This window comes from Aethalodelphis obliquidens, unplaced genomic scaffold (genome assembly GCF_003676395.1).
Source record: "Aethalodelphis obliquidens isolate GAN/ISIS:26980383/991018 unplaced genomic scaffold, ASM367639v1 scaffold34, whole genome shotgun sequence".
Classification (NCBI taxonomy): domain Eukaryota; kingdom Metazoa; phylum Chordata; class Mammalia; order Artiodactyla; family Delphinidae; genus Aethalodelphis; species Aethalodelphis obliquidens.
Window position 1 is genome coordinate 2,413,951 of NW_020837978.1, and position 70,526 is coordinate 2,484,476.

At 53.5% G+C, this 70,526-nt stretch overlaps 1 protein-coding gene and 1 long non-coding RNA gene across 4 annotated transcripts; one reads left to right on the plus strand and one right to left on the minus strand.

The window, feature by feature from the left end:
- Nucleotides 1–8,144: 8,144 nt before the first annotated feature.
- On the minus strand, nucleotides 8,145–33,482 carry PXDC1 (PX domain containing 1). Of its 2 annotated transcripts, XM_027128263.1 has the most exons (5): nucleotides 32,817–33,482; nucleotides 20,337–20,428; nucleotides 19,802–19,919; nucleotides 12,655–12,766; nucleotides 8,145–9,158 (listed from the first exon to the last, which is right to left on the minus strand). In XM_027128263.1, the coding sequence occupies exons 1-5, from the start codon at nucleotides 33,070–33,072 to the stop codon at nucleotides 9,041–9,043; spliced, it is 696 nt and encodes a 231-aa protein (XP_026984064.1). In that variant the 5' UTR covers nucleotides 33,073–33,482; the 3' UTR covers nucleotides 8,145–9,040. The 2 variants fall into 2 exon arrangements, with proteins under 2 accessions (XP_026984064.1, XP_026984065.1); XM_027128264.1 differs by lacking the exon at nucleotides 12,655–12,766.
- A 147-nt stretch (nucleotides 33,483–33,629) lies between these two features.
- Nucleotides 33,630–48,185, plus strand: LOC113631688 (uncharacterized). 2 transcript variants are annotated; one of them, XR_003437501.1, is made up of 3 exons: nucleotides 33,630–34,220; nucleotides 44,659–45,459; nucleotides 46,866–48,185. It is a non-coding gene; the product is annotated as an uncharacterized LOC113631688 (long non-coding RNA). The 2 variants fall into 2 exon arrangements; XR_003437502.1 differs by having other exon boundaries at nucleotides 45,283–45,459.
- Nucleotides 48,186–70,526: the final 22,341 nt, after the last annotated feature.

A 70,526-nucleotide genomic window follows, 5' to 3' on the forward strand; every position in this document is an offset into this window, starting at 1 on the left:
ACATGAGAGAGACATCTCTTACCACCTTTTGTATTTTGGGCTCTTTTCCCCGACTTAGAGCTAAGTTACGCCCCTCACTGCAATGAAGCCTTGAGTCACCGGTTCCTCCCAGCCCTCCCCCCAACCAAGACTTCATAGGACCCTGTTGCAAAGGGGCTTCCGTGGAGCAGGACCCCTGGTGACTGTACAAACCTTCCTGGCGCTGTTTTCCCAGCAGTTACTGAAATGAAGTGTGAGAAAGGCTGGAAATATTTGGGCCACGGACCACAGGAGGCCTGCAATCTTGTCCCATAGTGTCTCATTCCCCACTGCTCACGTGCTTTGTAACCGTCTAGCGAGCAGATCTGGGGGCCAGGCATCGACCTCGGGCTAAGGTTACGGATCCGAACAGGAACAACCAGATCCCTGCCTGCACAGAGCTTACCGTCTAATGGGAGGAACAAACAGGAAACACTGAATTGCATCAATAATCAATTTCAGTCATGGAAAGCGCTACAAAAACAGTGATATAATGAAAACTATACTCAGTCTGTCCCAGGTTCCGACTGAGTTTTAAAACCCTTTCGAATTTCCTTTAGTGAGGGGAGGGGTTCTGTTATGCTAATGAGGTGGCCCTGGAGGGTCCCTAGAGAGCTTCAGGTTAGGGTCTGGCCACCAAAAAGACCAACCATGTGGTTAGGGGGCTGGAACATTCCACAGCCCAAGCTGGCTGGGATGGCCCTCGCTCCTGGGGGATGCTGTCCCCACCTGAGCACCAGGGTCTCCCGGGAAGGGACAGAGCCCAGGGCCTGCTGTCCTGTCTTCAGGGACTGTCCTGCCAGGGGTCGGGTCACAGTACGAGGGCAGTGAGGACTCCCAGGTCTGCCAGACGTAAACCCCGCGTGGAGTCAGATAAGCTCTTCCCGTCCCGGTCCTCCAGCTGCAGTGAGAGCTCCCTCCAGCGCCAGGTCATTTTTCTGAATTACAAACAACAAAACCACAACAACAAAACACACACACACAGATGTCCAGGCGCTGAGCGTCTGTGTGAGTGTCCATGTCCGTCCGTGTGTGTTGGAAGAATGAGCAGGGACAGAAATCACCTACTTGGACACACTCCCCTCCAGCTGTCCCTGAAGTCCCCATCTCTGGAGACCCCAGACACTAACACACCCGTGTTGGGGGTGACTTGACAACCGGGGCAAGCCCTGCAGCCTGGGGTTAATCCACCCTTCAGAGGGGGGGCTCTCCTTTCACCCACGTAGTTCTGGAAACTGACCCCCAAGTAACTTCCCCTTTGCTGCTCCCCTGTACCCCTGGAGGGCCAAAGCCCCAGGCAGCCAGCCGTTCAGATCAAGAGAAGTGAGTCTGGAAGCACTGGGTTAAAAACCTGATTTGATTCAGGTACAATAATCCACAGATACCCAGCAAAGAAAATTCTGCTCTACTGAGGGCTTTCAAGGCCAGAATGGACCCTGGTGCCCACTGCCACCCCCTGCCCTTGGCCTCGTGATGGACTCCTGCCGTGATTGAAGGGGGCGTCCACCCATTATGAGCCAGTTTGTGGATGCAGAGGCCTGGCTGGGGCTGAGCTCAAACCCTGACATCTGGTGGACCGGGGCTGGCAGCTGGTAGGTGGCAGTGGGGATGGAGGTGAGAGGTAATTTGGAGGTGGGATTTCACAACGGCACGAATGGGGGGGTGCAAGGGGGTCAGGGGAGTGTCAAGAACGGTTCCCGAGTTTCTGGATGGAGATCGCTGGGAAAGAGTGGGTTTGGAGAAGGAGGGAGGAGGCTGCTTTGGGCACGTGAAGCCAGAGGAGGACATGTGGGGGGCAGGGGGGCAGCCTGGACAGGCCCGGGGGCCGGGCCGGGAGGCTCCGGCCATCCCGGTGGGGTGGCTCAGAAGATCCCCGCCAGCTCGCCGGCCGAGGGGTCCACATTCATCTGGGGCCTGAGCTGTGTGGCTTTTCAGTCTCACGCCCTCCACGCTGGGACAAGGATTCGTGCCAAAGATCTGTTTCACGACTGCTCACGAAGACATTTCACAACGAACGATGGAGAACGCAGACATATAAGAAGTCTTGGCAGAGCTACGGCCAACCTGAGATCAGATACAATCCGGTGGCAGGAGCCAGGCCTAGGGACAGGGTCTAGCCACACTGCCACCCCCGGACCTGTCTGGGGAGTGCCTGTGGGGTCACTGATCTCTCCAGCAAGAGCCCTGAAGCCAGGGCAAGTCACGGATGCCGTCAGCAGGGGCCGGTGGGGCCTGTCTCTCCTGCTCGACGCTGCTCAGGCCTCTTGTTTACGAGCAAACCTGCACCGCACACGCCAATGCATCGTCCTGAATAATTGATCCAGCACGCATGAATAATTCAGGCTCAGCTGGGACCGCGGCGAAGAAATCCTATAGTCCTTCGACTTTCTCACCCTGTGTGACAAAGCAGGGACAGAGCAGGAACCACCCCCAGGGAGCCGGCCCTGCAGGGACCAGGTGAGGCTGTCCCTGCCCCTGCTGCCTGCCCCCGGCTGAAGGACAGCATTTCCCCCTTCTGTCAAAGGCCAGTCCTGCGGGGGGTGGCCTCTCCTGCTGTGCGGGGCTTCTGGCTTCCTGGATCCCTGTTGCTGCCAAACCTTCTAAGCTCCAGAACATTCCCTCTTTGTGAGGGGAGCAAGATTTTGTAGGGCTTTCATAAGATGGGCATCCTTGGCCTTGGCAAGGGGCGAACCTGCCCTGTGCCAGCATGGTGAGGTCTCACCGTCTCCTTTCCCTCATTGCTCTTGGACAATTTGGGGGAGAACCTGGTCAACCAAAGTGCCCGGTCGCTCAAGGCCAATATCCTTCTGCTCAAGGTCTTTGCACTGCTGTTCCCTCTCCTGGGCTGCTGTTCCCTGCGCCCCCCTCCCTCCAGACCCCCGGGCATGGTACTGGGTGGCTGACCCAACGCATGCAGCTCTGAGGATTTCAATCCACATCTGTCAGGCTCCAAAGCCCAAACACTTTCCTTCAAACTGCAGCAGAAGGAAAGGAGGGGAAGACGGAGGACTTTTGAGGTTGTGACCGCAGCTAATACTGATGGCTTTATATAAAACCAAATTTTAGTGTCCTAAAACTTCCCAGAGCTGTGAGCTGGGGATGAAGCAGAGTGAGGGCTCTCCTAGCCCACTTGCCCCCATCTCATGGGCCCTGAGGCAGAGCCTGGCGCCCCATCACAGCTTTGCTGAGAGCAGTCAGGGTCAGCACTCAACACTCCAATTCAGGGCAGCTTCTGGGTGTCATCCTGACACTAAGCCCCGTCCTTCTCCCGCCCACAGCTGAGCTCTGGAATTTGACCATTAGAGCCCCTTCCCTGGGGTTGAGATTTTGATCCCTGGTAACATTTCCAGTACCCAGGGAAGGGATGCCTCCTTATACTGTCATGAGGCTTCTGTACCTCGGGGTAAGGAAACCTGGTGGCAGGTTTCATGAGGCGAAGGGAAGCTGGGAAGGTTTGATGGGAGACTGACTCTGCCCGTGAGAATGTTTGGGGGGGCCTGGGTGGGGGGGTCACACAGCAGGTGCACCGCCAGATGGAGAGATGACGCAACCAACGTTTACCTGCGTGCGAATTTGCAGTTCTGCACCACCCCAAAGGCCGTGCTTCTGTGGGTCTGAATAGTGATGAACAAAGTTGATTAAATCAAGGCAAAATGCCCTTCACCCTTTTCTCACCTTATTTCTCCCTGTCCTATTCCTCGAGTGTATTCCTCACACGCGTACTGGGCACCTTCCTATGAATTATCCATGAAAACATAAGAAATGCCCACCGGTCAGGCCAGTGATCCGTCCAGCTCACAGCCACCCGCACGGAGCCCGGCGATGCCCCGCGCCTGTTGGTTAAGCTTCCCTCTGAAACCAGCCTCGGACGTGCCAACTGCAAATCGTCCCAACCCTCCTTGTCCCCTTTCAGAACAGAAACTTGTACCTGTGAATATGAACACGCGCAGCCTGCTTCGTCTTTAAGGAAACAGATCGGTTGTTCTAGATCAAATTCTACTATAACTTGGATGTCCTGTACCAGAATCTATCACCTATGGACCATATTATTTTCCAGACATTGCTAAGTGTTTCCCATCCCTTCTTTCATTTAATCCTCATAACAGACTGTGAAGGACTTATGATCTCTCCTGTTTCCCGCTGAGTAAACTGAGGGGCAGAGAGGTCATGTGACTGGCTGAGAGCTACCCATTCAGTGGTGTAGCCGAGATCTGAACCTGCGTCCATCTGGCTCCTAAGACAGCACAGCTACTACAGTCTACACTGCCTAGCGATTTACCACAGCAGCGTTGACCCTCGTCACTAACACACAACTGGAAGAGGAGAATTACCGCCTGAACCATTTCACTCCTCATGTATAATAACAATTATGAACAGTGATTAACAATAGTAATAGCACTTGAACCTACTCCAGGTGGATAATCAGGACAGAGAGTGACAGTAAGAAACCATGAGCGGGCTTGGCTACTTTGTGTATGAGAAGGAAACAGCCAGGCCCCAGAAAGGACAGGTGACCCCCCCCAGCATCAGGCCGCTTGCAGACCTCCCAAGACCAGCATAATCCTGGCCCTGGTCAGAGTCAATTTTTAAAACTGATCACCGAGAAGATACTAAACTAAATGGTGATGTCTAATCAGGCTCCTTAGATGTTTGGAAAAGATTTGTGAAAAGAGAACTTTCTGGAATGTTCTGTCCAATTCACCCCCGAACTGGTTTTTATCTCCCTGTGCAGAGCCAGCCACGCAGGATGGATTATGTGGGCTCTGAGCCGAGTGTTTGGGGGCTGGGGAGACGCAGGTCTGTAAACAGAACCCAGAGGTAATGAGTCCGCTGGTAACCGGAAGCCCTTCACGGTGATGGTGGAGGACGGGCCGTGTGCCTGGGGCCGGGAGCGGCTGGGGCTCCAGCTGTAGGTGGACGACGGGAGCAGGGCCCTGCCAGAGGAAGGCTCCACACAGAAAGGGCGGGATGGGGAAAGGCCTGCCTGCCAGGAGCCTGGGAGCTGCAGCAAGCCCGGACTCAACCCAGGCTCCCCTGTGAGCAAACGTGGCAGGGGCAAAGCCAGAAGCAACGTGGGCACCCCGACGGCAACCCACCTGCCGTGGGGAGGACTCCCCAAAACCCGGCTGCCCCCCACTGAAGAACTGGGATCTTCCGAATCCAAACGTCCCCCTTGCTGCTGGTGACCCAGGAAGCCGAAAGACCCATCCCCAGGGACCCCGACTGTCTTCCTTCGTGCCAAACACAAACCGTCAATTACACTTCCTCATTTTTTTCTTATTTTCTTTCCGGGGAGGGACTGGTTCAAGCGTCCCCCGTGACCACGCTGCACCTGACCATCCAGTGGAGCCAGGTTCCCGGAGAGAGTGAATACTGCCCAGCCTGGGGGTGCTGGGGGGACGGTACTGACCCGTCCAGCCACTGGGGAGACAGAGGCCCTGTGCGGCGTCTTTGTGGGGCTGGGATGATGGGGGTGACCGTGCCATGCCAGGTCTCTGAGCTCATCCGACCAGATCCCAGGGGCCCTGGAGGAACTCCTGGTCCCCACACACTGCTCAGCTCGTGTCTGGAGGCTGAGCCCAGGCCCGGGGAGTCCAACTCTGAAGAAAGCAGCTCTAACTCAAGTCCGAGCTGGGACCAGACTGGATGGCAACCTGCCCTCAGCACAGGAGTGGACTTTGTCCTGTGAGCTGACTGCCGTGTGAAGCCCCCCAGAGACTGAAGCAGTCAAGCCTCCCGTCCAAGAGTCCAAGAGGACCTTCACACTCGTTTGTTTTGTGTGTTTCCACCTGCTGGCTGACGTCTGCTCAGAACCGAGACCGCCCCGCACACACGCCTGTACACGCATCGCCCCTCGTGGTACCTGGGGCGTCGGGGATGCTCGGCGAGTGTCACTTCTCTTCCTTCTCCCCCTCCTTCTTCCCATGCCTGGTCTCTAGGCTTGGGCACTGGTGACACCAGTCCCATTCCAGCAACACTCCTGCCTCAGGGCTGGGAGGTCACGGCAGCTCTGCCTAAACGCTCAGAAGACTAAGGTCGTGGATCTTACTGCAGGCTCCTCTCCCCAAACAGCAGGCTCCCGGGCTGACTCGGTCAAGCCAACTCCACTCATGAAATGAAAGAAAAGAAATACAGTGGGTGGCTGATGTGTCGATCAGACCGTTGTCAATGAGTCAACATTTCAAGTCACTGGAGGAATTTCTAGCCCGTCATCCAGCTGTTACAGTTTCTCAAAGCCCAGTTTTGATGTCGTCTGTTTCCATTAAACACATTTGCAGCTGAAATAGGCAACAATCAAACCCTTTCTGCTGGGTGGGGTGGAACACCAGAGGGATAGCTGGTCATTAAGCTCCCTTAAAGAGAAGGAAAGCAGACTGTTCAGAAAATAAAAATATATTTTCAAAACCACCAAAAGGAGGTGTGTCCTGCGTTCAGCAGCAGCCCTGTCCCTGGGTCTCAAGGGCCCCATCGCTCTAGCCAGACCTACTTCTCTTCAGAAAAAAATGAACTTTAGTGGAAAGAAGCTTGTATTCTAGACCTGAAACTGTGTGACCAGCTGCTCCAAACCCAACCAGGGGCCTGGAGACCATAACTCACCTACCCCCAACCTACACTGCACCTGGCTTTACCACCAAGAGGGACTAGAGTGATCAGCCCAGATTCTTAAAGCAGAGACTCAAGATCAGGCCTTTATGGGATGAAGTGAATTGACTGCAACATGGCCCCAACTTGTCGATACCTCCCTGTGCCCACTGACTTCCCACACTGACTCCGGGCTTAAGCCTCTGGGAAGGAAACAAATGGGACGGAAACAGACTTGAAAAGCACCTGCACTTTGGGGCGTGGCCTCTGTCTGCCCTGGAATGGTGAGTCGCAGTGTGAAAAACCCGAGCTAGCCAACTGGAGGATAGAGGGCAGGGGATGCAGAGATGACGGTCCAGCCCGCCAGGCCCTCCTACACCAGCTCTCCCTCAGTGAGCCCGGCCAGCATCACCAAGCCTGAGCCCCAGTAGCAGAACCACCTGGTTAAGCCCGATGCACACAGCCGACCCTAGAACTGTTCAGTCACTACGTTTGGAGCTTGTGTTAGGCTGCAGAAGCTAAGTGACATAAAGGCCAATTTCCTTCGTGAGAAGAACTACGTACCTTTCACATCTAAAAAAACTCCCACAAATCAACACTCACCTTATTCTACAAATTCATTCTCATTCATGAGGAGTTTTGTGTGTGTTCAGACACATCCTTTGCTTCTTGTTTTCTGAAATAGTTGAAACGACCTCAATTTCTATCAATAGAAGCCACAGCACAGGCACTGGTGGTGGGTATGACTTCTCTGGAAGACAACTTGGCAACATCTTTCAAATGCGGGGACATAACAAATGGGTCTAGAAGATCATGTTTTTCCAGAAAAAAACATTAAAAAAAAAAAAGAAGCCAGAGAACATTCTGATGTGTTTTATAGGAAAACTTCCAAACATCTGAGATCTCGTGGTGCATTGACTGGAAACAGCGAAGCTTCTTGCATGAAAGCTGGGGGGCGGGTCTTGGGGAGCCAAGCTGGGCCGTGAGGGGGTAACACAGCCACCGTGAGCAGATGAGCTCAGGGGGCTGCCATCACTGTGGCCCCAGAGCTGGGGAGAAGTCCCCTGCAGAATGTGGGTAACGAGGAAAACCCAGGAACCAATGACTGGAACTCGGAAGGCGGTTATAGCTGTGATTGATTCTAACCCCGCCAGGCAAGAGGCCCCACCCTGCACAGGCCTGAACTTTACCCCCAAGAGAAGAAGGCAACTGGTCGACCCCATTGGCCGCCTGACAGCCTGTTTGGAAGCAGGCTGAACCCAACTGAGCACAGCTGGAAGCAGAGGGAGACGCAAAAGCCACGGGGAGCCCATCTGCTGCGCAGCTGGGTTCCAGGAGGCTTCCCGGGGCTGCCAGCGAGGAGCATGGAGAAAGGGGAAACCCTAACTCAAAAGAACACTTTGCTTACTTTGCAGTTTGGATAGATCATTCCCCAGGGTGAGAACAGCACATTTCCTAAAGGACAATGAGACGGGAGTGCCGGGGGCAGCCCGGAGGCGCAGCGTGTGGGGCAGGGGTAACAAGAGCCACATCTTAAACCAATAAAAGTAGAGTAACGTGTTTTATTTCATTAAAATAGATTAAAAAACAGACTGTGTAAAAGAATTAGGCTTCTCAATAATTTACTATTATTTACACGAGAAATTCTGGTCGTTAGTTTTCTCTGTGAGGAGATGAACACGCAGAGCCCAGACCCTCCCCGAAGGCAGAGGGAGACTCGTTGGGGGCACTCGGTGACCCCCTGATTCCCGTCCACTCAGGTTGATACGGCAAATATATCACTGAGATCCTGGTGACCGGCAGGAAGGTGACGTCAGCCGCCCAGGGGTCACTGCGCTGTCAGCCCTCGTAGGAGCCCAGGTGGGGACTCCTTCCTCTCGCGAGAATTGTCACCGCTCAGAGTTCATCACACGGGCACCAGTCAGTGGTTCCCCTATGCCCGCGGCCGAAACTCCATTCACAACCAACCTTCCGCAAACACTCCCTTGGCTGCCGTGAAGCCCACAGTTTCCGGATAGAAGATAAAAAGCAGGAATGGAAGCTGCACGTCCTGGTTTCCAGGGAAATCCTGGATGACAGAACACACCTGCCTGTGTTGTCCAGAACTTGGTGACTCGCCAAGATGCCACGCAAAATGTTCTGTGCGCTTGTGGAGGGAGGAGACGTGGGGGGAGGAGCCGGTGTCCAGACCCGGCCCGGGACGTCCTGCAGGCACTTGTGGCCCCTCCAGGCGTGGAGGGGGTGTGTCCCGGGGATGCATACACAAGCCAGGAAGACCCCTAGAAGCAGAAGGGGTGCCGGACCCCCGTGACCCGACTCCTGGTTGTCGGAGACTTACAGTCTCTGTAGGCGCGGGCGGCTGGGTAGGACCGGTCCCTGGCATCATGGACTTCAGCGGAGCCACGGTCACCAGCTGGGGGAGGAGGGGCCCCATGGAGACTCAGTCCAGAATGTCCGTCTCGAAAGGCACCAGGTGGTAATAGGACAGGTTGGTGACATAAGCTGCTGGGTCATCTCCATCCTCCAGCTCGGAGGCAAACTCACCGCCGTTCTCAAACCTGAAACGGGAAAGCAGAGGTGAGGCCAGGGCTGGCTCACTGGCCCCCGGCCCCGCTGCACTGGACAAAGGGCAGACGGTCACTGGCAGGAGGGTCTTTGGATCGAACAGCACGGAAGGGCTCTCCACGACACCGGCCCATCCACCACCAGGCTGTGTGTGGAGCGAGTGTGGAAGGAACCGTGACTGCAAATTGATCAGTCACATGGGCCCGACTCCAAAGCCATCACGGCTTTGGTTTTCACGGCCTTAGAGACTGTGATTTACTCTCACTGATCGATATTGAGGCATCCATCCATCCATTTATCCATCCATCCATTTATCTATCCATCCGTCCATCCATCCATCCGTCCATCTGTCCATCCGTCCATCCGTCCATCCATTTATCCATCCATCCGTCCATCCATCCATCCGTCCATCCGTCCATCCATCCATCTACCCATCCATCCATCCATCCATCTACCCATCCATCCATCCACCTATCCATTCACCCATCCATCCATCCACTCACACAGTGAGTATTTCTCTCTCCATCTGGGGATTATTCTGGGCCAGGCGCTGGGGACACAGAGTGGACCAGGCACAAGGACCTGCCACGTGCTGGGCCTGTGGACCATGGCAAAGACGGGTGAAGAAGGCCGTGTGGTCCCAGCTCCCAGCCTGACTGCTTCCTGGGCCACGTGCACACACGACCAAGGAGGCAGGAGTCAGGGAGGAGCTGGGTGAGGGCAGAGGTTAGCAGAGGGCGGGGTCCTGCATTTGGGTCCTGTATTCAATGTGGGGCATTACGTGGCGGGCACGGGAAGAGCTCAAGGAAGGATTTGTGCCCCAAATGTGAGGTGACCTAAATACCTGCTCAACATGGATTCCCCAGGAATGGAAACCATTTCTGCGCCCTGCCTGACCCAGCCTCGGCGTAAGCACACTTGCTTAAGCTGGACAAAAAGGACGACAAATGTTAAAAGACGCTTCACAGAGAAAACAGTGCACGGAGGACCTTCTCCCCAGGAGGGAAACAGATGCTGCCTGTACCTTTTCCGTTGTTCCCCAGCTAAGAACCAGTCCAAACAAAGGGGAGTGGCAGAGGGGGGCGGATGCAGGCCCTGCTCAGGGCAGCGGAGAGGGCCTGGGGCCACCGAGCACACTGTCCACACTGTCCCTGCTCTGACTCCCGCTGACCAAGACCTCACAGGAGTTCAACCACAGCGGAAAGCCGGGCAGCGACGGGCAGGGCACGAGGCGTCCAAACCACATAGCCGCCAGCCTGGCTACACTGGCTGGGGAGCCAGCCGGGATGGGGGAGGGGGAGGGCGGAGAGGTGCCCCCCCGCCCCGCCAGCATCCAGGGCACGTGGGGTGGACGGGGTCCCAGGGAGGCCTGCTGCCTCTAAGTTGCAAGGGAGAAGCGGAGGAGGCGGCGATGGCAGCTTCGAAATCAGACAGGAAAGGCATGGAGGTGGGTTTTCCTCTAAGTCCATGCTGACGGGCGTGTGTGGAGATGCGTGGAGCCCTGCGTCCGTGCAGGCAGTGAGGCCGAGAGGGGGCCCTTAGGTGCAGGGAAAGGCTCCGGGCAGGTGAAGGACGGGCCTGGTGGCGGCCACGACACAGCCCCGCCCAGCAGCTTCCTGCCCCTGCTAACCCTCCTGCCCTCAGATCCCCTGAGAACCGGGGAAGGAAGGGGACCTGGGATGCTCAGCGGAGTCCGGGGTCCCCATCAGCCCCCGGGCTCCTCGGCAGGCCTGGCGAATCCCCCTGCTTCTAACCAGTGAGGACAGGGTCAGGGCTCGCCCCAGGCCTGGGCAGAATCTCCCGGAGCCTGGCAACCCCTGCAGCCAACCAGGGCGGTCACAAGGCAGAGGCCAGCCGTCCCGCTCTCACGCACGTCCCCACTAGGCACACACACTTGGTCCCTGAGTGCAGGGGGGTCTCCGGTCCGAGTACTGTAGCTGCTCTCCCCCAGGGACAGCGTGGGGACTGACAGGTCCTAACAGCAGGCCCGGCAGCGTGGATCCACAGCCTTGGGGCCACACAGCTGCTGTCGAGGACTGCTGAGGACAGCTGTGGCCAGGAGAGTGGACAGGAGTCCCCTGGAGTGTCAGACAGACCCTCCCGAGAGACAGATGGCAGCAGACCATCGCTGCGGGGCTGCCCGAGGTCAGGCACCTGGAGAAATGCCCGGCAAGCCCAAGTTCCCTGGAGATGCTCCGGGGCCGCTCAGAGGCCGACATCTCCTCGTTAAGCTATCGTGGGATCGCAGAGGTTTCCCCGCGATCTTTCTCTCCCACCAACCCGGCGCTGCAGATTGAGGATGGGTCGCCCTGTCCACGCAGAGCCCCGGGCTGGCTGGAAAAGTTACATTACAGCCCTTGCTTTCTCTCCATGCTTCTCCTCCAAAACGATTCATGGTTGAACTTCCTTTTCAGAGCTGGCCTCATGCCAGGGGCAGAGGGCCTCTCGGGGCCTCTCAGAGACAGAAAGGGTCCCTGGGATGCAGAGCCAGAGCCAGGACCCTGCAGCCCCTGGTGGTCCACCAACCACTCCACCAGGACAAGCCCGGCCAGAAGCTCCTCCCATGAAGCAGGACCTCCTTCCGTCGCCGTGTAATCCACGTCAGCCTCGGACCCATGACGCCAGCTCCAAGTTGGCTCGGGGGACCCTCCGGCTGGGAGCTGTCTGCGCACACACGGTGTGTACGATGTGCGTGGTCCGGGCCGAGCGCGAGGCATGGCAGCAGTTGGGTCGGTCCTGGTCCACTTTCACGTGGGGCTGACGGGGTGCGGAGGGACCCCCGGACTCTGAGAGGCCCCCTGGTTCCGGGCTTGTGCCGGTCAAGTGCCCGCGGGAGACCCTGAGCTTCCAGAGCTGCCCGGGGGTCCCAGTGTCAGGCATCCACGCTCGTCACCTGAGCCTTCAGGAGACCCTGCGAGAGCACAGCGGTCCCACCCGGAGAGAACAGGAGCCAGGAGACGGGAACGAACTCCCTGAGCTCACACCGCAGGGAGAGCCCCGGGCACGGCCTTGACAGTCACCAGAGCCAGGTCCTGCCCGATAACCCCGAGACGGCTGGCAGCACCCGGGGTGGCCTTCCTAGAGCCCCCACCGTGGTCCCTGTTCTGTCACCGAGGAAGGAAGCACGGAGGGCAGGGGCCTTTAGCTGCCTGCCTTCTCTAAGCCGACGCATCCGCCATCGCAGGGCAGGCCCGTGAGCCACAGAGAAGCCCCTGGGAGGCGACGAGAGGTCAACACGCAGCTGACGCCCCCCCCGCAGGAGACCAGGCCCCCACGAGGAGGCTTGTGGCCCCGGACCCTCCAGGGCCCAGCACAGCCCAGACGTGAAGCCAGGCAACTCCTCCTGAATGTCCCCCCTCCCCACTGCCAGCCGCATGGTCACACTCTGTCCCCTTCCTAGAGCCCCGAGTGGGCAGGGAACCTGGCCCGGGCACCAGCTGACGGCTCGGGACCTCGTGTGTAAAATGACACTCGAATCAGTGCACTTACAGGTGCTCCGAGGGGTCCACAGCTGCGTGCTGGTCTTTTCCGTTTGGTATGCTGTGGTCAATAACGATTGTTTCGGTATTTGCTAAGCAAAATCCATTGGACCTCATGATTTCTGAAAGCGAAAGCAGTAAGGGAAATATTCAGAAGGGGATCCGATTTTGAAGTTTTGCAGTCTGGGCTCACACTGATCTCCCCACATCCCCCTTCTCCTACTGTGCTCCCTCCTTCCCCACAGTTTAGAGAGTGCTCCACCGCGCAGACTTAGGGGCCACACCTGCCGACTCTACACCAGTCAACAGGGGCATCTCTCCCCCGCAGAAAGGCGCTCTGGCAGTCCGAGCGCTCTCGCCATACGCCCGCCCTGTGGGTTTGAAGCTGGAGCAGAACGAGGCTGGGTTTCAGGCTAAGACGACCGCACACGACGTGGGCTCTGCCCAGGTTGCCTGACCTCTCTAAGCTCTCACCTGTCTTAGGTGAGGATAACACGGCCCAGGGTCGCCGTGAGGATCCAGCGCAATCCGTGTGCGTTTTCAACCAAACGGGTGACTCCACCTTCTGCTTTATATGATCCTATATACAAACTGACTTCTCACCAACAAGCACAATTTGGGGTAATTTTAAAAGGGCAACAAAGAGATCGTCTTTGTGTATCTACATTGGCTGTGCGGTTAGATTCCAAGTGCAAAGTCTGGTGCTCACTCAGCTCTAGAAGGGGAGCGGGGGACGGGGAAGCCCGAGCATCGGTGGTGGCGGGGTGTGTGTGTGCGTGTGTGTGTGTGTGTGTACGCGGAGGCGTGGGCAGCTGAAACAGCACCGGCCTGGGACCTGGGACTCCACGGCGCAGCCCAGCAGGGAACCCCGAGATACCGGGCGCAATGTCCTAACTGGAAATTTCAAAACTGTCCTGGATGCTCTCCGAGGACCCTTCCAACTCTAAGAGCCTATTAGCTCCCAGGCTCCATCACGTCATCTGGTCCATTGAAACATAAGTGCACTTGACTCCCTTCTCCGACCTGGGGAAGCTCTTACTGACATTTCCCGGGGACTGTGTGTCCTTCCCTTCCCTCAGCGGATCACAGACTCTCCAAGGATAGACCTGGAGGGTCACCAGGGCTCCAGCTCCTTATGTGCATCTCCAACCAACCTCAGCCCCTGGTCATCGAGCTCCACGCTCAGGGCCTCGTTTGTCCCATCAAATCAGGGCCTTCACTAACCTCACCTTAAAAACGTGCTTCAAACAGACTCTAAACTCCTGCCGGGTCCTCAAATCCAATGATCATCATCTTCCCACTCAGGGCCTGATGCACGGAAACAGCTCAAGATAGCCCTTCCTCTGGCCCTGGCACAGGCCGCAAGGATGTCCAGCGTTACCCCATCTCGTCGGGCATCTGATGCTATTGTTGTTTGCAGGATTGTTTTATTTCTTACATCTCACCATAATTAAGATTATTTTATCCCCATGTACAGATTTGCTTTTTTTTAATAAGTGAAATTGTAACTTCCTATTTACTTTTAATCTTTCTGGGTATTTGATTCTCAGTTCTATGAATTTCTCTCCACATGAAGACACTTAGGGAAACTACACAAAAAAGAAGAAAAAAAAAAGTCGATTTTCTCCTTACCTCTGCCCCCCAGGATAAAATGACTATCCATCAATCGGATTTGCCAAGTAACTGCTAAAATTTCCAACTGACTTTCTGGAGAAGTGACAGCGCTCGTTTCACTGGCCTTTCGAGGGCGGTCGCACTCCACGTGGCATCAGCACGTGGCTCTTTCCCGACCTCCTCTCCCAGGCTGAGCCCACCCAGAGCCCACCCGCCTCGGACAGCCTGTAAGTCATAAGAAGGAGCTGAAAACCAGCGAAAAGTCAGTGCTTGGAACCTCTGGGGTCAACTACACCACCAGGTGCAAAAAGGGCATGAAGACGTTGACCAAAGCCTGAGTGGACAGACACTGCAGGGGACGACACCCCGACAGGAGAGATTAAGATCCCCCCGCTTCACAATTTAAAATGCACAACAGCACAGAACCCCTTGCTTTACTGCTTTTATTAACTGACTCAAACCTGTCCCAGGAAGCACGTAAAACCTCAGGGACCTCAGGACAGCCAGCTGACAGCCCCCAGATCCTCTCTCCCACCACCTCCCAAGGGAATTTGGAGGGGAGGATGCTACAAGTGAAAACAAACGTCAGTGCTGCAAAACATTTGTGAATGTCGCCAGGAGTCACCTTGTATAGGAACTTCCTCATCTATCTTAAATGTGAGATTTGGAGCTCTAGAAAGTGGAATCTAGAAAATGGAACCAGCCCCCAAAACAAACTTGTTACAAATCATTCCTTAATTGTCTGTGCAGAAAAGCCAATTGTCTGCAGGGCCAGCTGGGCTCTCCAGGAAACTCCACTTCCGCCACTTAAGCGTGGGAAGCAGCTTACTCCTTGCTTAGCTTTTTCATCTGTAAAAGGGGAATAACCGTATCCAGCTATCCTAAGGGGCACAGGTGTGGACTAAATGAGATGGTTTTCATAAAGAATCTAACAAATGCTGGGGCTCATGAGTGGTAGTTATTGCTATCGTTGTTCCAAGCGTCCTCACGTCTGTTGCGTCACCCAAATAAAAAGAACCAAAGGAAATGCTACGCTTACTGAAAAGCTCCAGCATCTGAAGCCTACCTTCAAATATACTGAAAATGGGAATTTCTTAGAAGTCAGCTTAGTACCTTTCATCACATACACGGCCAGTTCCATGAAATAGTTCATTTTCAAGCCAGTTTTTTGCATACAGAATTTTCTTCACATGAAGAAGAGTCCTGCTTTGCCACTTCTTAAAACTTTTCTGGAGCTCATTTTAGAATTATGGGAAAGTTGCAAAAACAGTACAGAGCTTTCACAGGTTGCTCGACAGCTCGTCCTTTGGTTAACATCTTACATAACCACGGTGTGACGAGCAAATGCAGGAAACGAACATCGGCGCGACACTCTAAACGAAGACCTCCTGCACCTGAGTTTCACCCACATCCCTCCGTCTGTTCTGGGCCCGGCCCGGATCCCTCGGGGCAGGAAGATGTGGTGGTTCAGCCTCCTGTGACCCCTGACAGCCTCGAGGGCCTGGGTCTTGCCTCATCTCTCCTGTGGCTGCAACACTTGGGGCGCGGACTGGTGAGTCTTTCACTGACTGTGCCTCAACTTGCCTGGTGTTTCCGTGCTTGGACAGAGGTGGACGGTCCGGCAGGAACCTGCAGGGACGCTGCCTTCCCTTGGGCATCAGATCAGGCGTGTGATGCCCACAGGCCTCACTTATTCCTGGGATGTCGTCTGGATCTCTCGGGTCAGGAGGTTTTCTCCAAAATGAGGATACTCCCTCTCTCTTTGTAGTTGAGAACGATCCTGGTGGAGATGCAAGTGCAAATTCTGCTTCTCCTTCAACTTTCACCCACTAATCTCAGCATCTTCCAGGGATCATTCCTGCAACAATGGCTAGTGTCTGGCTGGTGGTGATTTGCTTTTCTTACTCGCAGCCCTGTTTTCACATGCCCCATATGCCACCATAACTCACTTCATTAATTCATCTATTCTTTTTTTCCTGCGGACAGTCTCAGCCCTGAAAGCATTCACATGCTCTCCGATCCCCTTTCCTATTCTACTGTCAACGTCTCTAGCAACGGAACAAAACCCAAAGCCGTGTCGTTTCATTAGCTGGAGACCAGGACTCTCCCCGTGTGGTGAAAATTAAGTTGAGCCTGTACAGACGCCTGGTTACTCAAAAATGAAATTGTATTCCCAGCCTTCCCAAACCTGAGTACTGTGATTTTTGAGGCCAATATCAGTTAATCCAAGCAGCCAGAGCGAGGCTGGGGTCCATGCTTTCTTTTAAGCTGCACCAACACAGCCACGGTGCAGAAAACTACATCTAAGTTTTCCTAGACTCGGTAATAAACTTTTAGATTAACACGGGATGAAGAGTGTTTAAGGCTGCACTGGTCCAAAGCATCACCTAAGAGGCCAGACCACTCGCCAGAATCGTGGCCCCGGTGGGGGGTGGGGGGGTGCTGGTTCTCACACCATGGGCGCCTGGCGCCACCTAGTGGAGCCTCTGATCCCTAGCCGGTCAACCTAGAGGTCACTGCAGGAGGCCTGAGAGTGGGCCAACGTCAGGGCTGTCCGCCAGGGCACCACCTCCCAGGATGCCACATCAGAGGCTTGAGAAGGTGCTGAGAAGTCTGGGGGAGGGGGTGACAGCAGGCACGGCCGTTTCCATGCACGAGTGGAATTTAGCTGGACAGGAGTGGACGTGGACGGGCAGGGCTTGTGGGGAGGGAGGAGACAGGGCCCAGCCAGCAGGAGGCCCAGGGCCTGGAGCAGAGGGGTCGACGGTGACGTGGAAAGCCAGAGTGACCACTGCCTGACATGCCCAGGATGACAGGAAATCCATAAATGAACGAGCCAGGAAGTCAGGTCCGGGTGGCCGATGTCGGTACTGAGGACACACCCCGGGGAGATGCTGGGCTGCTGGAGACTCAGCCCTCAGGGCGCCTGGCTCTCCGGGTCCTGAGGCCCAGCGCCCGGGGACTCCCGAGTCCACGCGCAGTGCAAATACGGGCCCAGACTGAGGAGCAGAGCTTGCCCACGCGGCTCCAGGCCCTCTGCGGCTGGCAGCGCTACTGTACCAAACAGTTTTCATTAGAAGTTTTTCTGAATTTGCCACATCCTCGTCTCAGTGGACAACGAAAGCACGTCTCACGTGCCATGGGAACTGCCCCACCCAGCCACGCGCTCAGGCAGAGGGAGGGCCAGCGAGGTTGGGGGCGAAGATCCCAGGGAGAACCCCTTTGACTGATGAGAGCGGATGAGGAGGACGGACCCCCAGGCATGGGAGACCCTCAGCTCTGGAAGGGGCGACCCCGCCAGCTTCGCGTGCAGGGCGGCCTTCAGGCCGTGGTCTTGGCACTAGGCTTCCGGCTCTCTGCAGCTGCCTCGCAATAGCTGTTTACCAAGCCCACCGTCAGGCAGCCCTGTGTCACAAAGTGTTCTGCGCTGCACCGCGGTGGCTACAGCGACTCCCCCCTGAGATGCCCCAGCAGGGAGCACGATGTCCCCAGGACCCGGGCTCCCAGCCTGCACGGGGAGGCCAAGGCCCTGCCTTCCCAGACCTGCGTGCCAGGCCTCCTGAGCTCGTGGGCAGGAGGAACCCCAAACCTCTGTCCTCAGTTCTCGAAACAACACAAGAACGTAGCTAAAACCTCGACGTGGGACCCCAGCGCTGCCCCGTTCAATCCTGTTTCCTTCCTTTCAGCGCTCTGGGGTAAACTTGGGTCGTGCGTTTATCTGAATCGGCAGTAAAGACAAGGCCCTGAGACGGGGGCTGGGGACGCCAGGTTGTCGCCATCAGAGGCACCTGCATGCAGCGCCGATCCGTCCCTCTTACGCCCTGGGGCCTTTGGGTCAACCTGCGCCTGCCACCAACCCCAGGCCCTGAAAGGATCCTGCGGCTCTCGGTTCTCCTGTTTGCTCAAAACAGAAAGAAATCAAGCAAAATGGAGATGCCAGGGCCGGGGCTCTTCCGTGCAAGACTGAAGGACAGAGATGCCCACGCTCCAGGTGACAGCACACAGAGCCCGACACACTCTGAAGCCTCTCTGAGCCTTGGACACTGGGGTCCCCGGACATCCGGTCAGGAGGGCTGACCGCCATTTTCACTCTCCTGTAGAGAAGGTTCTGGACGCTAGGTGTTAGCTAAGAAGAGGGCCCCAGCCCCCTGCTCATCTTCCTAAGGACACACACGAAGCTCTCCTGGGAAGACGACAAAAGTGGCAGACACGCAAACCCAGGCTGAACCCTGTCCTGCGCACACACGGTCAGAGCAAAAAGTAACTTTTCCATCCCGGGTTCCCAGAACCTGCCAGCCCTGCCCGCCGCGCCCCAGCACGCAATTAAGGACTCTCATCCTTGCCCTGGTACATCACTCAGTAAGGACACTTTTATAACAGTGACGTCAGCCGTCACCCCAATGTGCCCCCTCCATCTTCCCATCACTGGGACCCAGTTCCTTTTCAGGTGATGGCTCTGGGCTCAGGTCCCCTCACCTGCTGATTCTTCCCCACACCTCCCTCTGAGCCCCTCTCCTCCGCTCCCTCCTCTTTCCTTCCTTCCACTCAGAACTCAAGTGCTGGACACAGGGACCCCGCCCCGCCCCCCGCCTCCCCTCACGTCAAGGTGACCTGTGGGATGTCACTGCTGGCCGAGCTGTATCCCCTCTGCGCCCGGCAAACGCCCACACAACCTCACTCAGGCCAGACAAGTTGCCTGGGGAAGCCTGGTACCTGAGACTTCCAGGACAGACCTCTTTTCCTACAAAACGCCCCTCACAGGCTTTGCCGACAGTACTGCAAAAACAGAGTCTACTGTTGTAGCAACACGTGCGGCCCAGATCTGAGGAAGCTGCCACCGGGCTGAACCCAGGCTTCCCTCGCTCCCCTCTGACCCGCAGGACGGCTGACCATCCCCTCTTAGCGCTGCTGACATTTGTCAGAGGCTCAACCCAGTGTCCACGCTAAGGAGACCTACACCATGTGTCCCTTTCTGTCCCCCCGCCCTAAAGCCAAGAACCAAGTCAGTGTTGCGCTAGGCGAACTCTTATTTTTGCAGGCTGGACGACGCATTCCAGTAATTCACTTCAAAATGCCTCACTGAGGGCTTCCCTGGTGGCGCAGTGGTTGAGAGTCCGCCTGCCGATGCAGGGGAAACGGGTTCCTGCCCCGGTCCGGGAAGATCCCACATGCCTCAGAGCGGCTGGGCCCGTGAGCCATGGCCACTGAGCCTGCGCATCCGGAGTCTGTGCTCCACGATGGGAGAGGCCCCAGCAGTGAGAGGCCCGCGTACCACAAAAAAAAAGCCTCACTGATGCTTTCATCATAGACTATTTAAGTACGTTCCAATTTATACTTCAGATAACTCGCTTTGGAAGTAGGAAGAGTGTAAACTGCAGGTCAGTAGGTAGAAACACACTGTTTCATAAAAATCGGGAAACGGTCCCTCCCCTGCTGCTTCCACCCTTCTGTTGGGCTGTCTTTCTGGATCCCAAGGTGGGGGAGGTGTGTCCAGCACGTGGACAGTGGGCTGGGAAGGTTTCTGGTGGCCCTGTGGCTCTCACCTGATATTTTCACCGGACTTTGAAAGCTGGGTTGAATTTTATGGACGTTGTCATTTTTTAACACCTGATCCAGGGGAGATCTTTCAAAGAAGGTGAGCACGACTTCTGACCTGGAATACTGGGAAGAAACACATTCATTCCTATACAGTTTCCTCCCGCGAGGCAGCCCGTCTGACGCTGGTGGCCCCGCACTGCTCAGACTGCGGGACTGAGCGCGGACGGGGCCGCTTCCCCACTCACCTGTCAGGTGCTCAGGTAGCTCGAGGCTCAGGGACAGACAGGATGGGGACAGTGGGAACAGTTCGTGCCTGGTCTGCGCCAGCGTTCACGCACGTCCATCTCCCCTCACTTTCCAGTAAACCGCGAGCCCGTCACTTCCGCTGCCTCCCCAGGGAGAAAGCACCGGAGCCCCCAGAGCCCAAGGAGCCTTCCTTCCCTGGGCTTACACCTAACCCCACCTGACACTTCCAGGAAGCGCGCCCCGGCCCCGCCCGTCCGCCTGCACCCACCTTGCGCGCCCACCTTGCGCACCCACCTTGCGCGGCATGCTGATGACGGCCTTGAGCAGCTTCTCTACTTCGTTAAGCCTGGTCTCGATGTCGTGGGCATCCTTTATGGCGACCAGCCCTGGGATTGAGACAGAAATGCCTCCATCAGAAAAACACACCAAGAAGTGAGCTCTCGAATTAACTACAGAACAACATGACGGCTCCCTGGCGTCACCTTCCACGCAAGACATCTGGGAAGTTTACTCGGCCTCACGTGGGTGCAGCCCTGCCCTGAAAGCCTGGCTCTCAACCTCGTTTGAAGTTTCAACGACCCAACAAGTGATTAACGTGTGTGCTGCAGTGGACGCTGTCCGTCTGAAAGCCACAGAGACGCCAACAGAGGCCTCTCCGAGCGGGACTCTCCAGCCGCACCCTGGACAAGGCCAGAGCTCAGCCCCCGCCAGCGTGGTGGCTGTAGCTGGCGGAGGCTGGACCCACCAGCCCCCAATGACACAGCTGAGATGACCACAGGTCCTGTGGAAACGGAGCCTGTGTTTAGACAAGTCATTTAGATACCGGCTTTGGAAGGGAAAAAATCACATCTCTACCCAGAGAAAACCAGCGCGGGCGTGACTCACAGCACTTTCCAGGAATCGGCTCCTACCCTCGTTCTGGTCACCGGAAGTCTCGACTGACTACTAAAAAGCGCAGTATTCTGTCTCTAAAACACGAGAGCTAGTGGCACGGAGACTCGGGGTGCGTTTCTATCTTCCTTTGAGCAGTGCAGAGCACAGACCTTCCCAGCACAGCTCCTACACATCAGCTTCCCAGGGATGGAGCAGGTCAGATTCCCAAGGACATTTCACGTGACCCAGGATGTTGGTCCCGGTGAGCTGCGACCAAACCACAGAGGCTGAAATCCCAGAACTACGTTCAGCCACTGAATCCCAGCTTTCAGAAGTTCTGGTTCCGTTTTACAGGTGAGGAAGGGTTGTTCCTTTTGCAGGCAGCTCACCAAGTCCATGTAGTGTTAACTTAACCTCCTGAACTACGCGATTGAAATTACGAGGCCCCAGGACGTGTGGTCCATGGAAACCAGGGGCGCCCCAAACACAGGGCAAGGCACTTCTGAAGGCCTGGGCTGAGCAGGGGGTCCCTCGCATTAGCTGAGGTCAGGAATGTCCAGTCAAGGCCAGGAATCGGTCCCTGGACCTCCTGGAGCACAGGCCGGGTGCACCTTCACCTGGCCACCCGGGGGCCTGCTTCTCAGTGGGCTATCTGGTCCTGCCCACCCCACCTCAAGCCACACGGACCCAGGCAGCCAGCCAAAGACCCCAAGCCTCGGTCCACACAGCCCGCGCTGGCAACCTCAGCACGACTCCCCAGCCATCGCCGCAGAGAGGGGCGCGGGCCACCTCCTCCCCTCTCCCCTAGGCTGCCTGGCCTACCCACCACCCTGCAGGCTGGCGGCAGCGAGAAGGGAGAAAGAAAACACCAGGGTGCCAGGGTCTCAGCCCTGAGCTTCTTGTTTAGAACTACACACACGCACAAGCACACACGCAGACACGCACACACACCCCTCTGTGACCTCTTGCTTGCTACGGACAAGTCTACAGAGGAAAAGAGGGACGCTGAAAAGTCCTCTGCAAAGTTGTTTTCAGAGACAGGACAATTCTGTGAATCGTCCCCAGAAAGAGCTTCTTTATTCTAAGACAAGCAAAACGACTGTCACGTTTCAACTTCTGTTACATCTAACACACTGGTGTTAAATCACTCGAGTTCATGGCACAGCAGTTGTGTTCTGTAAGGACAGTTTATAGGATCAGCCTCTCGTCCGGTCAATGCATACGGCGTATTTACACCCACCTCCTAGGACGTAAAGCACGTGTAGCCCATGGTTGGGTTCACAACCACCCAGGGTACCATTCAGTCAAATAAACACACTCTGCTCTATGCTGATCTTCTTTTAGGGCTGCCAGAATTAGCAAGCAAAAAGCAGGACACCTAGTTCAAGGTGCGTTTCAGATAAACAATGAATAATGCAACAGTATGGATAAACACACTAAAAAATTATTCAGTGTTTATCTGAAACTCAAACTTACTTGGTGTCCTGTACTTTACCTGGCAACACTATCTTCTTGGCGACCTGCTTTCCAGACGAAGCAGAGAAAGGCAAGAAGTACGTGGTCAGGCCTCTGGGAACACGTAAGGGTTTAGGCTCAGCGCACACACCCTGGGGGTCCAAGCCTCGCCAACCTCACCAGCTCCGCTGCTCTGTGACTACCACATCCTCATCCCAACCCCGAGGAACGGGTCCAAGGCACCAGAACACGGCCCCCATGCCCACACAGCACTGCCTCTGGGGGACCTATGCCCACTGGCCTTCCCCCACCTCCAGGCTCGAGTGGGAAAATCCCACCATCCCTTAAAGGCCACGTGGGTTGGAACACGCCTTCTGCTCTGTGAAGCCCCCAACCCGCCAGGCGGGACTCGGTCTGCTCTGAGCTCTGGGAGAGCTCCATCCACCCCACCTCTGCAGCACTCACCGCTCTGCAGAAGACCTGCTCCCTCCCCTGTGGCCTCCCCAAGCCCACCTGTGAAGCTGAGTGTAGGAGGTGCCCAGGGTCCCCTCCTGTCGTCAGCCGTCAGCACAGGGCCTGACACTGACACTGACACCCGCCGGGGATTCACTGGTCGTTGGCCGTTTGTTGATGGAATAAAGTTGCACAAGAGAACAGAGTCAAGGACGAGTTATCGTCTGTGTGTGTCCAGCAGCCTACGGGTGCCAACCGCGTCTCTTGCTTCTCGGCGTCACTGACCCCAGCCGATCCCGGCCAGCAGGCTCAGGGTCACAGGCCTCGGAGGACAGCTGCCCAAGACCGAGGTGGCAACACACCCACTGAGCTGTCGGCCACTCTGGTTTGGTTCTATCTGTGGAAGCTGCGACCTTATCACTGCCTTTCACCTGCCTTTAGGCTTCTGAGGAGAAGCCGAACAGTGCTCTCTGGAAATGAAAACATGCTTCAGGACAAGAGGGGCTGAAAACATCTCAATGGCGAAAGAACACGCTGGACTCCCTCCTGCAGGAACAGTGACAGGGGGTAGTTTATTAAGCTCTGGCTTTTGGTTGGGGGCCCCTCGTCATAATTTATCTCCCCGTGGCATAGTGGCTTCTGGGTGACAACCAAGGTGACCGGGCTCAGCGTTCCCACGGTACGTCCTCCTTTCCCCAAGGAAAGCCGTCCACGTGAATGACAAGGACGCTCACCTCTTCCCTGGGCAGGGAATCAAGGGTGGAGATTCATGAAGCTATGGATTCGGCTGGGCTGACTGGCATCCATCTAGGGGCGGCCCCCAAGGCTACCTGGCCCCCACAGAGCCCCTCCCTCACCCCACATCAGGGCAGGAAGGGGTCACCACTGGCTACGGGGCTTCCAATGGCCTGGCCCCTCTTCCAACGCCAGCACCCACGTTTCCCTCCTCTCCTGGGCCTGGAACTCTCCCTCCTTCAGTTGTTTTAAAGGTGTTTCCCATTAAACAGGGAGGTGTACTAAATGCGGAAGGAAAACCTTCAAACAAACAAACAAACCCAAAACTGTGCTTTGGGGCCACAGTGCAGAAATGAAATAAAGCTTCCTTTAAAATTTCATGTCTCAAACCCACTGAGGTCCGCCCCCATCAGCTTTCTCAAGTTCTCAACTGTTGGAAACCGAAACACCAGCTGGAAACACCCAAGATCAGCATCAATTCCCAAAATGACACAGCACCCGGCACAGGGTGTGAGCAGAGCCCACATCTGGGGCCTGTGTCATTGCCCAGGACAGACGGCGTACGGAGACGCTCAACTACGTACAGGCAGTCGGGGGGCTTCCTGTCCTACCTGCTGTATTCTTCCTTTGTGACCCAAGAGCTTTGGCTTTTGATGACCGGCAGAGCTTTTCCAAATGTCACTTGTTTACAGTAACTATTTTAAACTTCATTTTCAAAAATGTGCTTACGTCCAATAATTAAGGACTATCTAGAACTTTTAGCTTTTGTATTCCAAATATGGTTGATCGAACGAAAACTGTGGGGATCTTGTTTGACTCAGTTTTACTATCTGAGATCGTGATTCTAAAGAATGCAAGCGGATAAAATGGTTGTAAATTTGCAGTTGGACAGAAAAACTCAGACCCCCCCCTTGGTTATGAGGCTGCCGTTCCAGGGCCGGCCAGCAGGAGACGCCATCAGTCCATGGAAGGCGCGGGACGCAGTCCAGCGAGGACAGCGGGAAGGGATGCGGTCCACCCGCCACACCCAAGTTCTAAGGAAACTGACTCAGAAGACTTCACAGCCCCAGGAAATTTTCTAATTTCTGATAAAGCATCATCACTAATATAATCTCAATTTTTAAAAATTTCACTCTACACAATTTGTGATGTGAGAAATTTATCCAGATATAGCCCAAAACTTTGAAACTGTAAGATTGATAACACGACTATGTACATTTCGGTATGTCAATTTCACATCCCTTTGGGGGTTGAAATTCAGCCTTGAGCAGCCAGGGTACCTCTTCTGTCTAAACTAGTTTACCCTTGAAAATCGAGAACTCCAAACGAGCTTCTGTCAGTTCCTGGGTTAGGTCTTTATACAAACACAAACACCTGACGCATTCTCGGAACCCAAACTGAACCCAAACTGTATCAGCACAAAGATCAGGCTGAGGGAGCAGACACGGACCAGTGTCCTAACCTCAGGCACCTGGTTCCACGTCCTACTTCCATGGGTGGAGGCCTCGGACTGAACATCTCTGGTGACTGTCCCAGCCTCCAGGGACAGACTCAGGGCTGAATCTGCCTGAGCACCTTCTGCCGCTGTAATTCTGGGAGTGAAGACACATGCTTCTCGGGTCAATTGGGAAGGAGTGTCCGTTACCCAGAGGATGCCAGTCCCTTAAGAGGAGACTCCCATGGCAGACCCCGGGGAAATCTTCTGTGATGTGGACTTTCCAACTGAGTCAAAGAAGGCATAGTTCAAAAGTCCATCCTCGCAGAGCCCAGAGAAGCAGGCGGCTCGGGCGAGGTGCGGAGGGCACTGTCACGAGATATATATTCTTTAAAAGCTGAGGATCGTACAAATTTTGGAAATAAAATATTTTAAAATTTCCAGGAAAATTGTCAATGATTACTTCGTAAATACTTGTCCTCTAAATAGGTAGTCAACATAAAACCAGCAGGGACTCACTCAGCGATGAGCTTGAGCTCAACCAAAGTGGTTATTCTCTGCTAAACTCAAGCATCCCCACGCAGCCCTCGCTCCCTGGGAACCCGTGGCGACTCTGACCTCACAGGCTCCATCCATGGGGTCCCACCCTTTGCCCCCATGCCCACCCTGCTGCACACAAGGCTCGGTCCCCCTCCCCCATCACCCTCCCCTGGCCCAGAGATGCCCAAGGCAACACTGATGGACAGAAACATCTCCTCCCCGTCTTTGCAAGGACGAGAAGCAGGGCAGGGAAAGGAGGCGGAGGAGAGAGACGAGCAGAGACAAGACAAGAGGTCCGGAAGCCCCGGGAAGGGGCTGCGGGAAGACTTCTGTCCTCCGCTTCTTCCCAGGCCTGTGAGATGCCCGCCTCTCACCACATCCCTCCGCCAGCCCCTCCTTCTCCGGCCGCCTCGCTCTTCTCCCACCACAGGCAGAATTCCTTACTAAGCTTCAGACTCAACACGGCTAAGGAGTCACTCACTCCGCCTTAGTCCGTCTTAAAACTTGGAAGGAATTTAGGGAATCAACGCCAGCTGTCCCAGGCTCTCAAAACAGGAAGCACTTGATCCCGAAGCGGGCACCAGGCGACAAGACCTGCCCCTACATGCTGGCCAGGATGACGGACACGAGGCCAAGACTGACCGCAGGGAGGTGTCACCAGGAAAACCCAGCAGGGAACCTGCAGCGCAGGGGTGAGGGCGAGAGCGGGCCGGAAGGGCTGAGACAAGCCTTACACACCTCTGGGGGCCAAGGGGGGCCCGGCTCTCCACCCAGGCTCTGCCCCCGTGGCAGCTCTATTTCTCATAGAAAATACACACTGAGAGCATCTGCCTCGGAAAACTGCCCCCGAGCCTGACCCACGCCAAGCACCAAATCCCAATTTCTGGACCAGCAAAGCCCCAGGCCTGGTCGGTAGGGGTCCCACTGAGGTATCGGGTGCCCCACTCCCCGGGCTCTCAGGCGCCATCGCCGTCCCCACCTCCCTAGGACAGGAGGCTGGAGGCCACACCCCCGCCGGGAGGGCTCTGGGTGAGGGACGCTGCCTACCCAGAGCAAAGGGCAGAAGCTCCGCCTCACACGGTGCCTTCCGTCCAGCATGGCTCTGTCGTGGCTTCAGCGCTCACAGCGGCGGCCATGCAGATGCCACCCTTGCCAGCTTATCAACCCTGCAGCGGTGGCTTGAGCTGAACCACCTGCCTCAAGTCACGTGGGGGGGGAGCCGGAAACAGCCCGACACCGCATCCTCACCCGCCTCGAGTCACGTGGGAGGGAACCGGAAACAGCCCGACACCGCATCCTCACCTGCCTGGTCCCAAAGCTGCTGCTTGGTGCTTTCGGCCGCTCAGCCCAACCTCCTCCCGCCGTGACCTCGTGTCCCCAGGCGGGTCCACCAGTCTCGCAGGGCCTGGATTTTCCCCTGCGGGAAGCAGGGGGTTCTGGTGGTGAGCAGGCACCGTGGTAACAGCCTTAATCCCACGTCCGCTCCTTCCCTGCCCCCACCTTCGGTCCAAATGCCGCTCGTCGTGTTTCCTACTGACTGTAAGTCACACACCAGCACAGGACGACGGAGGTGCCTGTTCTTAAACGTGCGGCACGACCTGCAGTGTAAGTCGGCAGCGGAGCAGGACCCACGTCGGGGCGGGGGGAGCGGGGCCCTGCGGGGCCTGCCTGGAGGACAACGTCGCGGCACGTGGTCTGTGCTTCTATGTGACACAGGACACGTCTTGTCTGTGCTGCCACGGTTCAAGGGAGCCCAGGCCCGACCAGAAAAGAAAGGCGTCCAGCCCTTCGTCTCAGCCCCCTCCCTGCCCCCGTCACGGGGAGGATTTGGATCCAGGGCCTGGCGAGGGCGGGGTGGGGGGGAAGCTTCTCAGGCCCGTTCAGGGACATGGGGACCATCTTTTCAGTGGTGATGTCACCCGAGGAAGTGAAAGTGAACAAAAACACCAATAAAAACGATTTCAGTGGGACAGCGTCAACCCCTGGTAGCGCCGCGCCCTCACTCACTGTCCCCTATGTACTCTGCTGACGACCGCTGCCCCTGCAGGATGCCCCGCACCAAGGGGCCGGGGCCTGGGGCGCCCGTGCTCGCCCGTGGGGCTCGTCGCTCCTGGCCAGCCTCTCCGCGGCCCCGCCCTGCAGCTCCGCACCGAGCCTCACGGAGCGGCCACACCGCCCCGACCCTGCTTCGTACCGCAGAGGCTTTGCTGCCGCCTTCCGCTGCACGCCCATCTTCCCTAGTTCTGACTGCTCCCAACCAGAAACACCTCCTGCCGTTTGGAAGAGTGTTTATAAAAACGCACAGTGGAGGCCACCAGGCCCAGACTTGTTAAAAAAGGGAAAAGGACGGCGGCGTCCCTGGGGGCCAGCCTGAGGGCACCCAGATGCTACCAGCCGGTCCCGGTGCCGAGATGCAGAGCCAAGTTTCCCCTTGGAAATCTGGTGGGAAGTAAGCGAGGCCTAGAAGCTCCAGAACCAACAAGCTCTGTGAGTTTCTGGCCGCTCCTTCTCTGACTGGGAGTTAGCCCGAGTCACCTGGGCCCACGGCACGGCCGGAGCTCTGACGGATGAGACCATGGGACCGCAGAGCACACCGTCACTCACGGAGGAAGGAGAGTCCGGACAGGGAACTCGGAACAAAGCCTGAGCGACAGCAGGGTGTGGGTCTGGGAAAGAAACATAAAACCTTAGGAAAAGAGGAGACAGCCGGCTCCCGGGAGGGATGCCGGCACCGGCCCCGGGGGGACGGCAGAGCCCGGCAGCCCTATATATGGAAGAGATTCGAAATAGGTCTGTGAATCAGAAAGATCACCCAAAATGCCCCAGAGAAGTGAAAACTGCCCCTCTCCCCATTAGAAGCGGCAGGACCCCCTCCAGGGAAGCCATGCATGGGGGCGGGGCGGGGCTGTGAGGGGGGAGGACAGAACCCCAGCCCACTGAAGGGCCCGTCAGGCCGGACAGAGGTGGCCTCTGTCCCCCCGATCTGCTGCCCCGACCTGTGGGCGGCCTCTGCTCTTTTTTAGCCACTTTCACTAAGAAAGGAAACTCGGGGCTCTGCAGTTCACCCCCAGACCAGACGGCGATCTACCCCTGCTTGTTTCGGGAAAGCACAGAGCTTCTCTCCATCCACGTGAGAGCAGAGCCTGGGAGCAGAGCGCTGTCCCCTAGAGCCGTGGGGAGGCGGGGTGTCCTGGCTGGCGGACCTGCGCCCAGGCCTCTCTGGTCGGTGCCGGACGCCTTCGCTTCTGCCCCTCCATCTCACATCTAACAGAAGGCCTATGAAGACGCAGGCAGATCCGTGTCCCCGGTGACAGGGGTGAACAGACGTTACCCCAGCACCACGCACAGGATCTCAAGGAGGGGCCTTATTTGGAGAAAACACTAAATACCGTGTTCAAAGCTGGGCCCTCCGTCAGCTCCCCCTACGGGCTTCCTGCATCGCCCAAGGCTCCCCACACCCACATCTGGTCTCTCCATAGACCCTGCACTCCCTCCCAGACACGTCCGTGTTTGACCACTTCTCACACCTTCCCTGTCTCCCCGGCTCGCCCTGGTCCTTCTCCAGCCATGCTCAGCACAGCAGCCAGCATGCCCGTCATATCAGGTCGCTCCCGTTCGAGCTCTGCATCTCCGACAAGAGCCCCACGCTGAGCGTGATCTGCCCACTCCCTACCTCGATCTCCCATTGCTTCCACCCCCTTCTCTCCCCTCCAACCACAGCGGCCCCCTCAGGACACAGGGCCGCCGGGCACATGCCGGCCTCAAGGCCTTTGCACTTGCTCTGGCCACTGGCTGGAAGCTCTTCCCCAGGCACCCACATCGCTTTCTCCCCACTTCCTCCTGGTCTCTCCTCACAGGTCACTTCCTCTGAGCCCTTCCGGACCAGCCATCTGAAAGTGAACCCCTCCCTGCCCCTGCAAGTCATAGCTCCTCTCCTTCCTCCCTTTTCTTTTCTTCTGAAGGTGCAGAACCATCTAACATTTTTTTTAACTTATCTTCTTTATTATTGGATTTCCCCCACCCTGAATATAGAGTCATGAGGGCAGGGTTTGTCTGTTTTGGTCACTGCTGCATCCCCAGCGCCTAGAAGATGATGGTGCAGGGGAGGCATCTGGTAGATACTTGCTGAGTGAATATAAAACCAAAGTGTTGATTTGACAGTAATCAGGAATCAAAGGTCACCTGACTACTTTGGAAATAGAATCTGTTTCTACAGTGATGACTTCATAAGGCCTGAAACAGGTGTTATTTTTTAAAAAGGATCAAAATAATCCAAGAGCCCCAAACAGTCATTGGGGAAGTTCTGCATCCTTGTCTTTCAAAGTGTGAACCTTCCCAGACGAGAGATGGAACAGGCAAGAGACCTTGCCACATCTGGTCAGGAGCCCTGAACCGTGTTAAGTATTACGTAAAGGGGATTTAAGTCAAAGACTCGGCCCTACCTGTGTCAGAGTGTGGAAAGAGCAGAAGGGGACACCTTGGTCGCCCAGAGGTGATATGCACAGAGAGCAGCTACCTCCCTCCCCCAGGCAGGGGCACAAGAAAGGAAGGACGGGTATATCAGATCCAGACGCAGAAGAGCACAAGGTGAGAGGCCAAGAGGCCAAGGAAGAGGACAGAAGAAGCAAGACTAGTCCTGAGGGCAGCCTCGCCCAAACAGAAGACCAGAGAGGCGGGCGAGTGAACCCCGTGCCGCCACTCCACGCAGGGGTTTAAACATCTCTGCGCACGTGTCACCAGGAAACATACACGTTCCACAGACAGACAGCCAAGGCTAGCACCAGTGTGTGTGCAGAATCAAGGAAAAGTACTCTCTGCACAGAAGCACTCTCCCACTGCAGTACTCCAGGGACCAAGACACAGGGCTCAGCATCCCCTTCACTGCACGCAGAATCAAAGATGCAAGTCGGACCCAAGGCGCTCCCACCCTCTGGAGGTGTTCAGTCCTGCATTTACAAGAGCTACCAGCCTGCTGCCAGCACGAGTTCTCAAACCTACGCTTGCAAAGCTTTTTAAAAAGATGAGCGGGCCAATGTAACCCAGCCCAGAAACATGCAATAAATTTCAACTGAGGGAATCTGATGGGGAATTGCACTGAGAAAACCTGGCATCTCTAAAACAGCACACACATCTGGATGCCTTTTGTGTGTACGGTTTGTATGTCCAGACGATTTGTTTATGCAAATAGTAAATCCACCTGGAAATAAGGTGAACGCTTCTTTTGCATTATGGCGATGTATTTTACTTAGCAAACAACTTCCCTGGACTTTCCTTCCTTCTAAGGAAGGAAAAGGCCTTCCCTTGGGTGTACAACAAACTCAGGTAGTGCTGGGGGAGGGGCCAGCTTGCCTCCAGGCAGAGAACCTGGAACCAGACAGAGGGTTCAGGTCGCCTGTCCTGCGGCCCCAGGCCTCCACCTCCTCTCCTCCAGGGGTGCTGAGCTGGCCTTGCAGGAGGCCCTCTGGTCAGGACTCCAGCCGAGAAGACATTCCCACAGTCCACCGTGGGCTGTTCGAAAGGCCTTCACACACAACTGGCCCTCACCTGGCCGCCGGCCGCCTGTCCCCCACTAACCCTAATACCCACTTCTTGCTGATTTTTCCCCCTTTAGACACTTGAAAGCAGCCATCATACCCCTTCTGCGCCTTGTTTTCTCCCTGGTGGCCACCCTCTTCCTGTCTCCTTGCGGATGGTGCGCTGACACCTCGCAAACCCAGAACCAACCAGGCACAACCTGTGCGGAGGGACAGAGCCCAGGGCGTGCGAGTGCACAGCACACCCTAACCCTGTGCTCCGGGTAAGGTGGTTTCCTCACCAGATCCCAAGGCGACTGAAGCTCCGCCCTCCTCCCCACCTTCTATGACCCTCACCAGAAGCCGCTGGGGGTGACAACAAAAGCCACCTTTGTGGAGGGCTTACTACTGCTGGACACTGAGGGTGCACTCCAGTCCGCACAAGAAAAGTGAGTGTCAGGTCCTATGTTACAGGGGCGGAGCCAAGTGGGGAGCCTGGAGTCACAGCTGACCGGGGTCCTCTGACAGAGTGAGACCTGGAGGGCAGGCAGAGGGCAGGGGGAGGGTATGGGGGAGGGTATGGGGGGAAGGCAGGGGAGGAGGGAGGGTATGGGGAAGGGCGGGGGGAGGGTTGGGGGAGGGTATGGGGAGGGCGGGGGGAGGGCAGGCCCTCCACCAGCTCTCGGGGACTCCTGTTTGTTTATGGCCTGCCTTGTTCCAGCATCCATTTGATAAACAACAACACACACACACACACACATACAGTAGATCAAGGTAAACTGCTGCCATGCTTGAAATACCACTAAACTCCCTCCGAAGCAGCACGAAAGCCAGACTCAGGGGAGCAGGGCCTGCACACGTGCTGGCTTTGGGAGCCTTTCCAAGTGACGCGTCTGCCCGAGAATGTGTCATGAGAATGAGCTAATTACCCATATAATTCACACACTGGGGTGGGAGCTGTCCCGGGGAGGGGGGCGTGGGGCGGAGTGGAGATTATCCCAAGACCTCAGGCAGATGGGCAGCTTCAGTAAATGCCCCCTAAAGTGCCCCAGGGATCTGCTTAGAGGAAGGCGCTGGGAAGTGTCACCAGATTCTCAGCGCTGCAGGTGGTCACGCGTGTGTGTGGGAGGGGGCAGGGGGGACCCCAGTCCTCCTGCCTCGGCTTCAGCCTCTCGCTTCCTCTCCGCAGCCTCCAAAGGCCAACCCGTGGGCCGAGGAGAGGAAACGGGAAGCCACCCAGTCCCTGCGAGCCAGGAAAGTCACAAGGCGCGGGAGGAGGCCTCTGGGCTCATCAAACTCGAATGCGGACCCACCCTGGTGGCGACGGAGGCCGCGTGGCACCGCGCACTCGGGCTGTCGGTCACCGGGGACAAGAGGCGCGGCCCTGCCGGGGGAGGCCTCGGAGGGGGCTGCCAGACACTACGCGACCCCAGCTGGATGCTGTCCTTAACTCCTCCCAAACGTCCCCCCCGCCTCTCCGGCCGCGGCCGCGGCGGGAGTCGCAGGGGCCGCCCGACACTGGCGCGGGCCGGTGGCTCGCCTTGGGGACGGTCAGGACGCCCGTCTGGCCGGCCTCGGGCCCCGTGCGCCGACTCCTGCGCACCAGCCACTGCACTTCACCGCCCGGGGGCGGGCGGAGGTCTGAGGGTCCCTGTCCCGTGCCGGGGGCCGGGATGTCGCGATCCCCGCTTAATAACCGCCCCTGCGCCCCCTCCCTGCACTTCAAAGAAGCCCCCCCGACCCCCTGCCCCAGGCCGGGCCCGCGCCCACCTTCGCGCAGCGGCGCGAGCGCCAGCTCGGGCCGGTCCTCGGGGAAGGCGTCGCGGAGGCGCTGCCACAGGCGGCCCAGGTCGGCCAGGCTGCGGTGCAGGTAGAGCACGCTGCGGTCCGACCACTCGGTGCGGATCTCGAAGAACTCCTCCTCGTCGCCGCGCCGGCTGACGATGAGCCGGCGGATGCCGTTCACCCAGCAGCCGCGCACGAACATGTTCACGAGCGACGTGCCCTCAAACACCGCCGAGGCCATGCCGCGGGCCGAGCATGCCCCGGCCGGCAGGGGGCGCGCCCGCCCGGGCCTGGGTCCGCGGGGAGTCCGTCCGGAGCCGGGATCGGTCTGGAGCCGGGGTGTCTGTCCGCGGCCGGGGTCCGTCCGAGGTCTGTCCAGAGTCGGACAGATCCAGGATCTGTCCGGAGCCGGCGCTGGTCGGGAGTCTGTCCGGAGTCGGGGTCTGTCTGGGGTCGGCCCGGCCTCCGGGAGCTCTCCGGGATGGCGCGGCGACGAGCCGCGGGTCCGGCCGAGCGGCGGCTTATAAGGCGCTTCCCTTCGCGGGCGGCGCGGCCGCCGACGTCGAGGCCGCGGTCGCGTCCGCCTTCCCCGCCTCCGGGTGACAGGACGCGCCAAGCGGAGGAGGGGGGGCCTGGCCTCAGCGCCCCGCGCCGCCTCCCGAGCCCGCGCTGCTGGGGCCGCGGGGACCCCCGGCTGCCTGGAGGGGCGGAAACCCGGGCGCCGGCCCCGCCTCTGTGCCCCCGCCCCGCCCCCTCCCTCCCCTCCGGGCCCCGAGCCGCCGGCCGGGATCGGACGAGACTGGGCAGGGAGGGCGGGCTGGCCTGCGCTCGGCGGGCTCCCGGGGAGACTTCTCTCTTTCCGTTTCTCGATCCTCGGAGACTGTCGGGTCGGGGGGCTGCGCGCCCCACCCGACCCGCGGGGGTGGAAGCTGCACGTGTGCCGGGAGGGGGGCGAGGGCGGGGCGCACCCGCTCCGGGGACCCGGCGCCGGTGCTGTCGGCCAGGTTCTCGTCCGCGCGCCGCCCGCCCATCTACCCTGGGCCGGGCCGGAGGCCGAAGCCGCCCGCCCCGCGTCCCCCGCGCATTCCAGTCGCGCCACCGCCCGGCCACGGCGCGGACGCGGCTGGGGACAGATGGGGACACGGTGGGACAGACGACGCGGCAGGCCCGGGCCAGCCAGCCACAGGGTCCCCCCAAAAGGAGAGTGGACCCCCTGCTAAGAAGTGGGACGGGCCGACGGTAGGAAAGGGTCTCCTCGGAAAGAGCGTCCCCGCGTGAGCTGGGGCCCTTGGTGAGCCGGAGAGATTTCGAAGTGGACCCGGGGAAGCTGCCCCCGTGGAGAACCGGGATTCACGGCCGCCTGCTCCTCAGGCTGCTCCTAATTGGGAGGTAATTTCGAGCGATAGTTAAAGGAATCCGGTTAGTTCAAGTATTGGAAGTTGGTTCTAGAGGGTCTCGGGTGACCTCACATCGCCCCAGGCTGGGGAGGCAGAGCCAGGGCGAGGCCCGTAAGCGCTCTGCGCTCCTGGAAAGTATCGAAAGCCCAGCTAGGGCGCAGAAACGATGGGGACCGAGGGCAGGTTGTCGGTCACGTGACTCGATCCAGACCCGGGGTCGTCGGTCACGTGACTCGGTCCAGCCTGCGGGCAGGTTGTCGGTCACGTGACTCGATCCAGACCGAGAGGTGTGTCTCACTGCTACACACACGCGCACACGCACACGCACATACATCACCGCCTCCAGGTTTTATTCAGACTGCTCCAGTGACTTGCCCATATCAGACCTTCAAAGTTCATCCAAGTTTATCTTTACCTCCCGTTTGCCTTGTGAACTGGGAAGAGAAGGTGTTTTCCACAACCTGGAGACTCCCCAACCTGGCGACAGTCAGTAAATGCTGGTAACTGATGGACTCACCACCTAGTCCGCAGGAGGAACCTGAGGGTAGAGGCTGAGGAAGCGGGCAGAGCTGAGTTCTGCCGTCCCCCACAAAGCCCCACTGAGGTCTCCCCCCATCGTATCCTCCCTGGGTACACACCCCCTCTCCCACTGCCGCTGGGCTGAGCAGAACCTCTCCGACCACAGTGAAGGTGTTTTTATGCATCCAATAAATCTATCCTAGGAGCAATCAGGTCTCCTTTTCCCTGTTGCCTAGGAGACCTAACTTCGTGAGGCTGCTCTTCAGTTGTGCCAGGCACTCTGGTCACTAAAGAGAAGGAAGCTATTTCCTGTCCGCAATATTTGTTTGTTAAAGAGACCTGGAACTAGAGAGTAAAAATAACAACGGCCCAAAATCACTAATCATTACAGAAATTCCGAGTAAAACACAATGAACTGCCACTTTTTAATCCATTGCATTGATACAGATTTTTAAAAATCTATTAAGAGAAATTATCCAAAATCTGAAAATAAGACCAAAAGGATGGCGCTCCTTTCAACCTCGTATTGAAGCGTTGTTTAAAAGCTCAAGGATTACTTACTTTTCTAGGAGAAGTTTCTGTTGTTTGATGTTGCTGTTTACTATTAATGAAAAGCTGAGTCTCTATAAGGTCATGTACCAACTTGTAGATTTGTGCCTGGTAGAGATGCAAATAATCTTTGCCCCAAAGAAAAGGTAACTTCAAAGGTTATAATTATTTCCCTGTAGGACATTAACCATGTTTATATCTAGCCTAGCAATCTTATTTTAATATAGGTTAAGGACTCTGTAAACCCATTTCCCCAAATGGTCTTTGAATCAGCTTTTTCATCTTACAAATGTCCTCATTAGTTAACGAGGTGAGTAAACTTTTGGCCCATGTGCATGCCATATTTGTAGAAAGATTTGAGAGTCGTATTTAACTTTGGAAAATTATACTCGGGGAAGTCTGACAAGAACAGGAATTTGTGCCGGCTTATGGAGAGAGACGTACCCTCGCGTGCTGATTCGGGGCGTCCGGGTTGGAAAAAGCTCTTTGGAAGGCAATTTGGCCGTTGTTGTTGAAACTGAAAGTGCACAGCAATTCCTCTTGTGACCCAACAATTCCTCTTCTAGGAGTAAGTCCCGAGAAACATTTCCACACAGGCACTTAGAGAAATGCGCAGTGTTTGCCACGGTGAGAAAGTGGAAAGGACTTCAGTGGTCATCAAAAGTGGAATGGAATATAGACTGGATGAACAACAAGGTCCTAGTGTGTAGCACGGGGAACTATATTCAATATCCTGGGATAAACCATAATGGAAAAGAATAGAAAAAAGAATGTATATGTGTATGTATAACTGAGTCACTTTGCTGTACTGCAGAAATTAACATTGTAAATCAACTATACTTCAATTAAAAAAATACTTTTAAAAAGTGGAATGAATAAATTAGTGGCACATACATGTGATAGAATACTATACAGCCACAGAAGATGAATCAGTCCTAAAAGTGTGAGAAACAAAATGTCAGTGGAAAAAAACTGTCAATGAAAATGACTATGGGTACAGCACAGTTATATGGACGTATATGACAAAACAATACTAAATGGAAAGATACCTGCCAAATCCTTCAAGGTGCCTATGGGGTAGTGAACAAAGTCAAGATGGGAAGGTGTCAGCAGGGACTTCTGCTGTATCTGTAGTGTCCTTGTGTACATTTCTGAATCAAGTGGATGCACATATTACTTGTGTAACGTTTTAAAGGGGTATCTCGGCACTGTGGGAGTTTGGAAGTAAAGAGCCAGCGTGTGCCCAGTGCTTGACTCTGGGAAGTGGGATTAGGTCCTAGTGAGCTTTTCTTCTCAGGCTTTTTCTGTTACTTAAATATTAGATGATGACGGTGATGAGAGAATCTCTGACGTAAGTACTAGAACTTCTAGTCCAGCCCAGCCACCAAGTCCAGTGTATCATCTCACACGGCGCACCTGAACTCTCTTTGCCTGGATTTGCCTCTCCATGTATCAGGAATTGAACACAAAAAATATAAGAAGTCCATGTCTGCTGTGAGGACAAATAAGATGATAGAGGGCAGGCAGGGTGCTGGTACACCTCTGAGAACCTGTGTTGCGTAAACGTCAGGAACAGACACAGAAAAGAGGAGTGGTTTCAGGTTGTAAATCGGGCTGACTGGGTAGCCTGGTGCCTGAGGCTACATAATACAATGTGAAACCGGGGAACAAAGCTCTCTGGGTCACCTGCCTGTCTGCCAAGGTGGGTAGAATTACAAAGGTGTGTCCGAGGAGGAGCCCTGGTTGTAGGCAAGCGCTTGGGAAACCAGATACTTTAATCTGATTCTTAAGAGTAACAAATGGGAATAAAAGAAAGACTTCATGAAATTCAAGGCCTTTACTTGGAAGGGATGATCGTTTTTCTGTTTACTTTTCTCCTGTGGCTGTTTTGTTTGGGCTTAGGTTGTTTTGTAAGTTCTGTCCTTGCTCCCTAACACTCACAGTTAAGAAAAGAAAGAGCAAAGGTTGGTGGTCACTCCAGGTCACCCTCCGTGTCCCCCTCGTTCTGCATCAGAAAACATGGTAGGGAGCTGGGGGCTCAAGCCAGGAGGTTAGACGGGGCTGGGGAGGCGTTCCTGGCCGCAGCAGGGCCCTAACCACACCCGTTCCACAATTCGTAACCACCCCACCCCCATGCTACCGCCGCCATATGCAAAGTTGGAGCTAGAGTGTCTTTTGCATCACTGCCTGTGCTTGTGATGAGTTGGGTAAACTAGTAACAGGGGCACCGTGATTTTTAAAAAATTTTTATTGGAATATAGTTGATTTACAATGTTGTGTTAGTTTCTGCCGTGCAGCAAAGTCACTCAGTTATACATATAAACACATCCACTCTTGTTTAGATTCTTTTCCCATATAGGTCATTACACAGTGTTGGGTAGAGTTTCCTGTGCTCTTCAATAGGTCCTTATTAGTTATCTGTTTCATATATAGCAGTGTGTATATGTCAATCCCAGTCTCCCAGTTTATCTCCCCCGGCACCGTAACCATGAGTTTGTCTTCTACATCTGTGACTCTGTTTCTCTTTTGCAAATGAGTTCATTTGTACCATTTTTTAAGATTCCACAGGTAAGCAATATCATACATTTGTCTTTCTCTGTCTGACTTACACCACTCAGTAGGACAATCTCTAGGTCTATCCATGTCGCTACAAAAGGCATTAATTAGTTCGTTCCTTTTAATGCCTGAGGAATAATTCACTTTGAGTTCCGCCCACGGGAGGCGGGGCAGTGAAGGCCCTGCAAACATAGCTCTCCTTCCTCCCTCATCAAATGAAAAGCAGTGGTGAGGCCTCAGCGCTGTGAATGCTTTCGGCACAGTGGCTGGTCTGACGCTCATGTCAGCCCTCAGGGGTAGGGAGGAGAGCTGCCCCTGCAGGTGAGGAAACTGGGGCTCCAAAAGGGGCTGAAGTGCTCCTGGACCCACGGCTGGCCGTGACCGAGGCCTCCCGGCTGACCCCACAGCCTCCTCCAGCTGTGGTCCAGCCGCACTGGCTTCCTCTGCTGGCTCCAGAGAATCTCCTATGCGGACGGTGGGTGTCAGGCTCGCGGGCCTGGTGGGCCTTACCTGCCCCCATGCCCCCCTGGACTGAGGAGTCCCACATCCTTTAGAACAGTGATTCTCAAGCCCTAATAGGCCTGCGAATCCCCTGGGAGCTTGTGAAAAAGCAGATCCTGATTCAGTGGGTGGGGCCTGAGAGTCTGCATTTCTGACAAGTTCCCAGGAGGCCCCGGAGCTCATTTTCTGCAGAGGCCGCTCTGAGTAGCAAGGTTGATTCTAGCTTCAACCAGACAAAGCAAGTCTGGTGTCGGGCAACCCGCTGTACCATCTCACGGTGTCCTCACCGTTCATGATCGTAACTAAGCGTTAATTATGTTTTCCTGGCTGGAATGTCATCCCCACGAGGACACGGACAATGACCGTCTCCTTCATACTGGTACATACTGGTACATACTGGTACACCCAGTGCCTAACACAGTGCCTGGCACGTGATAGATGCTCACTAAATATCTGCTGAATGAATAAGGTGAGTGAGGGACACGAATGACTGAGCCACCAAAACGCCGCCGTCCCCCGATTCCCAGCAATGAGACGTTTGGGAGGGTTTCATAGTCTTATCATCAAATCCGTATTTTCCTGGAGACCCAAATTCCATGCATCAAGCCATCTAAAAGGGGTTCATGGTGATCATCTCTTCGGAATGGGATCACAGACTTTTTATTTTCCTTCGTGCACTTTCCATGTTTTCCAAATTTAATGCAATAGGCGAGCATTACTGCAGTAACTCAAAGGAAATTGAAAAGTTCATCTAAGCAGATTCTCTCTTGGTCTCTTCTGCTTATCACCACAGACGCTGAGCTGGCTGCACTGTAATCAGTCGCTGTGTTCAGTGTCTCCGTTTCCAGACTATAAAGTAAGGTTGGGCTGGAGATGACCACTGCGCCTCACTGGGAGGTGAATTCTCTCTGAATTTGTCTTTTCGTCCATGTATTCCTTCTCATCCCTGTTACTTGCAAGGAATCCTAATCTCATATCCACTGACCTCACCTCTGTGGGTTCTTGCCACCCGGAATACCGTTCCACGATACCCCTTTTCTGAGGACGGAATTTGTTGCTTAAGTCCTGAGTAACAGACTTCCCCGCTGCCGCTGAGGTGTTTACATAAACTTAAGTCACCATTTTTTAACGTGATGCTGAGAAAACTCAATGAAAACCCAAGACTGTTTAAGACTATCTGTCTTAGTCACAGCATGAAATAATCCTGTTGGGAAGGGCTGCTGGAGTTTTACACTTCTCAGTGTAAAATTTTTTTTACATGTACATACTGTAAAACATTACGTTACAGTAAATAATGATCAATTAACTGCAGCGAATGTTGGTTGTAAAGTTATTCGTGCTCCTGGGGGTGGAGGTGTCGTCCTGGATATATCTGCACTGGTTGCATCACACAACCCAGAGTCTAGACTGGTACCCTGGGCACATTTCATTCTATGAGTGAATGAAAAGGAGACGGACCAGCTTGTTCAAGAAATCAAGGGGGCGAGGTTTGGGTCGCTGTTCACATCCTTTGACATCCGATCATATCTATATGCCCCAGCCTCCCGTCAGTTTTGTGCAGCTTCCGTATCCACTCACACCATCGGCCACTTAGCACGAGGTGAGAGAGAATCCCTAGGTAAGAAGACCAGGGCTGAATCCCACTGCCCCTCACTTTATGCAGATGTTTCTGAAAAGATGTGGACTAAGTGCGTGTCTATAAATTTGATTGAAAGGAGCAGAAATTTGTAAAGGGAGGATGTATGTGGCCACTCAGTCTCACCCACATCGAGGGGCTTGATTTGTCCCCGACGGCATTACTGAGTAGCAAGGACCTACTTTGGGGGGAAATTATATGATTTGGGCCATTTAAGAAAGGAAATATGGGGCAGTTCTGGGGCTCAGCAGGTGTTTGGAGAGGCGGGCATCCTGTCCACAGCAGGGGGCAGGCAGGGGTCCATGAGGCTCCTGAGCCGGTGAGGACAGAACGAGCAGCTCCTGACCACCGGCAATCGCATGGGCGCGGCTTCCACGGGGCGGGGTGTGCCGGCAGCCATTTGTCCTCCGGATTCCGGATTCCCACTTCACTTCGCACCCACCTTCCAGAGCATCCCTGCTGCCGCGCTCCCGGCCACACCCCCAGGTGACAGCCTCTTCCTTTCCCCTCTTTCCAAGGCATAAACTCTTTCTCCTGCCCCACTGTGTCCTTCCTTTTGGAATCTCAAGAGCATCCTTCTGGGGCGGGAGACCCTTGTTTCTCTTCGCCTTTTTGACACGACAATTCGAGTTCTTCCTCAGTGTGAGTCTAAGGAAATGAGAGGAGATGTCCATCAAGATCATGTTTGAAGTTATCATACACAGGAGTCACAGGTGACCCTCCTTTATTTTTCTTTTTTTCTTCCTTTGCGGTACGCGGGCCTCTCACTGCTGTGGCCTCTCCCGTTGCGGAGCACAGGCTCCGGACGCACAGGCTCAGCGGCCATGGCTCACGGGCCCATCCACTCCGCGGCATGTGGGATCCTCCCGGACCGGGGCACGAACCCGTGTCCCCTGCATCGGCAGGCGGACTCTCAACCACTGCGCCACCAGGGAAGCCCAACCCTCCTTTCTAAGGCTGATACCCACATCCTGATTTCCTCTTTGGCTTTTGTGGACATTTGTATTTTCATTCCCAGATGGGCGCAGTGCAGGCAAGGCCATGTTCATAGAGCCTCTGAGTTTAGTCTCTTCTCTCTGACTCTCTGATCCGCCTGGATGTTGACTTCCACGTGGCAGCCCGAGTGACTTCACTCGGTTGTCTGCACATCCCAAGTATTTCAGCTAATTGTCAACTTTCTGCTATCCGTTATCTCGGGACTGTGAGTACCTCACTGATGGGGCTTAAACAGGCACAAAGCATTCAGTGAACTGAAACCAGAATAAAGGCTCAGGGCAACGGCACAGATGCCCATGCCGTGGTTCAAGGAGTTGACTTTTACAGAAGTAAGTACATTTGTATTCGTTGTTATGGTGAATTGTTCTGACCCTCACCCAGACAGGAAAATAATGGAAGTTTCTTTTCCCAAGTGCTCCTGAACGCAAACATTCCAGATGACCTGGCCTCAGCTGGCCCAGAGCAGAAGTCGTAAGATTGAAGAAATAAGTAAATAATTTTTTAAAGAGATGGAGGGACCACGGCTTTCCGAAAACATCCGATTCGGGCCAGTGATTGAAGATGAGCTCAGGACGTGTGGAACGTTTGCTTCCTCCTTACTTAAAATTGTTTAAGTTGCTCCTATTGACCCTCTAAGCGAGAAGAGAGTGTGTGTGTGGAACGTTCATGCTTGAGGGACTTTCTCTCCTCCATCGTCTCCCCAGATATATATATATATATATATATATACACACATATATTCTAGAAAACCAGTGCTAGTCTGATGTCCAGCTCTGGGCAGAGCGCAGTTTAGAAGGTGAGCAGTTGCAGACGCTCTGTCAAGCTTTGCTCTTTGTTAATGATCTATTTCCAGGGCAGCACACCGGCACCTCCTTTGAGTCTGATTATACTCCTAACCCTCCAAGTTCAATGTCAGCAGATCCCGGTCTGACAGTAAGTGAGATTGCTTTCTGGGTTTGCTAGTGTACCGCATTTGAAAGACAGACTCCGCCCATAGCAGCTGCTATGGTGGAGCCCGCACTGTCCCTTGCAGGATGGTTTTATTAAAGGCCATCTCCCTGGGAGAACCGGTCTACCTGGTGGCAGTGTGGCCCTGTTCCAGGCAAATGGCCAAGGTCTGCATGATCTCCACGTACTTCACCCCTGTAACCGTGACCTCCTGGATGTTAGGCACTGTCTAGTCTTCAATGATAGTAGCTCTTGGTGATTAATTTTGCTGCTTTTGATCGCTTCCGGGGAAACGGGTTTTGACATGTAGTCAGTATCTTTCAAACTGAGAGCAAATGGAATTGAGGAGACTGTTTTCCAATTTATCCCAACAATTTAAAGTCCCATGTTAGAAAAATGCAATTCTTCCTGGAATACAAACACATACCAAGGGTTCAATTACTTATTATAACAACTTCCTTCCAAAAAGTGTTTGAAGTGGCTTCCAAAACAACGAATAAAAGAATGAAATTGACAGCTAAGGATTTGGGGCAGAAACCGAGCATTACCTAAATCACCTCATTTTCCCATTTCTCTGGCTGCTCATTTCACCCCAAGAGGCATAAGAAATGAGGAAGGATGACCATCGGGGAAAATGACATGGAATCTGGGAATACCCTGTTTAAGTCATAGGCTCACAGGAAAACATTATTTAGACCATTTTTTACACCATTTAACTGTTATATACAAATGTAGAATTAAAAGCATTTTAATAAGGTGGGTAAAAATATTTACACATATTCCAAATGATCACGCGTTAGATGCTGCATCGTACAGGAGGCTTGCACCGTCCACCTCCTTCTGCCTGCAAGGTTTCTTCCTTAATAGCTGAACTTTTCCTCTGAATTGGCTCCCAGCTGGGAGAACAGTCAGTGTTTTCAAACAAAAGGCACTTCCAGGAACTCCTAAGTCAAAGAACTGGTCCAGAATTCTTTCAGTTGTGGGGAGTGGGCAGGAGGGAACTTTTCTGTCTCCTCTGAATCCAGTACTTGGTGGTCCCCTGCTTCTTTAGTGAAACAACAAAATGGCCGGAAAACACTTAAAAAAATGTTTCTATGACAACGTGGTATGAATGAGCACACTTCCTAAGGAAATGAAACTCCTAAAAGCTTCTGTGACTTTACTGGTGATCTCAAGAGAAGGCTTTTTCTGTTTGGTTGGTTTTTTGTTTTTTTCTTTTCAGTTCACTGATTATAAATCCAGGTTCAAAACTTAGGACTCTTTACCCAAATAAGCAGTTATTTTTTTTACGTGTCATTTTTTTCACCCCTCCAATTTAATTTTTTTAAATATTCATCAACACAATCTCCCTTTCCTTGTAAAAATCCCTCCTTGTCACCTGTCCATCTCTTTTCACCACTCACTCCTTCACTGATTCAACAGATTTTTTATTGTCGGGTCATAAATCTAGTGAGAACAGCACCAAAATGAGCAGGAATTTGTCTGAACTTTTGGTGCTTCTTCAGAAAAGATAAACAATCCCTCTGGATCTTGAGAAGTAACCAGGTGGTCTGGGTTTTCCTTTATGTTTTTTATTTTTATTTATTTAAAAATTTTCTTGAACTGTAGTTGATTTACAATGTTGTGTTAATTTCTGCTGTACAGCAAAGTGACTCAGTTATACATATATATGTATATTCTTTTTCCTATTCTTTTCCATTATGGTTTATCACAGGATATTGAATATAGTTCCCTGTGCTCTACAGTAGGACCTTGTTGTTTATCCATCTTACATATACTAGTTTGCATCTGCTAATCACAAACTCCCAGTCCAGCCCTCCCCCAGCCCCACCCCCTTGGCAACCACAAGTCTGTTCTCTATGTCTGTGAGTCTTCCTTTATGTTTTTTTAAATTTAGATTTGTTAGCCCGAGAGATCAGGAATTCCTGGCTCTTGAGGACTGGGAGAGAGGGAAGATGATATTCTAGAAGCTGGTCAGGTACCTCTGATGAGTGCATCTATCAATTTTTAATGCCACCAGGGTTTAATTTCAAAGTGGAAGAAATTTGTGGCAGACTGGAAGCAGTAGCTGCCGCATCCCTGACTGTAATCGGTGTGAGCTCTTTAGAGCCCTGTTTCATTTTTAGGAGATGGCCATGCTGTCCATTCCTTTTCTAGAATGCACCCTGGAGATAAGGCTCGGGGTATTTGCTGCACAGCCAGACGTCAGACCGTTCATTTCTGCACCAATTTTTCTCCCCCATTTTAAGGGACCTTTCTCTGTGGTAATGAGCTCACTTACAGATCGATATCTCTAGGGGCCCCCGTGTGGGACCTGTGTAGTAAATTTAGAGCAGCACATTCAATTTGTCATAGCAAATACCTCCTGTTCTCTTTATAAAATTCACATACACATGTCTTGTCCTGGATTTAGTTAGCTTGTTGACTAGTGGAAACACTCATCAAGGAGAGAAGCTATGGGTATGTTACTTTATGAACAGGAATTTCCCAAACTTCCAATTTCATTCTTCAGATGAAAAGAATGAACACCACATGGTAAACTTTTGCCGTAAGAGTTTTGCTGAAATGCACTACTAATTTTCAGCAGTCAAGAGCATTGTGTCTGAAAGAAAGGAAGAGATAGGGAAACACAGTCAGCTCTCACAATAGATTGAGAGTGACTGTGTGAACGACGAGGATAAAGATGAAAATAACCGTGTCCTTCTTTCCCCCCTTTTCACCCTAGTGTGCCGTTTGTTTGCATCTTCAGTGCCAGGCGGGGGTCTTTCCCAGGTGCCTCCCCAGAGCCAGCCGTCCATGTTCTGCACAGCCAGGCATCCTCTCAGGGGGACAGCTCTGGCAGCCGCATCTTTTCTTTAAGGAGCACAAAGACCTCGAGATTGCTTTCTTTCTGTTTTGCATCACTTCCCTGACTAATACAGACACACTGTATTTGCATAACATAGTTTTGGTCCGCATGGGACCCCACCTCCAGCTTCCTGAATACGCATTTTATTCTGTGCGATGTCTGAACGTTGCAGCTCTAATCTCATCACCAGCCTGTGTACTTCCACTGAGTTATTCTCCAGGCTTTAGAACCGCACCTCCAATTTGTAAGCTGAGCTAACGATTACATTTTCATCTCTGAAAGATGTTCAATGAAAGCATGCTTTGTGGGGAGAATGATCAAAGATCTCAGCATGAGTGGCCCCCGACCCCCAGCCCAACTTCTCTGCTTGCTCAGCGGAGGCTGGAGAATAAACTCCCCTTTCTCTCGAACATTCTTCTTCACCCGGAGAACCTTGCAGGAACTACGCTCTTAATACAGCACTGTTTAGCCCCCTTCACTGAGACGCTTTCATTTGATCAGCCCAGAGAATAACCATTTCGCAGCCTTGGAGACAGAGTTCAGTGATTGAAGCGTCAGCCGACGGAAACGGCGTGGGACCCCAGATAGCTGGGATCGATGAAGAAACTATCCATCCCTAAAAGAATAGGACAACAGACAGGCTGCAGTTGCAAAAACTACAATCAGAATTTCGCTGAGGTAGGTCAAAGGCAGAGTCAGGATCACTCTTCCAAGTCATTTCCATTTCTTTGCGTTCTCACCTAGGGTTAGCTGCTTCGGGGCCAAATGCTTTGCCCGAATGATTTCATTTAACCCTTAGCACAATCCTTGGAGGTTGATTTTTTTTTTTTTTAATCCTCATTATACAGTTGAGGAGCCGGAGGCAAGTGACTTTCTCTAGGTTCCACGGTAAGGGATGGATCAGAGCCGAGTCACTGGGTCTGTGGGTTTGCAGTAATGTGCAGGTTCAACTGTCACCCAATCCTGGGTCTATCCCTTCAGTGTCTTCAGGCCGGTTTTCTAAGACCTTCCAGGGCAAGACCACACTCACACCAAACCTCCTTCTGCCAACTCTGTGCTTTGCCAGCTGACACTTCCTCTTATGCCTTTTTTTTTTTTACCTCGGGACCTGCTTTCTGACAAGATGGGCGTTTTCTACACCAGGCTCATTACCAGAATCATCTGGGGTGCTTATTAAAAATAGAAGGGCCCCCACAAAAAATAGAGGTGCCCCAGCATCTCTTGGAGACTCCGATTCATGGAGCAGGGGGTGGGCAGGGGCCCACAAGTTTCTTTGTGTAATTCTCATAAATAATCAAGCTGGGGAAGAGATGTCATTTCCCCAAAGTTTTTGACCCATGCACCCCTTTCATGTAATATATAATCTGAAAACTCCTTCAAAAGTAAAAAAACTCCTTCAATATTAAAAAAAAATGTATATGATGTTCGCCAAAAGTCATTTTAATTTTAGTATCTTATTTCAGATCAATATGATATCAAAGGATGTCAGAAAGTATTTCTAATGTAATATTAATGATGATCATAATTTGTAAGATGCATTTTTACTTTTTCTCCCTTCACGAGTGACTTGTAATATGTAACATACTTTAATTTTATACAAAAACAAACACACAGTTTTTTGGCAAACCAATTTTTAAATGATTTTTATATTGTGTTTGGTTTGGGCAAACAACAAATATTACAATGCAGCTTGAAATTTAACCATGTTAAGGGCATCAAAAGTGGACCATGGGGCTTCCCTGGTGGTGCAGTGGTGGAGAGTCCGCCAGCCGATGCAGGGGACGCGGGCTCGTGCCCCGGGCCGGGAAGATCCCACATGCGGTGGAGCGGCTGGGCCCGTGAGCCATGGCCGCCGAGCCTGCGCGTCCGGAGCCTGTGCTCCGCAACGGGAGAGGCCATGACAGTGAGAAGCCCGCGTACCGCAAAAAAAAAAAAAAAAGTGGACCGTGGACTTAATTTTTAAAGAATTTTCATATTTTGTTTCAACATGATAAGATAAGGGAGAGGGTGTTTCTTTTGTTAGATTTTAATTTCAATAAATGGAAAAGCAATTGGATACAATGATTAGTTTTTTTCTCTTTTAGACAATGGTCTGGATATCCTGAACTGACATCCTGTAAGAATTTCAATGTATTGAACGTAACTGGTAAAATTTCGGAAGCTTATGTGAGGAATGATTGTTATTTTCTTCATAAACTTGGATTTAAACGTCTGTATTCTAAAGCTTTGTTGATTTAACCAATGGCCCATTGCGGGCATGAACTACACAGTGTAAAACTAAGATGAAAAATCACGTAAATGCTGTCAGGAGAGGCAGCGCGGCCTGCTGTTCTCAGCGAACCGGGTGACAAAGTCCCCTCCCTCCTCCACGGCCGCCACGGGGCCTCCCTCCTGAGTTCTCAGAGCTGCAAGCTGTCCAGTAGTAAAGGGGAAATCTCTGAATAGCTATTTTGTTCATTTATGATTTTAAAACGAAAGTAGCAGCAGGTGCTATCAGCACCTTCATGACTTGACCCTCTGGAACAGGTTCAGAGACGCTCCTGGGGACCCGGGAAGGGGTCGGGAGGCTCTGCGGCTCCTGGTACCTCAGCGAGGTTCTCAGTCCCAACCGCCCATCAGAATCATCGGGGCAACTTTTAAAAGATGGGTGCCCAGGCCCAGCGCAGCCCATTAACCAGGCTCTTTGATGGAAGCTTCCAGTGTCAGGACCAATCTCCGCAGGTGATTCCAACGTGTGGCTGTGAGCCAGCAGCCCAAGGGGATGAATCGGACACTGTGACAGGCTTAGCGGTGGAAGGAGTTTGGGGGCAATTAGGCCTAAGGCCTGAAACCCCATCAGGATCCTGGCCTTCTCGCGATGCTCCGTGTCTTCAAGGAGTCCACAGCGGCTTGAGGAAAGCACACACACCCAAAAAAGCATTCTGCCTGAAGGATTTTGAAACGTGCCTGCAAGTCACTGTTAAAGATGACACCTTTGCACACGCAGGTTTTGGAGGCCACGCCCACATCACTGAGCACGCTGTCACCACCACCCCCGCCAGGACAGGGTGCTCCCCAGGTCCCGCTTGAGGACAGTGTCTTGTAGGAGATGCCAGCTCCACCCACACACGTTCCTGAGCGCTGGCTCTGTGCCCAGCCTCACACTGACCCCTGACAACATGCAGATGAAGCTGTGGCCCTGCCCCAAGAACCTCCATCCAGTCGGGGACAGATGAGCAGATCAAGGGTTACAGCCACTGTGCTGAGAGCCGAGACGGGGGTGCCGACAGCATCCTCACCCCTGCCACCGTCCCAAAGGTGCCATGGGTGGGGAGCCAGCATTTGAGCAATTTCACCTTCTTTGCACATTCAGATATATTATATAGAAACCTATAGAATGCATTAAAATATCTAGTTCGCACGTGTCTGTGTATATGTACCTGTGTGGGTGTGTATATATACAGCTTTTGTTGTTGTTTACAGAACAGACGAGCAACCGCGAAGTATTCCATGGGAAACTTCCTTCCACTGCAAGTAATGGGCTCATTTCAAATAGTGCCTAAACGTGTCATCTTTGGATCGGGGGCTTGTGGGAGAGGCTGGGTAAGTGGGTTGGAGCTGACGTGGGAGCTCTGCATGCCAGGCTGGGCATTGTCTAGAGGTGTTATTCTGAACGTTATGAAGAGCTGTGTGTGCGCGCATGTGTGTACAGGTGTGTTGGGGGAGGGTGGTTGTGTATGTGTGTGTTGGGTGTATGTCGTGTGGGTGAGTGGCGTGTGGTGTGTGTGTGTGCGTGCCCAGGCACGTGTGTTGGAGAGCATGTGTGACATGAGCAGACCTATCCTGGGGGACCCCTGGTAGCAGCTGTGCTCTACACTATTGGGGGACAGTCTTTGGTGGGGCAGGGTGGGCAGGTAGGAGTCTGTTGAGTCAGAAAGTTCCCTTGGAAACAGAAGGAAAGGGGCAGGAGAGGAACCGTGGAAAAGGGACTGATGTCAGATTTGGTACCAACCAGATGCGGGGCCTGGGGGAGGGTAGCAGGGCTGTGAGCTGTGCTCCTGCCTGATGGTACCTCTGATGGGGGAGGGGCACCCGAGGGGATGGGAGAGCCCCTGAGCTCAGCTGGGGCTTGGTTGAGTCTGAGATGCCGAACTCAAGGGAAATTGGAGCTCCAGACACTAGTTAAGACATCGTCTAAGAGAGAGGACAGGACGGGGAGGAAAATGCGAGGGACAGGAGGGGCCTGAGGGGTGGCTGCCCAGGGCAATGGGCCCGGCTCTGGGGCCCCGTCGGGCCAGCTCACTGTCCTTTGGATGTGATGGAGGGAGCGGTCAGGACCCTGAACTGGTGGAGAAAGTCAGGGAAGATGCAGAGCTGCCGAGCTGCCCTGAAGACCCCCAGCACAGCAGGGGCTGCGGGTCAGCGCCTGCGGGGCCTGCTGGGGTTTCTCCGGCTCTGTGCCTCCGGGGGACCCGCATCCGGGCCCTCGAGGTGCGCCCAGCACCCCAGCAGCAGCTTCCCTCAAGGGCCTGGGGGTGATGGTCCTGACGCCCTGAGGGCCGCCCCTCTTCTCCAGAGGGGTGCGCTCTGCTGATTTATTCAACACGGAATTCGGGAGACAGTCTCTTTTGTCAGCTCTTTTCTCCTCCAAGTAAACAGATCAGTAAGTGGCGATAGCCAGCAGGGCAGGAAGAAGGCTTCCCCAGCCTCCCAGCCTCCCGTAGGACCCCCGGCCCCCACCACGGAAAGCCGGTCGGGAAAGCGGCTTTGGGGGTTTGCTTCGCTTTCCCGTCATCAACATGGAATTTTCATGCAGCAGCTTGAAGTTCCTTCTAAGAGAACAGAACGAGGTGGAGTCAGCAAGACGTGTGAGTACACGCAGCTCGACGCTGCCAGACGTGGGGGCGGGAGCGGTAGGGGGAGCCGCCAAAGCCTCAGGAAGCTCGTCCTGCCCAGGCCGCCCGCTTGGCATGAAAATAGAGCCTTTCTTTACCAGAAAGGCTGTCTGAGTCGGAGTTAACCCCGTTCAGCGACGTTCATCCCTTACTCAGAACTGAAATCGGTGTCTATGCTCAAAACCACACGCACGTTAACTCATCATTTCTATACGCCATCCAGGCATGAGCCTCGCGTGGCCTCACAGTGAGTGTGTGTATGTGAGTGTGTATGTGAGTGTGTGTGTGTGTCTAGGTGTGTGTGTGAGTGTGTGTGAGACACTTTATCTCTCACACTGCCCACACCTCTGGACGCCAGCAGCCCCGTCCTGCTGGACGAACTGAGCTTTGGGTACCAGTACGAGGCCCAGGACTGCGTCCCCCGGTGGGTGTGGAGTGGATCCTCGGTACAACGTTCCCCTCACCCCAATAGCCATGGTTTCCAGCCCCTAATGGCCTCTGACCTGGAAAACGTGCTGTGCGAGGCAGGATTGCTGTATCTGACAGACTGCACTAATTTGTGTCTGAATTAATCCTGTAAACCACCTTTACGGTTCTTGCCTCCCATCCTGCATGTCCAGACCAGCCTGAGGTTACCCCGGGAGTCTGCATTTGACGGTAAACAGCGACGGCTCTCCTCCTTCAAATGCAAAGTACGCATCATTCTGTGCTCACCGCTCTGGTATGACCTGAAGTGCACTGCGGCGACGGAGCTGCCGCTCTGCAGGCTCCGCTCAGGTGGGACAAGCCTGCCCTTGGCCGAGCGGTGAGCTCCCTCCAACGCTTGGCTGTTCCGGTTCCAGCCGGCACTTGTCACGAACCGTCCGTCCCAGGTGCGTGTTCGCCAGGAAGCTTTCCAAAGTCCTGTGTGATTCACCCCACTGGCACAGAGCCAAGAGCACTTTCGTGCCAGGAGGCTGCCGCCCCCTGTTTGCTTATTGCCAGAGTGGGCTCACCTCTGCACGGCGCGTGAGCATCTGAAACTCGTCTGCCGGGGCCCAGGGCTCCACGGGGTCATGGTGGAAGGGCCCTGAGAGGCTCAGGCCAGCATACTCCGCACCTGTGGATCTCCTAGCTGTCATTATTTTCTCTGCTGTCTGTTCTTACCTGAAACCATCAACACAAACGGAACTTTTACTGCAAAATACACCACAACATGCAAGGCAGGGGCACCCAAGAGTCAGCTTGGGTGTTAGCTGAGGGGTTCCGGAGGCTCTCAGCTGTGCCGGGTGACCCTTTAGATGCAGCTCATGGAGAGATCTGGGGGTGCTAGGGGAGGGACCAGGGAGGCCAGGGCACCAAGGGGGCCCACGGCTAATTACCCGCCAGTCTGGAAGCTTTGCAATGCATAACCGTCTCTGTGGCCTTCCTGGAACGCGGTGGGGAACTTCAGCACGGATGTTAACCGAGCTTCTGTCCCCTTCGCTCCCTGACCCCTTCCCGTCTAAGATGTCTTCCAAGCAACTGAATTGATCCAGGAGCTCTGCACAGACATAGAAGGTGCAAATATGAATGAACACGCCCTCACCTGCATGCACAGGTAAGTGGAGGGGCAGCCCTCACTCACACAGCACGACCTGACGGGGGGCCAAGGTCGTTGGGTCGTGTTTTATAGCTGTTGAGAATGACGCTGCTGTGAACACTGGTGCACAAATACCTACTCAAGACCCTGCTTCCACTTCTTTGGGACATATGCCTGGAAGTGGAATTGCTGGATCATACGGGAATTCTTTGCTTGTTTTTTAAGGAACCTCCATATACCATTATCCTCCATATAACCTCCATATACCATTATCCCAAGTGGCTGCACCCTTTTGTGTCCCAGCCAGCAGTGCACAAGGGTCACGATTTCTCCAAATCCTCACCAACACAAGCTATTTTCTGGTTTGTGATTGTGGACATCCCAACAGGTATGAGGTGGTATCTCGTTGCGGCTTTGATTTGCATTTTCCTGATAACTAGTACGGAGACTTTGAAACTCCGCCCATTTTCTTTACTAATTTACTAGCACACAGAAGAAAGAGTAGCTGCAGCGCCCAGACTCAATTATTGAGCACAGGTCGCAGCCCCTGGGACACCTGGCCCCTGAACACCTCAGCAGGCGTCGTTCTGAGACTTTGAACCTTGGCCTGTGGGTTCGTTCCAAACAGGGATGCGTCTCAGGTCCCGTGGACCAGGCTGGAGCATCACTGCTGGGTAGCACTGCTGTTCTTGACCCGGTTGGAGTTTCTGCACAAGCAGCTTCCAATTTTCTAATAAACTGTAAACTCTCACTGGTACCTTGCCTTGGGTGGCCCCCAACAGATCGGAGCGGTGCAACTCACGCTATCACGTCCCCCCTCCCCGCCCCCCAAGAAATTCCGAAGGACTCCATCTGCCGTTCAGCATCTTTACTACGTTTGTTCTTCTTGTAAATATGTTCTGCAGTGAAATGAAGGTTAGGCTTTCTGATCACGTGATCCTTCCCGACTCCCGCGGGCATCCGTCCTTTCTGGATTAGTGACATGTAGGCATTTCCATGTTCTCCTGGAGCTGAATCATGGCGGCTGGATTCTTGCTGTGTGTGGCTGGCCCAGCTCCCAGGGCCCGGCATACTCCGTGGCCAAGTCTGTGAAAGCCACGCAGGAACCTGCTAAAGATAACGAAAACCAGCAGTGGCAGTTCCGCCTTTCGGTGGAAGGGTCCTCACAGGGCTCATCCTCGGGGTTAGGGGCAAACAAGGCGCATTTCGTTCTCAGTAGCTGAGCCAGGGCTGCTGAATGTTCTGTCTTTCTCATGCGCGGTGTCCTCTGGGTTTGAGTCACGATTAGGGATCTGCTCAGATGACCAGGTCTATAGGTCTGCAGTGGTGGCTGCACATTAGAGTCACCTGGGAGCCTCTAACGATTTCCCCATGCCTGGGCTCTAGCCCCCACCAAGGAAATCCGAATCTCTGGGCATCGGTGCTTTTTACAGAAACTCCCCAGGTGACACCAGCAAGCAGACACGCTTGAGAATCAGCTTCTAAACTTGAATGAACATGCAAATCACCAGGGCATCCTACTAAAGATGCAAATTCTGAAGAGCAGGTCTGTGAGGGGCCTGAGATCCTGCATTTCTGACCAGCTCTCCAGTGACGCAATTCTGCTGGTCCACACTTTGAATAGCGAATCTGAAACAGGGCTTGGCAAAGCGTGGCTCAGAGGCCAGATGCTTTATTATTATTATTATTTTTTTGGCGGTACGCAGGCCTCTCACTGCTGTGGCCTCTCCCGTCGCAGAGCACAGGCTCCGGACGCGCAGGCTCAGCGGCCATGGCTCACGGGCCCAGCCGCTCCGCGGCATGTGGGATCTTCCCGGACCGGGGCACGAACTCGTGTCCCCTGCATCGGCAGGCGGACTCTCAACCACTGCGCCACCAGGGAAGCCCCAGATGCTTTTTAAAAAAAAATTTTTTGGCTGCATCAGGTCTTTGTTGTGGCACGTGGGATCTTCCTTGCGGTCCACGGGATTTTTTGTAATGGCGTGTGGGCTTCTCTCTAGCTGTGGCGTGCAGGTTTTTTCTCTCTAGTTGTGGCGCGCAGGCTCCAGGGCACGTGGGCTCTGTGATTTGCAGCACCCGGGCTCTCTCATTGAGGCTCACGGGCTTAGTTGCCCCACCGCATGTGGGATCTTAGTTCCCTGACGAGGGATCGAACCCACACGTCCCCTGCATTGTGAGGCAGGTTCTTTACCACTTTACCATCTGAGGGACCACCAGGGAAGTCCCTCAGATGCCTAATTTTGTAATTAGTTTTACTGGGGCACAGCCATGCCCGGCTGGGTAGTTATAACAGACCGTATTACCTGAAAGCCTAAAATATTTACTGTCTGGCTCTGTACAGAAAAAACATGCCAACCCCTTGTTTAAAGCATGCTAATTAATGCTGGTATATCTGTTATGAACTCAATGACCCAGGCTGTAGGTCATGATCGTTATAAGATGATGGTGACTCAGAGGGTCTCCCTCCCTCAGAGGGGCAAGGTACATTTTTAAGTCGCAGTAATTATTAGATCATCTGACCTCCTTTTGAACCTTTCAGATTTGGTTTACAATTGTGGAAGTGAAAATTGTTTTTTGTGCAGAGAATGTACTAAAAAAAAAATAAAGAGCGAGAGGAAGGATAATTTATACTCCTCTGAAAGTTCTTTGGCTAATGTCTTAGCTGTGCAGTCTATCGTCCATAAAATTCTAATGAATTATTGTCACTTAAAAGTTTTCTACCATTTAAAAATTATACAAGTAATATATGTTTGTTGAGAAAATATGAACATATGGTACTTACAATCTGAACATCCAGAAATAACCACTAAAATGTTTGAATATACTCTTCAGGCCATTTCTGTACATACATATATCACATGCCACAGTGTAAACAGTCTCTGGTGTCAGTTTTCTCATCTCTAAAGTGTGGAGAATAATAATACTTCTCCAGGGGGTTGTTGATAGGATTAAATGAGATCATGTGTGTGAAGTGCTGAGCTCTCATTAATAGCTCAGTAAACGTTAAGTTTAGAAATGGGGTTCTATTGTTTCATAAACTACCCCCAGGGTTTGGGGGCCAGTCATAAAATTGGTACATGCCACTTTCATCATTCTCTTCTGGAGAGAACCTGGTCTCAAGACCACACACCTTCCTCCAAGGGATGCCGGGACATGCAGTGCAGCTGGGCAGGCACCCAGACTGAAACCAGGACCTCGGGGTGTGGGTGAGGGATTTAGCTGGAAAGCTAATCTCTGCCACAATAGACTTCACCCCATTTTTCTATGAGAGTGTTCATCTTTTGCTGTTCGATGCATGTGAGTTCTTTATAAATTAATGATAGGAATTTTTGACACATATATTGCAAAATTTTTCTTTGGTGCCCTTTTTCACTTTTAATTGTGTTTATGGGGTTTCTATTTTAAAACTTAATTTAGTAATATATGCACATTGTAGAAAATTTTGAAAGTAACCAAAGGAATGAATTAAAAATTGCTCAGAATTCCACAACGATAGATAACAACTCTGTTAACACCTTGATTTAGTTGATGTGTGTGTGTATTTGTTTGTGTACATGTGTATGTGTGTTTCTTCACACACAATTAGATTTATGCTTTATATTCTATATATAGTTTTAAATCCTGCTTTTTTGCTTAAAATTCTACTGTGAGAATTCTCCCATCCCACTGGAATTTAAGAGATAACTTTTTTTTTTATCATCTTTATTGGAGTATAATTGCTTTACAATGGTGTGTTAGTTTCTGCTTTATAACAAAGTGAATCAGTTATACATATACATATGTTCCCATATCGCTTCCCTCTTGCGTCTATCTCTCTCCCACCCTCCCTATCCCACCCCTCTAGGTGGTCACAAACCACCGAGCTGATCTCCCTGTGCTATGCAGCTGCTTCCCACTAGCTAGCTATTTTACGTTTGGTAGTGTATATATGTCCGTGCCACTCTCGCTTTGTCACAGCTTACCCTTCCCCCTCCCCGTGTCCTCAAGTCCATTCTCTAGTAGGTCTGTGTCTTTATTCCCGTCTTACCCCTAGGTTCTTCATGACCTTTTTTTTTCCTTAGATTCCATATATATGTGTTAGCATATGGTATTTGTTTTTTCTCTTTCTGACTTACTTCACTCTGTATGACAGACTCTAGGTCCATCCACCTCACTGTAAATAACTCAATTTCATCCTTTTTATGGCTGAGTAATATTCCATTGTATATATGTGCTACATCTTCTTTATCCATTCATCTGTCGATGGACACTTAGGTTGCTTCCATGTCCTGGCTATTGTAAATAGAGCTGCAATGAACATATTGGTACATGACTAAGAGATAACTTTTAATGACTGCTCAACAATCCATCATTTAGATGTTCAATATTTCATTTCCTCATATTTCTAATTTTGGGTATTAGATTGTTTCTGTATTTTCACTGTTACAAATAATGTCTCAGTAAGTGTCGTTCTTCCCAGACCCTTGGCCACCCCTTCACACATTCGGTAACCGTGCACTGTGCGCCCATGACGCACCAGGCACCCTCCTGGGCTTAGGAAGACATCACTGCCCTGGGCTTGGGGCTCACAGTCTCATCCTGCTTGTTTCCGTAGCATACGTTTCTAGAAGGGGAATGACTGTGTCAGAGACACAGAGAGAGAAGCTGGGGCGGGAGGAGCTGAGCCTCGCTAAGGGAGTAGCTCTGGAGCCGGGGCCCCCGACTCCCCTTCTGGGGGCAGAGATGGCCATTCCCCGAGGACTGTGGCCTGTTCGTGCTGTTGTTTCTTCAGCGTTTGGTTCAAGCTTCCCTTAAAGCGTACATGTAATAATGAAGCCCTACACGTGTGCTTCCAGGACAGAGTGGACTCTTCCGTGTGCGGCAGGGGAGCATCAGGGCCCTTTGGTACAGTGGCTGGTCTTCCCTTAAAGCGTACATGTAATAATGAAGCCCTAAACGTGGCTTCCAGGACATAGTGGACTCTTCCTTGTGCAGCAGGGGAGCATCAGGGCCCTTTGGTACAGTGGCTGGTGATGGAAACGCAACGGATTGTGGGAGTCATTCTGCCCTGACACTCGTGGGTGCCAAGGCCCAGCACGAGCGGAGGTCCTCACCCTGTCGGCCTAAATATTTAAAAAGTTACTCATCAGATGGTCGAACAGAATAAGCTCTTGTCCTCCTGCCTTTGCAAGTATACCTTCATCATGACCTGAGGAGCAGGTTCAGATTTAGGACTTCTGGCACTTTGAGGTTAATAACACGCAGGGATGCAGGACCAGCCTGCCGTCAGCCTGCGACCTGCCTCGTCTCCTCCCCAACGCCCGAGAGGCCTCCCAGCCCCATCCACAGCCCGCCAGCAGCTGCCCTGCTTCACCCCGAGGGCCTGGGGTGTGGTACCCCGGGAGGAGAGACCCGGGGAACGGGTCCATGTCGGCCCTGAAGGGGGGAACAGGCAGTTTGGGTAGGAAATTCGGGCTCGCAAGGACCTGGAACGTAGTCCAGAGAGAGTCATGGGCTCCAGGTGGACACATCCTCACCCCAACGGGCGTGGGGCTAGATCGGGGACCCGTGAAGCCTGGGGCCAAGGCAGGGCCCCTCTTGCTTGGGTCTAAGCCGTGCTGTGAACAGCTGCTATTGCATTGTTGCTTCCAAATCACATGGCTCAAGGTTCTCGGTCGACTCCGGGGTGGTGACGGCCCAGCCAAGATGTGACCCCGGCAGCCTGAGTCCAGAGTCCACCCTCTTCACCGCGGTGCTTTGCTGCTCCTCATAGAAGGATGGGAAGCCCTGGACTGGATTATCTCGAGACCCACTTCCTCCCAGGGATGGGGGTCAGCTGTGTGGGCAGGGCTGCTCCGGTCTGGCCAGCTCTGCAGTGAGGAGAGGTCCAGAGACCTCCACGGCACTGGGTCTGTCCCCTGACCATGACCTCACATCCGTTCGCTCTCAGACGTAGGTTCTATTACTAAATACTCCAAATCGGGATGTTGCTGAGCATTTAGGAACAGAGGTTCTTGTTTCTTCGTCTGAGTTTTCTCCCTAAGTAGGATTGATCAAATGGCCCCTCCCGGCAGGACCCTTCTCTTGTCACTGTGGAAATTATGCGGTTCTCTACTGTCCTGGCAAATCAGTGTGAAGTGAACGCTTTCCCTTGGAAATGCTCCTAAGTCTCGGCTTTTCCAAAATAAAAGTATTTTATCAAAACAATACTTCGATTATGGGAGCTTTTTTCTGCACTGCCCCTTCTTAGCTCCACAGATGGAGTTTGGGGTGGGACCAGGGCCGGCAGTGTGGCTCCGTTCCTGTGTCACCAGGTGCAGAAGCAGGACTTTGGGGACCGCTGGGGTCTTACCCTCCCCTCTGCGCAGGCCAGCCTGGGGGCTTTGATAAAGAACCTTGGGAAGAGGCAGCCCGCATGCCCCGTGGTCCCCCCACAGTGGCGGCAGTGGTCCCCTGACAGTGCCTTCCTCTGCAAAGGCGTGTGGAATGAACAGTCTCCCTAAATTAAGTCTATAAAACGTTTCCTATCTCCCCTATTACCCACGCCTCAGACTGAGTTCATGGGCAAAGGAGAGAGAGTAATCCATGTAGAATTTTGGTCAGTTGGGTAACCCCCCGGCACAGTTCTGGAAAATGTGATGTGAGAGGGAAGTTCTGTATAATTGCCCAAGTGGGAGTGATTTCAATGTGCCTGTTGCTTCCCCTGGGCAGTGGCAGGATGGTTCTGTGTCTTTTTGTTCTCACTTACCCAGGGGTGAGTTTGTTTCCCCCTTTTTGCTTGTTAACACCCTTGTTAACATTCACCCAGAGTGGCCATGATGGGCGAAATAAACATTTGAAGAACTAGCCCTGGCTCCCGGGCCTAACACAGTCGATCTCCCCCAGCCAGCACTGGTGGCTGCCAGCCTTTAGGATTCGTCCGAGTCATTTCATCCGGAAAGGCATGACAAGCAAAGGAATAGCCTGGCTCTCAGGAGGGCAGCGATGCCATTGGATGGCTGAGATGGCATAGGAGCGCCGGGCCCACGGCCGCCCCGCTGGAACTAACCGCGGTACGCCGAGCTCTCCAAAAGCAGGATGAGAAGCGTTGCAAGGACGTGAAGGGAGTCCCCAGGACAGGCGGCCTCTCTCCAGATCGGATGTGGCACATGGTGGCTTGTGTACCCACGCTTCCTCGGTTCTCCCGACAGCAGGCAGGCGGCCCTGAGATGACATCACTCCTTCCCGCTGAGCCCGGGCAGAGCTTCACCGCCCTTCCCAGCAAAGCCCATCAGGCATGTGTTGCTGAAAGATGGAGTTTTCATGCAGGGTGAAGCCCAGTGGAAATCCCGCTCTAACATCAGCCCGGGAGCCACCCAGCATCTCTCAGGAGGGTGGCGATGGCAGAGCCCGTCGGTGGCCTAGCTGCTCTTCCGGCTTTCTCTTTCTCGTCAGGATCCACAGCCCATTTCGGAGGCTGAAGGTATCAGGTACTTGGTTTCGCAGGCTTCTCTGCAGCAAGGACATAGGTATGTGTCCTAACCCTGGCCAAGGGTTTGTATTCTGCCTGTAAAAGCTCTGGTGGAAGTTTTCCTTCCTGGTAAGAAGAGATCTGCAGAGAGAAACCCCACTCCTTGTGCTTGGAACTTGCTTACCTGAAGATGTAACTTCCAGAGCCGTGACCATCGTCTTGTAACCACGAGGCGCCAAGCCCGGAAGTGAAGACCACTGCTCTGTGGACGGTGGGACAGAGAGACGGACACACCCGGGTCTGTAATAACCTGCTTGGTGGCTGAATTTAACATATTTGGAACCACTCACTTCTGGACTCCTCCTTACGAGACAGTAAGTCCTTGTGTAAGCCGCTTACAGTTGGATAAGCTAGTGCTATAGCCAAAAGCGTTCTTCCCGATCTGAACCCTTCCCCTGGGTTTGCGGCATCTCCTGCCTTAAATGGCAGAGCACAACCCCCGGTACAGAAGCTGACTGTGCTGACTGGTCACTTTCCCAGCTTCCTGTGCAGTTCAGAACGGACACACTGCCTGGGCCCCACCGACCATGCGCCCAGGCCAGACCTTGTGTCAGAATCCAGTGTGTGAAGGAACAGGGGTGGTGCAGAGTTCATGCAGTGGAGGGGACAAGAGGCTGCGTCCAGTGTCCCCGGTGGCCAGGGCCGTGGCTCTGGCCGCAGCAGGAACTAGGCCCGTGACAAGAGTACTTCTGATGCAGCAGTGGCCTTTATTTTCTGTCCTGTACGTGGCTCTCTCACTGCTGTGGCCTCTCCCGTTGCGGAGCGCAGGCTCCGGACGCACAGGCTCAGCGGCCATGGCTCACGGGCCCAGCTGCTCCGCGGCATACGGGATCCTCCCGGACCGGGGCACGAACCCGTGTCCCCTGCATCGGCAGGCGGACTCTCAACCACTGTGCCACCAGGGAAGCCCGCAGTGGCCTTTTTTGATTGGAGTGTAGTTAATTTACAATGCTGTGTTAGTTTCAAGTGTACAGCAAAGTGATTCAGTTATGTGTGTGTATATATATATATATATATATATATATATATATATATATGTAAATTCTTTTCAGATTCTTTTCCATTATAGGTTATTACAAGACATTGAGTAGAGTTCCCTGTGCTCTACAGTAGGTCCTTTTTGTTTGCTTACTTTATATATAGTTGTGTGTATATCCCAACCCCAAACTCCTAATTTACCCTCCCCACCCTATCCCAGCGGTGGCCTTTTTTGTTGTGGGTGGAGAAGGCCATTCCTGTCTGCATAGCGTCCGAGCTGCCTCTCCATCCTTCCCAGAGAGTTCTGAGCTTCTCAATACCTTTTTAATCAATTCCCATTTTGCTTAAAATAGCAAAATCGGCTTCTGTCGCTTACATCTAAGGACACTGACCGACACAATAACCCACAGGCAGTGGTAGCCATGGACGATACTACCCGCGAGAAGCCCTCTGTTAGCAAATTGCCCACGTGCCACCTCTCTTGAGCATATAAAGTAGACGCATCTCTGAGTCCTAGTGCATACAAAATCAAAACATTTTCCGTTTATATGTTCGGATTTCCAAGGTGAGGGAGGTGTAAAACTCAAGTAAATCGTTAAGAGAATCCTCCTAAAAAACACATGAAATATTATTTTCTACTTCCTGGAAGGAAACACAAGATCGGTTCTTCTTGCCTTTGTGGTTGCTCAGAGGGTCCAGGGTGACCCAGTTACCATGGCAAGAGCTTCCTTTTCAAAGCACAGCAGAGACGCAGCCATTCAGAACGTGTCCCGATGGGCATGTGATTCCTTCTGCTCCCGTGGACATCAGCTTCGCTGTGAGCTCTGTGTGTCGTTGCCGAGGTTCCTGAGACCTTGGTGTAGGGCCAGCTGAGTAGGTTTGGGTAACAGCTGTTTCTCTCTTGGTCCTGTTTTGAGTTCTGTGATCGATGAGGCTCTGAGAGAAGCCTGAAGCCACCAGCAGAATCGGTGTGAGAGCCAAGAGCTTCTCCCTTTTCAGGTTCTAACGCTACGTGGGCCTCGACGGTAGACCAGATACCTGACACGGACCTTTTAACTGTTGAGTGGTCTGTAGATGGAAACTACCACCACCAGCTCACTTGTTTCAAATCTTAATTTTTTGCCACCTCCTCATTTCCAACTTCTTTCTTCCTTAATTAATAATAATAATGATAATAATAATAATGGCCACTTTTTGTTTGTTGTTTTTTGTGGTACGCGGGCCTCCTACTGTTGTGGCCTCTCCCGTTGCGGAGCACAGGCTCTGGACGCGCAGGCTCAGCGGCCATGGCTCACGGGCCCAGCCGCTCCGCGGCATGTGGGATCTTCCCGGACCGGGGCACGAACCCGCGTCCCCTGCATAGGCAGGTGGACTCCCAACCACTGCGCCACCAGGGAAGCCCGGCCACTTTTAATTAAGCACACACTATCAGCCATGCTACATGCTAGATGCTTTATATATATTATCTAATCTAACCTCCTATGTTTCCTGCGAGATATTTTACAAATATTTCACAGATGGGAAAACAGAGATGCAGGGTGGTTAAGAAACTTACAGAGGTCGTTTTGAGAGGTTGACATTATTAGTCATCTTTTCATACGTCCATGTTTTATCTCCCAGACAGACCTCTTGAAGGCAGGAACCAAATAATATCAATCTTCCTAAAACTCATGGTTTTAGAAATAACGCGTTGGGCTGGTCAGTTGCTCTGTCTTTAAATACATCCCAGTGTGGGAGGATGAGAAGGCTTGACTTGACACGGGATCGAGTGGTGCACTGGACCTGATTCGTCGTGTTTGCCTATTTCCATCATATGGGTGCTTCCCGCCACCACCCCCCCCCCCCCGCCCCCCCGGCTGCTTTCAAGTGGCCAGTGTGAAGGCATAGTGGGGAGATGGGTGCCGTTGGCTCTCCAGGGCTGTGGAAGGGACTGCAGCACCTCCCTGGTGCCTGGGCAGATCACAGGGTGTCTATAGCCCCAAAGCTGCTTTGTTTGGGAGGTATTTTGGCTGCTCTGTGATCCTCTGATAGTTTCTCAAAAGCACAATGCCTTGGAGGAGATTGGTGATGGGTTTGGTGGTTAATTTACCCAAATCTCATTCTGACACAGGGTTTCCTTCTGGTGGTGACTGCGCCTGCCTAGCACAGGACACATGGCTTCGTGCCTACCCAGGGGCGCGCCCACACCCAGCATGGAGCTGTGTTTGGGCAGAGAGAGGCTGTGTGACCCCTGGCAACCCCTCCTCGTAAGAGCAAACACTTAGAGCAAAGCTTTTTTGCTGTGACTTAGAGGAACACGGTGAGGAATTTCTTCCAAGAATGATTAACCCTAAAGATAAGCAAAACACGCCTGAGCTAACAAGGAGTTTAAGGATCCGACATTCTTCCTGGCAGCGAGCAGATCTCATCCTTCACCTGTGTCTGAGATGCTCTTGTTTAAACAAACAACAAAACGCCTCTTGTCTAAGCCTTGGTCAAACTTACCACCAAGAGGAATGCGTTTTAAAAGGCTTATAATTAGAGGTGCTGGATGCCATGTTGCTGAAACAACTGTTCATAAAACAATAAACATGTAATTCTGTTGTTAGAAGCGGAATGGATTTCTAATTTTTAGTAAATCTAAAAAGAGCTCCAAGTCCTTTAAGTTACTGAAACTGAAGTAATATCTAACAGCTCGGTAACAGACCGACATCCTTGACGTGTATGCTTGGGCTGGGGCACTCAGCACTCTCCCTACAAACTTTTATTGCATGTCTCTTAGGTACCAGACACCCTGTAAGAGCCTGGAGATATAAAGACGAAAAACACACAGGCCACTGACGTCGGAATGAAGTGGCTGGAGAATGCTTTCCGGGGCTTGGCAAACTACAGCCTGAGGGCCACACGCAGCCCGCAGCCTGGGGTTTACTGGACCAGGGCCACCTCCATTCACAGACATGCTGTCTATGGCCGTTTCTACCGCGACAGAACTAAGAAGCTGGGACGGAAACTGTACACCCACAAGGCCTAAGTGTCTATCATCTGGCTCTCTACAGAAAAAGGTTGCCAATCCCTGGCCTCGGAGGAGAGAATGCAGACCTAGACCATGGCACTCATATCAGGATAAAGACAAGGACACGGAGCCTGGTGAAGTTGAGGGGGTGGGATTTGCAGGGCGGAATGGGGACAGAGAAAGGGAGGAAGACAGGGCATAAGACCCAAGATATCTCTCCGGAGAGGGAGGGAGGGACATCTTTCCCACCTCGAGCGCCCTTATGTACACACCAGGCCTAGCATTTCCTGGACCTAATAGGCAAACTATATGTTTTTCCAAAACACCCCTGTATGACTGTGAGTGGCCTTTTGTCCTGGAGAGCCTGGGACAATATATCCAAAATGAACACCTCTTTTTTGAGTTACTAGTTTATTGGAATATTAACTACTTTATCTAATGCTGCCATAGGGGCCAGCCACTTATATAAAATATAGCAACATTGAACTTGGCAAGTTAAAATCTATGAAAGTGTTTTTCTTAATCCTTATCATGACTGAACTAACCCAGAATAAAACCCTATCAGACAATGCAATCTTTAACAGATAATAATTTCACAAAGTAGCCGCTTGACAGTGGAACTTTGCTTTATTTTTTTAATCTTAATTAGAGAATTAAGGACAAGTTCTGGGCCAGTATATAAGTGTGCTATGGGGGAAGATGACCTTGAGGAACTGTTCATTCAGCCTCCTCCTTGACCCCCATGGTTCAATGAAAATATGCAGAAATCCTAAATCTTACAAACTTCATGAATCCTGTTACATTAAGTCCATCCCTGCAAAATAACCTTATTAATGACTATTCAACTCCGCAGACATTATTGGGGCCTCCTCAGTGTAAGGCATGGCACTGTGCTGCTCTCAGGGGACAGAAGGATCAGGAAGAGATCAGGTGTTTTCCCTCAAAGAGCTCTCAGACCAGAGTGAAAGCACAGAGGTTCCCTGTGTGTCCAGATGTATCTGATGCGATCTATTCTTTTTTTTTTTTTTAACCAAAGTATAGTTGATTTACAATGTTGTGTTAATGTCTGCTGTACAGCAAAGTGACTCAGTTATACATACATAGATTCTTTTCCATATTCTTCTCCATGATGGTTTATCACAGGATATTGATACAGTTCCCTGTGCTCTACAGTAGGACCTTGTTGTTTAGCCGTCCTGTATAGACTAGTTTGCATCTGCTCATCCCAAACTCCCCCTCCAGCCCTCCCCCACCGCCCCCTTGGCAACCACCCGTCTGTTCTCTATGTCTGTGAGACCGTTTCAGATGCGAGCTGCTCTTAATAGAAGCAGAACCGTCCTGTTACCGGTGGCTACTGTTCCGTCTTCCATCACTTTCCCGGTTCTTCTGCCAATACTGTGAGCATCCTGCCCCCGCCAACGCTGTCAGTGGTTTGAGTGGACTCTGACACCCCCGACCTGCCCTGGCCCCATCCGGATGCCTCCTGCCCCCAGCCCCAGTGAGGATCCCAGGGTCCTCCCCGGGACTTGCTGAGCTGCTGCTGAGAGGACAAAGCCTTTCCTTCCTGGGTGTGAGGCTGTGGGCTTGGGTCGGAACACGGCCGCCATGGGGTCTCCCGTGGACGGGGTCTGGGACACTCAGAGAGACGCCAGGAGAGCTTCGACCTCGGCCCAGGCTCTGCTTCCTGGCACCCCTGTCCTTCCCGCAGTTTGGCTTCAAGGTCGGTAAATTGCCTCCTTTTGCATAAGTCAGTCGGGGTTGGGTTTCCGGGCCTAGCAGGACAATTCAGACTGATAAAAATGTGGTCAAGGAAGCAGGGGAGAGAGGGGGCTGGTTCTCCCTGGGGCATCAGGGAGGCCTTCCCGGTCGGGCGTCCAGCTGAGGCTGGAGACGTAGCAGGGTGTCTCCAGGCAGAGGTGGGGGCCAGGCCAGGCGGCAGCCTGGCCCGTGCAGAGGTACGGCCGGCTGGGGCTGGCCCGGGGGGAGGCCCAGATCTGATGTGATGGGAGGTGTGGGGAGGGCCGGAGAGGACCAGGGAAAGAGAAACACTCGAAGGCAGGGTGAGGCCAGAGCATCTGTGATGAGCCTGGAATGCTCGCAGGAGAGGTGTTCCTAAAACCCGGGTCAGGAGTGCCATCCTTTTAGCCTGCACTTGAGTAGAAGTTACTCCCAAGCAAGTGGCAATCTGTAGGGCAGCGGGGGCTGCGCGTGGCTGGACTCTGGCTCTCATCGCGACGGCTCACGTCCTGGCCCCTCTGTGATTAGGGCTTGCTTTCCTCTGCCGATGACCAGTGCCAGCCATGAACTCTCGGGAAGGAATAAGCCACCTGACACACATTCTACTCGGAAAACACAGCATTTTGGTCGGGTTTTAATTTGCCTGTAGCTTCTGCTAAAAATTGAAACGTACATGTTATGGGTCTGGCCCTTGGAATCTAGAAGCTAAGCTTGAAGAGAGCAGTTGTGTGTGCGGTTCACAAATAAACATATGTTCGTGGCTAAATGTGAAAACCCCTCAGGTTTCTTGCAGGAGCTCAGTAATTCTCTCTGTCTTTGTTGACAGGAGACCTTAGGTTACAAGCAACGCATAATTCTTAAAGGCAGTTTCCAAAAGTCTCGGAGTCCGACAGATTGCTGCAACAAAAAATAAAAGCTGGGAGCAAAGCCAGGACCTCTCTGGACTATTTCTGCAGCTTGCTGAGAGCCTGAAATCATTTCCAAGTGAAGATTTTTGAAATGGGCCAGGGTCTGTGGTTAAATGCACTTGGGAAAGGCTGGCTACGCCATCCTTCTGTTGGGGAGGCACCAAACTCATGGTTTTCTGAAGGTTCTGAGAAGTCCCGCAGCAGAGGAGCAAGAGTCATTCGGGGGGCCTGGGGCGGCTTGGGACCCACTTCCATATGGCATAGCCACACAGGACAGGGGTTGAGTTGTTGGTTTTCTTAAGGGGTCCAAAACAAAGATTGGAGAGGCCACTGCTGGAGAAGAGAATTCGAAAGGGTCCGTGGCCACCTCTGTCAAGAAGCACGTTGTGAGCCAGCCTGTCCTGTGACGTGCTGGGCAGAGCCCGTCCCCAGACTCAGACACCTGGCCTTCTGACCCGTCACGAACATGCCACCAGCATGGTGGCACTGAGGACACTGCGGCCCGCTGTCCCCCCTGAGGACACGAGCGGGAGTGAGCACGGCACGCGCAGGGCAGCGAGGAGGCCGGAATGACCAGAGCAGAGAGGGCAATGCTCTCCCACATCAGGCCGGCAGAGAGTGATGTGTGTAGATCGGAAGGTATTGCCGTCAAGTAAGATAGCTCCTGGCTTTAAGAAGCCCAACGTCTAATGGATTGGGAATACCGGGATCGATTAAACCAGAGCACAGTTAACTGTATTACAGAGAATACGGCTGTCTCTGGGGGGTGGGGTGGAACATAAAATGCCATAAGGATTCAAAACAGAGGAATCGTAACTGCTTGGGAGCAGAAGTATCGTGAACGTCTCCCAGGGGAGGAAGTCGTGTTAAGGAGGACCTCAGACAATGAGTGGAATTTCCAAAGTGGTGTCCAATACTGTTATCGGTTAAGAGCAATGCCAACCCCAAGGCCTGGAAAACCCAAGTGACAGCAGCTGAAGCATTAAAGATGGTTCATTATCTCATGTGAAGTACGGAGGCCAATGCATGAATTTCAAGAAACTGCTAAGAGAACAGAAGCCGCGTCCAAAAGATTACGTTCCGTGTAATCCCATGTGGGTGACATTCTAGGAAAGGCAGAACTATGGCAACAGAAGACAGAGCGGCAGTTTCCAAGAGCTGGGACGGGGCTTGACTACCAAGGAGCCAGAGGGAGCTTGCTGGGGGTGGGAAGGTCCCACTTCTTGACTGTGAGTGTGGTTACACTACGTCTACATGTATCAGAACTCCAAGAGCTGCACACTTAAAGTGGGCTACGTTGTTTGCGTAGGCCGTAGTCAACCTGATTCGTTCTATCTTTTATTACAAAAGGATATAGATATTCATTGTAGAAAACATGAATAATACAGAAAAGCCCAACGGAGAACTTTAGACTCACTCATTGTATTGAAGCACATCCTTTCGGTGTTTGTTGCAATAGATTTGGGATTACACTGGCAGTGTTTCATAACCTTTGTTCAAAACTTAAATTTTAACGCCTCAGAAGTATTTCATCGTGTGGATGTACCAAAAGTTACTGAACAGTCCCCATTTTGGGGGAATGTGTAGTTTCCGCTCGTTTCTGATCATAAATAATCCTCTGCTGTGTCAGTGCCCTTACGAGGACCTGTGACATCCCCTCAGTGGCGTGTTTGGTGAAAGGGTCTGAACCCTTTTTAGCACTTGTGCCACCTACCCAGGGGCATATTCTTTTGATTAGCCATTATCGTGGATACAAGTCATCAACCTGGGCAGGTAGATTTTATTTTTAAGGAATTGAAACCCAGATTGAGCCACCTGTCAGGAATGAGAAAACAGGCATGCTGTGGAAAGTCAACTGAGTAAAACGACCAGACCTCTAGAAAGTCCCCTCAGCTGTTCGTAGGGGCGGCTTCAGAAGGAGGGGCTCTGGCGCTGCTCTGAACAGGCAACAGGCCGAGTGTGCAGCTGCACCAGACAGCCGGCGAAGAGCAGCTCTCGTCGGGGGAGAGAAGCCCCACACAGCCTCGTGCTCGCATCCTGGACACCAGTGTCCCGCGATTTCTTTATGTGCCTGTGGGCTCTCTGTTTATTCACGTAACTGCTCTAACCCCCATCCTCAGCTCCGTGGGGAAGGATTCGCGACCAGCTCTCATCACGACTCAGCATCGGGGCTCTGACCCCAGGCCGGGCTTTGAATCCAGGGACCTCGCCACCCAGGATGAGTAACCTGGGGGTTTACACCTGTGAATGTCCGCCCTCAGGTGAGCCGCTCCAGGGCTGTGCTGTCTCCTCTCCCAGATCCAGTTTGTAAGGACATCGTCTGGACCTGGGGCCCCGTCTACTTCTGTGTGACCTCATCTCAATTACACCTGCAGAAACCCTGTTTCCAAATGAGCTCACACTCGCAGGTAGCCAGATTAGGACGCCAACCCACCCTTCTGGGGATGCAATTCAACACAAATTTCATATTATGTGTTCACAGCCAAAACCTTTATTATAAACACACACCAGTGTCAGCCTCCTGATGGATTATGTAAACCCTTGGTTCCCCTTGGGGGGAAAATCGGGAGACATCTTTGGTTGTCATGACTGTGGGTGGTGCTCCGGGCACCCAGTGGGCAGAGGCCAGGGATGCTGCTAGACACCCCAAAAGGCTCAGGACAGCACCCGCGAGAGAGGTGTGTCGTCTGGTCTAAAACAAACATCCCACGTGGTGAGGCTTCAGCCTAGGTTTTTGGGGGACCCAGTGGTACCCACAGCACCTCCCACAGACTTCCATCCCGCCGTCCCCCCACATCAGACACCTGGACCTTTACCACCATAGTGGATGGGGCTCGAGGCAAGTTCGTTTGACTTCAGGGAGGGGGTGAAAGCTGGGTGTCACAGGAAGTGAGAGACATCTGTTCTAAGTCATGACAATCGATCACTCACCTCTACGAATGAACACCTGCCACAAACAAAAACTAACAGTGGGCTTCCCTGGTGGTGCAGTGGTTGAGAGTCCGCCTGCCGATGCAGGGGACACGGGTTCGTGCCCCGGTCCGGGAGGATCCCACATGCCGCGGAGCGGCTGGGCCCGTGAGCCATGGCCACTGAGCCTGCGCATCCGGAGCCTGTGCTCCGCGACAGGAGAGGCCACAACAGTGAGAGGCCCGTGTACCACACACAAACAAAAAGCTAACAGTGCTGGGAGCCGACGCAAAGAAAAGGTACAACAGCAAGTTGTGTGATTCTGGAAATGCCACGTCACCTGGAATGAGGCCAGGTTCCGTGAAACCGGGGATGACCCAGTGGATGCTTCATACATACCCGTGGGCGAAATAAGTAGTGTTGCAGGGAGGAGCTTTGAGAAAGAGCCTCACCTCAGAGGCCTCGCCCGTTATCACTCAAAACCCTTCGACATGACGCCAACCCCATTTCCGGAACGTCGTGGAAATAGTGTTTATGAGTGTGAATTGCTATGTGTGCAGACGGTAGGGTAGAAATACAAAGTATTAGGGCGTATAAATCTGCACAGATGAGGACGTGAGGCTGAGCTCTGTAAACCACAGGAGACAGCAGAGCTTTGCTGAGACGTTCAGCCGGGGCTGAGGGCTGAGATGGGGTCGGAGGAAGACCACCTGGGAGGCAAGACCAGGTGCAGGAGCCCGAGCTGGACCCCCTCACTGGGGGCCTGGTGACGTGCTCCTGACCCCCCTTCCAGCCCCCCTTCCAGCCCCCGTGGGGCGCAGCCCTGCCCCCCGGCCCCTTGGGCCCTGGTCCTGAGGTGCCTCGCCCCCCGGGATGCCAGGGCCCCCCATCCCCATCCCCACGCGAATCCTTGGTGATCTGTGACTCAGAGGCCCTGGAAGGGATGCTCAGGGGGCCAGGGGCTCAGGAACCCGGAAGCCTGGCCTCTGTATCAGCCACTTGGTGGCCTTGGGCAGAGGCGTTTGCCACAAAGTGCAACCCGCAGAGATGAAGACTCTTCCACAGACGGGTCGGGGACATCTTAGTCGAGGGTCTTGTAAGGCAGGACAGGGCTCCAGGGCCAACTCGGGGGACAGTCCCCTTCCAGGTGCCCCAGTGGCTCCCAGACTCACACCTGTGCTCAGAGCCCATCCTGCTACCAGCTCTCACCCACACCCCTGCACCCTCCTGTCATAGAGCATCCTGTCCTCGACGTCGCTAGTTCCGGGCCCAGGGCCGGGGACGCAGCCAACCACTGGCCCTGGCAGAGGAGCTGCCCCCACCGCATCCTCTCAGCTGTGGCTCCTCCCCAGCACCGCCGTGGGGCCCCAGGTGGGAGTGCAGCCCCCAGCCCTCACCTCTGAGGGCTCCGCCCTGGGCCCTGAGCCCCCCCAGGGGCCTCCATCGCATCCTCTCAGCTGCGGCTCCTCCCCAGCACCGCTGTGGGGCCCCAGGTGGGGGTGCAGCCCCCAGCCCTCACCTCTGAGGGCTCCACCCTGGGCCCTGAGCCCCCCCAGGGGTATATATATACCTACACACAGGTATACATGTACCCACATAAGGTACATATACACCTATACCTAGTTATGTGCCAGTCACTGTTCCAAGTACTTTACAGCTAGAAACCCGTGGCCTCCTCCCAGCAACCCTCTGAGCCAGGACCCCTGGCTTCGCAGATGGGCAGACACGCACCAACGCCCTACGGGACACAGCCAGCGAGGCCCATGTGGATTAAACGCATTTGCGTGGATGTGTCTGAAAAGTGAATCCTCCACTGATGGTACTGTTTCCACAGAAAAAGGCTTTCCCAGTTCCACACTATTCCTCACAAACTTTGAAACATAATCCACCAGGACATGTGGACATTTTAGCAGCGGTGTTTCAGGGTCCCTGAGACCCGGTGGGCAGGACCCTTCCTCCTGCCCCTCAGTGCCCAGCTCACAGGCGCCCCTCCTCTCACCTGCTCCCCTCCCCCCCGCCCCCATGACGGGACACTTTTCACAAGGAAGAAAAACATGAATTTTTCTTCTCGTTCAGATACACTTTTGTGAGAGCAGATCTTTCTTCTTGGAAGAAATCACCACGGAGATTACCCCTAAAGTTTGCCCAAACGATGATGTACAGCAGGGTGACTATGGCTAATAAATAACACTCCTGGCACCTTTGAAAGCTTCTCATCCCAAGAAAAAAATGTGTGACTAAGGAAGGTGAAGAACGCCAACTAGACTTCTCGTGGTGATCATTTCGCAATATATAC

Bases quoted from the DNA above. Each gene is read 5' to 3' on its own strand.
- PXDC1 (XM_027128263.1), bottom strand. From the start codon at position 33,072: ATGGCCTCGGCGGTGTTTGAGGGCACGTCGCTCGTGAACATGTTCGTG. The intron at 20,429-32,816 runs GTGGGCGCGGGC...TCTCAATCCCAG, and splicing joins GCTCGCGCCGCTGCGCGAAG to GGCTGGTCGCCATAAAGGAT. The intron at 12,767-19,801 runs GTGAGAGCCACA...TTTCGCTTTCAG, and splicing joins AAGTCCGGTGAAAATATCAG to AAATCATGAGGTCCAATGGA.